This window comes from Mustelus asterias, chromosome 25, assembly GCF_964213995.1.
Source record: "Mustelus asterias chromosome 25, sMusAst1.hap1.1, whole genome shotgun sequence".
Taxonomy (NCBI): Eukaryota; Metazoa; Chordata; class Chondrichthyes; order Carcharhiniformes; family Triakidae; genus Mustelus; species Mustelus asterias.
In genome coordinates, this window is record NC_135825.1 from 14,582,143 (window position 1) to 14,654,231 (window position 72,089).

The following is a 72,089-nucleotide window of genomic DNA, read 5'->3' on the forward strand; positions in this document are numbered from 1 at the left end:
GCATCTCCACCAGCCTTGGGAGGAACAACCTAGAGACCCAGCAGCTGGCTTGGGTTCAGCTGAATCGTGGCTTCCGCCTGAGCCTCGGATGTGCACGTCTCCACCCGATGTGCATCAACGGCTGTGATGTGCTCACCAGATTGTGATTCAGAAGACCCAACACTAAAGATATCCGCCGTGGTGATAGTCTCTGTGTTGATGGGTTATGTGGTCGATGCCAGTGACGCTTCAGTGGCCAGCAGTAGCTGTGAGCCTCGACAACTTAGCCCTCGGAGGATTCCTCAGTGCCTCCCTCCGAGGTGTCATCCAGGGGGTCGTGGACAGTTTGCTCCAGAGCAGCGGGGGCAGCGGCAACACCTGAAGGGCCGGGTTCCTCTGGGTCCAGAGCTGGAAAAAAGAACACACATTAGGGGGAGGGAGGCAAAACATTCCATGCAGCATCGCACTTACTTCGAGGAGGATTATGGTTGAGGGTGCGCTTCTGCTCACTTGCATGCTCTACGCCGACCTGGTTGTCAGCGACCATTCAGTATGGTCCATCACCCCCTGCCAGCTCCATGGCACGCTCCTCCATGCTACTCAGCTGCCACAGGTCAGGCACAGCACCACCAGTCTGTGCCGTCTCCCGTGCGTTGTGGATTTTCTTTTCCTGTGGGAACATAAGGTGGATAGCAAGCATTAACATATTGCAGTGCGTGGTGCGCAATGCGTGCCTGTGTCTCGGGCGTTGTGCTGGCAGTTTCGGGGAAAGCGGTCACCACTGAAGGTGCTCGTTGAGGGGTGAGGGGAAGGGGTTAGATTCTGTTCCTGGGGGAAGGGTCACTTGTTGCGTGCCCTTCAGGTGTCTAAGCAGGGTTGGAGATCCGTGCCAAGCATGTGCGGGGTTCCAAGCGGGATGCTCACTCACCCTTGCTGCTCGCAGAAGGTCATACATTTTATTCCGACACTGCCGGTCAGAGCGCGGTGTCAAGCTCCTGGCATTCACCGCCTCTGCCACCTCCTCCCACAATGCCATGGCAGATGCACCCCTTGGGTTAGGGCCCTGGCCAAGGAACAGACGGTCACGCATCTCCTCCTCGGCATCTAGCAGGTGCTCCTGGTCTGCTTCCGAAAATCTGGGAGCCGGTTTCCATGCAGCCATCTTTGCGGCGTGACTGGCTGTGTGTCTATTCCTGTAGCTTATATACAGCTCTGGCTTATTAGGGGAGAAGTTTAACAACACCAGGTTAAAGTCCAACAGGTTTATTTGGTAGCAAAAGCCACACAAGCTTTCGGAGCTCCAAGCCCCTTCTTCAGGTGAGTGGGAATTCTGTTCAAAAACAGAGCATATAAAGACACAAACTCAATTTACATAAATAATGGTTGGAATGCGAATACTTACAACTAATCAAGTCTTTAAGAAACAAAACAACGTGAGTGGAGAAAGCATCAAGACAGGCTAAAAAGATGTGTATTGTCTCCAGACAAGACAGCCAGTGAAACTCTGTGGGGGTTACAAATAGTGTGACATGAACCCAATATCCCGGTTGCAATAACTTTGTTGAAGGACTATTTTGGTCATGGCAACTCCACGCACAACCTCGTGATAAATCAATTGCTGCCTTTGGGGAACTTTTAGAGTTGGAAATAACTTTCGATACCTGACAAGGAATGGAGATCTTGTGGAGCAGTGGGTAGCGTCCCTCTCTCTGAGCCTGAAGCTCAGAGCTTCAGGGTGATGAAGCTCAGGGTGATGGTCGAAGGTTATTTTTGTGACTGGAAGTCTGTGTCCTGTGGTGTGCTGCAGTGATCAGTGTAGGGTCCCGCGCTGTTTGTGTGTACATTAATGATCTAGATGTGAATGTGGGGGGTACGATCAGTAAGTTCGCAGGTGACACAAAAATTGGTGGTGTGGTAAATAGCGAGGAGGAAAGCTTTAGATTACTGGGCTATGTAGACGGCTGGTCAGATGGACAAAACAGTGATAAATGGAATTTAACCCTGAAAAGCGTGAGGTGATGCATTTTGGGAGGACTAACAAGGCAAGGGAATACATAGTGAATGGTAGGTCGCTAGGCGGTACAGAGGTCCAGAGGGACAATGGGGTACATGTCCAAAGATTCCTGAAGGCAGCAGGACAGGTAGATAAGAAGGCATTTGGGATACTTGCCATTATTAGCCGAGGCATTGAGTATAAGAGCAGAGAGGTTATAATGGAGCTGTATAAAACACTCGTTAGGCCACAGCTAGAGTATTGTGTGCAGTTCTGGTCACCACACTGTAGGAAGGATGGGATTGCACTAGAAAGGAGATACAGCAGGTTGTTGCCTGGGTTGGAGTGTTTCAGCTATGATGAGAGGCTGGAGTTGTTTGCCTTGGAGCAGAGAGGGCTGAGGGAGAACCTATTCGAGGTGTACAAAATTATGAGGGGAATAGATAGGGTGGAAAGGAAGGAACTTTTCCCCTTAATAGATGGGTCAAAAACCAGGGGCATAGATTTAAGGTAAGGAGCAGGCAATTTAGAGGGATTTTGAGGGAAATGTTTTCATCCAGAGGGTGGTAGGAATCTGGAATTCGCTGCCTGAAAGGGTGGTAGAAGCGGGAACCTTCATTACATTTAAGAAGCATTTAAATGAGCACTTGAAACACCATCGCATACAAGGCTATGGACCAAGTGCTGGATAATGGGATAAGATGTTTGGTGGCCGGCCCAGACATGATGAGCCAAATGGCCTCTTCCTGTGCTGTTAAAGTCTACTACTCTATGACTCCATGTCTCTGGGTTCAATTCCCACTCCAGGAATTGATGGCAAGTATGTTGCATTCATAAAATGGCCAAACAGGTCAACTATCGACTTCTGACAGATTTCAAAAGCAGGTTGTGAGAGTGGGAGTGATTTCTGCTCAGCCATCTCATGGGAAGGGATGGGACCTTTTGCCACCGCTATCCCTAGCTCCAAAGCCCAACATGCATGTAAAAGTATATGTTGTCCCTGGTCTTCTGGCCAATAATCATCCCTCAATCAACATCAGGAGGAATAGATTATCTGGTCATTATTATGTTTCCCTTAGCAAAAAGGCTGAGACACATTTTTTGTCAGCTTGGATCTAATATGTCTCTTTTGTGGGACCATGAATTGGATACAATTTGAATTGGTTTTTGGAGCAAGCAAGGTGATCGATGAGAGGCTTGCCCCATCCACTCTGAGCATTGGTTTTGTAACAGTGAGAAAGGCATATTTTTGTTTCAAATTCTTTCTGGGAGCTTGCTGCGTACAAATTGGCTGCCATATTCCTGACATTACAGTAGTGACTATGCTTAAATGCAATTCACTAGCTGAGAAAAATGTCATAAAAATGCAGGTATTTTTCTTTCTATTAACTTTTGAAATAAATGAACAATAAGCCTCCCGTATTCCTTATGGTTGAAACATGTTCTAGGTTTCGATAATCAGAGTACTTTCCAAGTGCTAAACGTGGCCAATCTATGGAACAAGTTCAAACCACAAGGACTAAATGTTATCTTTCTTTACAAATATACACGTGGCCTTCTTATCAGCTTGACAAGCTTCTTTAAGCTTGACATACAAAATCTCAAAATAACTTTGATTATTATTAATTAACATGTAGAATCTGCGTGTGCCCTGACCCAAGCAATTAGTCACAATATTTTTAACAATCTACATTATTTGACTTTTTGAACAAGGGCATCGGTTTGATACAGAATAGTATAAAAACAGCCAGAGCACTCACAAATCTCACAGCGTCTAGACCAGTACCTGCCAAGATGAAGTGGCTGCTCATTACACTCGCTTGCCTCCAGCTCTCTGAATGCCTGATCAGGTAGGTAGATAAGCAGTTCTGATGAGAGGCCAGGTATGTACGGCACAACGGTCCAAAGTCTCCAACCCCAGCACAGAGCTGGAGACATTCGTGATGGGTCATAGAGAGCGGGGGAATTGTCCATTGAAAGTTGAAGCTTTCCGGGCAATTCGCACGTCGGTCAGTGAGTGAGGACTTCCACAATGTCCCGAAGCGCATCTTCGGATGTATGTTCAGTCACCGACAATCCGGAGAACAAAAGATTTGGGCCATTCATTTCATCAAACCTATGTCTCTAAATTCCCATTCTTACCGATTGTTTCTTCCTCCGGCATTTTCTTTCAAAGATCTTTTGTGAAAACAATTTTATTTTTGATTTCCAGCATCAGCAGTATTTTGCTTTCATATTCGGATCAGGAGGTGATGGCATTTCTCTTTCCTTAGCATACAAGAAGAGATTGAACAGTTTGGGCTGATACTCACTAGAGTTTAGAAGGATGAGAGGGAATCTGATCGAAGTATATAAAATCTTAAAAGGGATTGACAGAGTAAATGTAGACCAAATGTTTCCTCTTATGGGGCAATCTGGAACAAGAGGTTGCAGGTATAGGTTGAGAGGCAATAGATTCAAAACTGGGAAGAGGAGAAACTTCTCGCAGAGAATTTATGGAACTTGCTACCCCATAGTGCGGTGGAGTCGGAATTGTTAAATGGTTTCAAGAAGGAGATAGATATATTTCTAATAAAAAACGGGTTAAAGCCTCGACATGTGACTTTGTCACTTTCCCCCGGTTCCCCCAGGAGAATGCATTGATTCCGCCCCAAGTTAACATCAAGGTCAAACTGCCTTATTGTTCTTTATACAAACATTCCAGCTAACACACGGTTTTGAAAGCAAGTATTTTGTGACTGTAATATTTTTCTCCATTGTCACAATGCTAGTTCACATTTAGTTCACATTCTGTACTTTAATTAAAAGGTCGATAGTGCAGGATGTTCATAATGTTGATTCAACTCCTAATGTGTGTCTTGTTTATCTTCACAGGGTTCCCTTGAGGAAGGGTAAATCTACCCGCCAATATCTTAAAGAACATGGACTTCTCGAGGAATATCTGAGCACGCACTCGTACAATCCATACACCAAATATACCGGACTCTTCAACACCGAGTCCATGGCTACAGAGCCACTTTCAAACTACTTGGACGTAAGTAATCCTTTTGAGTTTTTTTGAGGCAAAGGACAGCATGGTTTAGCACTGCTGCCTCACAGCGCCAAGGACCCGTGTTCAATTTTAGCCTCGGGTGACTGTCTGCGTGGAGTTTGCATGTTCTCCCTGCATCTGCGTGGGTTTCCTCCAGGTTCTCCGATTTTCTCCCACACTCCAAAGTGGAGAGGATGTTTGCACTTGCAGGAGAATCTTGAAATAGTGACGCTGTTTAAAAATAGGGGGTCACCCATTTAGGACAGAGATGAGGAGAATTTTTTTCTCTCAGAGGGTTATGAGTCTTTGGAACTCTCTTCTTCAAAAGGTGGTCGAAGCAGTGTCTTTGAATATTTTTAAGGCGGATGTGCTTGATAAGGAAGAGGGTGGCAGGAATGTGCAGTTGAGGTAAAAATCAGATCAGCCATGATCTTATCCAATGGCGGAGGAGGCTCGAGGACCTGATGCGAGATCACATGATCTTGCTCTCTCGCTTGTACAACCTCATGGTGAAATGTAATCACAGTTAGATGTGTTCCAATAAAAGTGAGTGTTTTATCTACCTCAGCAGTATTTGTGAATATTCAATATTAGTCCGACAATATCGAGAATATTGTAGGTGGGGCTGGGGGGAAATGTCAGGGTGAAGATCGGGTGACCCATTGCCAGGATCAGGAGATTTTTTGCTGTCGTCAAGTTCAGTCCTCGAGGGAAGAGTGTGGTAAAAGTCTTACAACCGGGTGTGATGGGCAGCCTGGAGCAGCGGGGGCCCAAGCTCCCCATGTGGGGTCCATAAAAATACTGTTGTTCCTTCCAGCCCTACTAATTTGAGTCTTTTTTATTAACTTAACCTCATTGAATGCACTGACTTCTCAACAGTATTTCCTGGCCAGGCAGCAGGGCAGTGCCACCATTCCGGAGAGTCCGGTTTTCGTTTGTTAATGAGAGTCTCCCAAGCAACAGCAGAAGCCTCATCTGCTGTTAAAGCCAATAGCAAATTAGCAGCCAGAGTGACGAATAGAGTCACTCCACTTTAACTGCTCCACTAATCGGGGAGGGATAACACTCACCCACTATTTAATTCTGAAATATTGCCTGTTCCGGGGGGTGGAGATTGTGGTCTGGGATATACGAAGACAAGTGAAGAGCATTGAGATAGAGTGGAGATGGTGTGAACAATGGAATGAGGAAGCCTACACTTGGAAGGCAGTTTCTCTGAGATAAGGACAGAGGTATGCACGATTCGGAACTTGGGAATAAGGGATCAGCTACAGAGTGTTGAACTAACTAAAGCGTGTGAAAATTGGACAGGTGCAGGCATTTGAAAAATCAACATTTAAGATGATGAAGGCATTGATTAAGAACTTTGCACCGAGGGGGACAGAGGTCAGATGAAGTGGTTACCATGAGCAGTCTTGAAGATAAGCATTTAGGATAGGAAAATCATGGCCTGAATTTTCCGGCCATTCCTCCCACCCCTGCAAGCAAGGACAGTAATTGCGCGCTCAGCTCTGCTCACCGCAGCGGGGACGGAAAATCCCACTGGCATGAACAGCTGGAAATTTCCACCCAGATCAAAGTTCAGCATAGCTCAAGGTTAAGGAGAGGCAATGACCGAGTGATATTATTGCGAGACTATTCATCCAGAAAACTCAGCTAATGTTCTGGGGACCCGGGTTCAAATCCCACGACTGCAGATGATGGAATTTGAATTCAATAAAAAATAAAAGATATCATTGTTGATTCCCGGAAAAACCCATCTGGTTCACTAATGTCCCATAGGGAGGGAAATCTGCTGTTCTCACATGATCTGGCCTCCATGTGACTCCAGAGCCACAGTAATGTGCTTCCCTCTCAACTGCTCTCGGACATCTATGGATGAGCAATAAATGATGCCCAGCCAGCGACACTCATGAATGAATAAGAAGACACAATTTGATTCAGTCTGGCCGGACAATTCAGAAGGCTGAAGAATTGGAGTCAGATTTTCCAGCACGATTTGGAGAAAGTTGCTTTGCCAAATCCAAGGTCTGAAGGTGGACCTGCAGTTGTACAAGGCAGCTACAGTTTGGATATGGCAATGAGACTAAGGAAAAAGTATCATTAGTCTACACATGTGTTGTGGGAAAATTGCCACTTCAGAGTCAGACTTGGAGGTTTCAACAATACAGTTTTATTTAACGAAACTTCGTGGAGAACAGTCACTGGCACTCCGCAGTACACCAGGCAGCTACCTTCTCTCAATGATACAATAGGAGTGGTTAATTTTTATACTTTTCAGACAATCGATAGTCCGGACATTAGCCATTTAACACATCGTTACAGTTGAGTAGGATCGATAGTTAACACATCGTTACAGCCAGACCTATACAGACATTAGCTTTTGACATCGCATTGTTTCATAGAATGGGTACTTTTCCTCTTTCAGTGTTTTACCAATGACTTTAGTTTCGGTCTGTACATACAGTAATTGGTTTTCCCGCATTTATGTATTCCCGTTCCCATCTGTGGCTAATCTCTTTATCAGACCCTATTGTCCTTATCTTAAAGTGCCTGAAGCCCTGACTGGCTTCCTACAATATCTGATTCCTGCATGTTTAACTTTAAATAACTGTCTGTCCTTCATGTTTTAATTTCAAGTAGCTGTCTGCACTAAAAGTCAGTGCCTGTTTAATGTCTCTTCCCCAGGTGACTGTTTATGTGCCAGGCAGCCATTTTATGTGTTATGTACCCATCTTTATGTTTTTCCCCACTTCACTCCCCACTTTTGGTCCAGATTATGACTTTAATAATCCCTCGACCAACAATTATACATTTATATATATAGGTCAATCTTCTTTCCTTCTTCATTTCTTCTGATGTCTTCGGGGATCTTCATCATGGGTTCTTCCTCGATGGATACACTGGCTCCTGGCACAATTCTTGTCACCATAACCTTGCAACAGACTTTTAGGCATCCAACAATTAGACAACAGACAATTGCAATTGAAATGAGCATGACCACTCCATGTAATAAGTAAGATTCCTAGGACCCCTCTACTAGCTATTCCAGCCAGTTACTTCCTTTCTTGGGTCCCTGTCTGAAGCTATCAAGTTGTTCTCTGATGTTGTTGATGACTCGTGTCATGTTATAAGACTCGTCTGTGACATGGGTGATGCATTTATTGCCTATAATTGTACACACTCCCCCTTGTTGTGCTAACTGGTAGTCTACTGCATATCGTGTCTGTTGTGCATATAGTCTCAGTTGAGCTATTTCTTGGTTGACAGCCTCCAGTGCTTTTGAAGTGCTGTTTCCCAGGACTGTTAGTCCACAAATAATATGATTCCTATTCTTTGCACTAATCACTCCTGCTGCCCCTCCCAGAGATCGGGCTCCAAGGAACCCATATCCCAGTGAGGATCCCATTGTGCCTGGGGCTCCCCAATCAGCGCATCTTTATGTTTTTTCCACACTTCACATGTAAACTAACACTGTGCTCAAACATAGGACCAAAATAGCCTTCATTCTCAATGACTCGGGTCTGTTTGTTCCAGTGGTGGAGTGTCCAGGATTGTCACTACAGCATATAATGGAAAATCAGGCAGATTCCTATACAGGCATGGAGCCATCCACCCAACATCCTTTGTTTCTATGAGCTTTACCGAGACAGTCCAATACACTTAAGCTCAGGAACAGGAAAATCTCCCCAATGTGCCCACAAGTACTGAAATATAGCAATGCAACTTTTAGTAAATTCTAACTTATCTTGTTTCATCTATTAAAATATCTCTCCAGATGTCTTACTTTGGACACATCAGCATTGGAACCCCACCACAGAGCTTTTCCGTCATCTTTGATACTGGTTCATCCAACCTTTGGGTCACCTCAGTTTACTGCTATAGCCCATCTTGCCGTAAGTATCCATGAGCAGTCTTCCCAAGATTTCCTCCCATTAGGAATTATCTGACTCAGAAAGTGTCCCAAGGGCACACTTAATTGATCACAAGTTAAAGGACGCATAAAGGTACTAAAAATGACTAAGAGGGTTAAGAGTTGGAAATATTCGGTGAGTCCATAACATCTGAAAGTTCAGCTAATTGACTCAATGGGCAGGATTTTCTAGTCATTCCTATTGGCGGGATCTTCCAGTCCTGCCAATGGCAACCGCCATGGTGGGTTACCCAGCAACGTGTTGGATGAGCCACACACAATATCATAGACATCGACGGGATTGGAAGATCCCGCTGGCAGCCAATGGGAAGCCGTCTCTGCTGCCACAAAAGTCAAACTTGTAACAAGGGAAAAATGAAGGAAAAAGATGGTGCATTCTATCCACTTTCCTGCCTGCCTCAGAAATCTGGAAAGCAAGTAAAGATCAGTGAAAGAAAACAGAGGCCTTTGAAATGTGTTCGCTGAGACGAGCGCATGCTAAAATTTTAATATACAGACTGTAAGACAAATGGCGGGGTGCCTGAAATTGCAAGAGCAAAAATAAATCTTGAAAGTGACATCCAGAAAAGAAAATGTCACTATTTTGGCCATGTGATCAGAGCTGGAAACTACAGAGATCTCTGTTAGTGAGAGGCAGCAGAAGGAGGAGTCAACATAGCTGTAGTTGGGTGACAGGAATCACAGAGTGGTTGCAGATGAGCTGCAGTGGACGTGTGAGGATGGTGCAAGGCGGATGAGTGTGACAGATCATGATGGTAGATCTCCTGGTAGGAGTAGCTCCAGGCAACATCAGCATGAAATCTATGAAGGATGCTTAACGAAAGAAACTAATGCTACAAAAAGATGTGCTGGAATTATGTGGCTCTTAGGCTTTCACTTGGGGAATTGAGTTTGAATCCATCCCAGACAGGAGTCTTAATCGATGGGTAACATTTGCTCTTCTACAACAGAAGGTGGTGAGTTCAAATCCCGTTCCAGAGATTTGAACAGAAAGATTTGTGCGACGCTCCAGCATAGTTCTGAGGGAATGTTGTAGTGTTGGGAGTGTTAAATTCTGGATCAGACTCTAACCAAGGCCTTGTACACCCTCTGAGGCACAAGTTAAAGATTCCATCGCAGTGTTTCCAAAGAAGTGAAAAGGTGTTCTCTTGGATGTGTTGGGCAATAATTAACCCTCAATGAACACCACCAAAACAGATTATCGCTTTGCTTATCGTAGGAGCATGCTGTGTACAGCTTAGCTGCCATTACATTACAAGAGGACCCACACTTCAAAAGTACCTCATTGGTTCTGAAGCACTCAGGCATGTCCTGTGGTTGTGAAAGGCATTGGCCGGAATTCTTCAGTCTCGCACGCCCCACTACCACTGCCAGTGAGAATGGAGAATTTGGCGCTCAGCCAAATCTCCATTCATTGCAGCGGGACTGGAGAACCCCAGCTGCGGGTGATGTCAGAGAATTGTAGCCATCATATCATTTCACATTGATGGGACTAAGGCCTCCTACGTGAAATCAACCTGGGCAGTCCAAATTGTTTCTTAGTAATCATGAATGTCCACATGAACAGGGCCCATGTATGAAACGAAATGGAAATCTCACCCAGAGAAACCATTGATGATTGTGTTAAGAAATGAAAAATGGTGAAATTGTGTCCGACAGCAGAGGCCTTTCCTCCACATCGAACCCATGCTTTACTTCACCATGTTCATCACAAAAGCTGGGTGCCTGAAATGTAAAGTGGTTCATTCACCAGCACCATCATCCCTGAAGTGAAATGAGTGTAAAATACAACAGAAACAAACAGTGCGACCAATGAAGAATTATTGGTCGGATCTGTGCTTGATTCAGCTGTGGAATAAAATAACCAAACCATTAAATCTATTTTTGCAGAAAACCACAATAAATTTTCACCAAGTCAGTCTTCAACTTATCGGGCAACGAACCAACCACTATCCATTCGGTACGGTTCCGGCAGTATGACTGGTGCCCTGGGCTATGACACAGTCACTGTAAGTATATCGTAACTTACTAACAATGTTAAGACAAAACCACGTCAAAATTCTTATCATGTCTATTCACGTGTGCGTTGGCTGAATATTAATATCTTCCACTATCAGATCTGGATCTTCACAATGACCAGAAACGCAATCAAAGTCACCAAATAAATACTGTGACCTCGACAGCAGATCAGAGGCTGGGAATTCTGCAATGTGTCACTCAACTCCTGACTTTTCAAAGTCCATTCCAGCTGGAGATGACTGTCGAGTTTTCATGTTCTCCCTATGTCTGTGTGAATTTCCTCCCATGATGTGCAGGTTAGGTGGATTAGCCACGCTAAATTGCTCCTCAGTGCCCCAAGATGTGTAGCCATGGTAAACGTGTGGGGTTGTGGGGAGAGGACCTGGGTAAAATGCTCTGTCAGAGTGCCGGTGCCTTCCCAATGGGCCGAACGGCCTCTTTCTGAATTTCCGGGATTCTGTGCGTCAATGATTCTTTGATCTAGAAGGCAAAATGAGGAGTGTGTTGGAATACATTTCACTTTTCTGGGTGAGTGCAGCTCCAGCAACACTCAAGAAGCTGAAGCCTGTTTTATCAGCATCCCACTCAACCAACTACAAGATTCCCTGCCTCCCCCACTGGTCCACAGAGGCAGCCATCTGTGAGATGCACCTCAGTAACTTACCAAGGCTCCTTCAACAGCAACTTTTAAACCCTTAACCCTCAACCCCAGAAGGCAAAGGAAAGCAGGCACATGAGAACACCAGTGCCTATAAGTTCCCCTTGCAGGTTGTCTTATGATGAAAGCCTGGCCTGACTAGGCTTGTATAGACGAGTAAGAGGCGACTTGATTCAAATATGGAAGAGACTGAGGGGGCTTGATAAAGTGGGTGTAGAATGGATGTTTCTCTTGTGGGAGAATCTAGAAATCGGGGTCACCATTTAAAAATAAGGGGTCACCCATTCTAAGACTGAGATGTGGAAAATATTTTTCTTTGAGAGTTATGTATCTTTGGAATTCTCTTCCTCGAAAGGTGGTGGAGGTGGTGTTTTAGAATACTTTTAAGGCAGAGGTAGATAGATTCTTGATAAGCAAGGGGGGGGAAAGGTTATTGCGAGTAGGCAGTAATGTGCGGTTGAGGTTAAAATCAGATCAGTCCTGACCTCATTGAATGGTGGAGCAGGCTCAAGGAGGCGAGTAGCCTACTTCTAATTGATATGTTCGTATGTCATCCTTACCCTGGATCCCATGTAGGGCACACATGCATAGTTTGCTACACAGGTGATGATACATTTGGTTCCTGTGATGTTATGTGTGTTCGGAAACAGCTGTGGATTTTCTACAAAATTGCTAGGCTTTCTCACTATTGCTGTATTCATTAAGTTCAGGTCTTGTGTGACCCAGATAACAATATGGTTTATTGGTGACTCTCAGTGTAATAGTTCCTCAGAACAAGTTAGCTTTCTTCTTTCTTCCAGGTATCAGGCATAGCTGTCACAAACCAGGAATTTGGCTTAAGTGAGACCGAACCTGGCCACTCATTCTCCAATCCTGAATTTGATGGGATTCTTGGGTTGGCCTATCCAAGCATTGCATCATCCGGTGTTACACCTGTGTTTGATAACATGATGTCTGAGAATCTGGTGCAACAGGACCTGTTTGCTTTTTACCTGACCAGGTACGTTTTCTGAGCTTTGCACTTCCATCGCAGTGGGTAAAAAGTCATTTGAGGTAGGCAGGAATGTGGGGTTGAGGTTACAATCAGATCAGCCATGATCTTGGCGGAACAGGGTCAAAGGGCCAAGTGGCCCACTCCTGCTCCTAATTTGTAAGCTCCTATGTAGTAGCACCCTGCATAAAATGGGGGATTCACTTATAGTTATCACAAAGCCAGAGAATACAATAGTCTTTCCTTGCCCTAATTGATGCTCCTTCAGTCAAGCTCAAGAACTGTTTTCATATCATGCAGCTCTTCATCTTCTAGCAAGGTTCAAAGCAAATCCAACTGGATCCCAGTGGACAAATTCAATTCCTTTCGACTTTTTTATTTGATTTTTAGATCCACAATGGGAAATTGGATAATTGCAATCCCGCTCAGGGATTTTGGAAACAACGATGCTTAATTCCAATCAGCACAGAGAGGATCAAGTGGGTTTTCTTTTACAAAAGCGTTGAGTGGGGATTTTCCTCCCTCCCTGTGGTGTATTTCGCGGCGACAGGAGATAGTGCAGCGCTCGCTCGCAGCGTGATGTTAGGGTCCTGCCGTTATCAATGGGGTTTCCCATTAGGTGGGAGGTCGAGTGTTTCACACGTGTCGGTGCAGACTCGATGGGTGGAAAAGCCTCGTCTGCACTGTATGGTTCTATGATTCTATGATTCCCAATGAACACTCCCCTTGCTGCCAGGAAACCTGTGGTGGGAGCGTGCTGTCCGCGGGAGCTCATGATCGTCAACGGCAGCAAGATTTTGGTGATTGGCTTTTGATCTGATTTTCAATGGTTAATGACACCACATTGTGCGAGTGCAAAATTAAACATGGCTGCTCAGGAATGTCTGATGTTCTGTTACTATTCATTTCAATATCAGACAGCTCATTGCTGAAACTGACACTCAGGTTGAATTGTTTTACAGAGAGAATGGTGCACGTGGAAGTGAAGTTGTTTTTGGTGGAGTCGATCCAAGCCACTACACTGGTGAAATTAACTGGGTGCCCGTCACTCACGAAACTTACTGGCAAATCAGCGTGGACAGGTAAATGACCAATCCTTTCTACAGTTGACATGCATTCTGTAACAATCACAATGTACGCAACATTGAAAATCATGTATTCGATGTGGAAATACTTGAGTAGCAATTGTGTTAGTGCGTAACAGCTTTCAACATTCAGCGAAACTAGCCAACTAACGGATACCTTCCAGACCACAATTGATTTGATTTATTATCATTACGTGTATTGGGATACAATGAAAAATATCGTTTCTTGCACTATACAGACAAAGCATACCATTCATAAAGTACATAGTGGAGACTGAAAGGAGAGAGTGTAGAATATAGTGCTACAGTCATTGATGGGGTGTACAGAAAGATCATCTTAAAAAAGATAGGTACATTCAAATGCTTGATGGCGGCAAGGGAGAAGCTGTTCTTGGTTCTTTTGGTACGTGATCTCAGACTTTTGTGTCTTTTTCCCGACGGAAGAAGGTGGAAGAGACTATGTCTGGGGTGCGTGAGGTCCTTGATCATACTGGCTGTTTTTCCGAGGCAGCCGGAAATGTCGACGGAGTCAACGCGTGGGAGGCTGGTTTACGTGATGGATTGGGCTACATTCACAACCCTTTGTAGTTTCTAGCAGTCTTGGACAGAGCAGGAGCCATACCAAGCTGTGATACATCCAGAAACGATGCTTTCTGTGCTGCACCTGTAAACTTTGGTGAGAGTTATAGAGGATATGCCGAATTTCCTTAGCCTTTTGAGAAGGTAGAGGTGTTGGTGGGCTTTCTTAACTAAAGCGTTGGTGTGGAGGGATCAAGAGAGGGTGTTAGTGATCTGGACATCTAGAAACTTGAAGCTCTCCACCATTTCCACTTCATCCACGTTGATGTCGACAAGGGTATTTGGACCATTGTTTAAATCTAGTCTGAGTAAGCAAAGGCTCAATATATCTGAGGGTGACGTATTGCAGAACATTGCACAACAGCACACCCTCGGAGTACATGGTGAATCATGTACGTGCAGTGTCCTAACTATGTTCGGACTTGTGCGATCTACACAAAAAGAGAAGAATGGGGTTTTCATGCATGGGCAGGAATTCTCCCATCCTGCCCACCACTGGAATTTTAGCAGCTATTCCTAAAGACAATTTCCATGTTCTAATGAGAGTGGCATCGTGTAACAATATGCTAATTACCAAAATTCATTAACTTTAATATTTGTAATTTCCCCATCGACAGACGGGTGGGAATTTCTGGCTTTTAGACGAGCGCAGCCAGAGAATTTGTCCATAGATTCAAACTAACACACAACAGGTTTTATTGAAAGAGCTGTTCCTGGAGCTGCACAGAGTACAAACTGCAAGTGAAGCAGAACCTCTGCAAACACCCTAATGACATCACCATCAAACCATGTGATCAGCTCTTAAAGTAACCTGCAATCCTTTTAAATATATAGCAGCACCAATTATTTGATTTGCCATCCGTTAAAATTAATCAATTAAAGTTAAGGAGTGAGAAATTGGATGCGCTGCTTATTGGAGTATGAGGGTACAAATTGACATGAAAATCTCATGGAACAATCGTCAGTGAGGTTCGATGGCAAGATGGTGGTCCCTGCTCAAGATGGTTATCATGCAGAGGACAAAGTTTAAGTCAAACACACATAAGTATGTAAATAATGGGGCTGAATAATGGGGGTAGGTTGGCAGGTGGACGGGGCACATAAAATTAGACAGGGTAGATATTACCCTGAGCTGGAAAGTATAGAGTTAGCGTTTAAAGTCTCAGAATATGTGTTCGGCATTTTTGGACTGGAAGAGAAATTTCTTTACTCAAAGAGTTGAGAATCTTTGGAGTTGACCCAGCTGCTCAGTGGCTGAGTAAACAACACATAGTTTGATCGATGTTTGGATTCTAAGAGAATTATGGTTATTGGGATAGCACGGTATAATAACTCCAGGCGTCAGCTGTGAAGGAACCGTGCTATTATTGCACAAAATGAAAATAAACTACAACCACAAGCCTGTGGGGAACACAACAGTTCCTAACCGGGACCAAAAGGTTAATGGACCCGCTCAGGGGCTTGCTTTATACAGTGCTCGGTATGTGAGCTCCACCTGGTTGACTAATTACCAATCCCCAAGGAGCTCGGATTCAATGAGCCCATCAGACAGGTCAATTAATGATTCCCCATGGAGATCATGGGGGTTATCACATGCGGGAAGTGGAATTCAGGTCAAAAATTTGCTATGATCTTACTGAATGGGTGAGCAGGTTCAAAGGGTAGTACTAACATATTTTCATGTTATATTATCTGGAGGTGAGACAGGTGATCAAATGCTTGGTCAGAAAAGTAGATTTTAAGGAGTAGGTAAAAGGAGGAGGGAGAAGTAGAGGAGCAGAGAAACTTTGGGACAGAATGGGTTCAGTTATGTCTTTTCCTCTTTCAGAATCACAGTCAATGGGCAGGTTGTGGCTTGTGATGGCGGTTGCCAGGCCATTGTTGATACTGGCACTTCTCTGCTCACTGGCCCCAGAGGAGAGGTTAGCTCTATCCAGCAAAGCATTGGCGCAACTGAAGATTACTATGGCATGGTAAGCATCTATGGAACTTTTCAGATTTTAAAATCAACCCCAGGAGTTTCTGCTGATGTACTTTTCATTTTGTAGTATTTATAAGCTGATGCTTTATTTATTTCGGGGTTTAGATTTTTTTATAAAAAGTTTAAAAACCTAAAAACATCAATCAGTCGATTGAATGTTGTAATTTCTCTCCAATTCTTACGTTATATCATAGAACATTCTTCAGAAGTGTAATAATGTACAATGGGGTGGGGAGAATGGGGAATGATACGAATTTGTCTTCTGCCTTTCACATTTAGTTCTGAACTTAGTCTCCACTAAAGGGTTAAAAATTCCCAGCCTTTGCTGCAAGAACCCTAGTGAAAGGAGTTTGGGCCGTCTCAATTAAGTTCCTTCATGGACATTTCATTTCAGCGCAATCCTTGCCCCTAATTTACCAATAATGGGCAATCTCAATCCAAGGTGTACAGGTTATATGGATTAGACATGGTCAATGTTTGTTCTGACAGGGATAGGGCGGGGAAAGGGCTTGGGTAAGATACTCTGCCAGAGAGTCAGTGCACACGCGATGGGCCGAATGGCCTCTTCTGTACTGTAGAGATTCTATGATCTTTGATCCCTGAGGGTTTTGTGAAGGATGAAGCATCCACCAATTTCAAACAAAGAAATTGACAAAGGAGGGTTGGGAAGAGATTCACAGAGTTAGGTGTCCCTAAATGTCCAGTAAATCCAACCTCATCAATGCCAGGACAGCTGGAGAAACTGAGCTGTCAAATAGTGGAGATGAATCCCACCAAGTGACCTGGGTGGCAGTTTGCCTGTTCGACTGCAGAAAACCAGGTGGTAAAGAATAGAACTACACCTCACTTTTACACGCACTTATTTACAGAACTAAACATGATAAACATACACTTCAAAACCCAACAACCTCTGTATCAGTCTCCTCTTATATGTAGGCGCACAAGTGAATCTCCAGTTAGTACCCACCATCTGAAAATAAATAAATCAACATTATACAATTAACATTGAAATGCTACAGAAAGACCAAAATAAAACATTTGGAAAATTGATGGTTTATTAGTTTTCTTCATAGAGGTGGTGGGTAACGTCCCTCAGCACCTCCTCCTTCATAAGCCCAACAACCAAGACTGTGTCATAGGATCCCTACAGTGCAGAAGCAGTCCATTCGGCCGATCACATCTGCACCGACTCTCTCTAATACAGCATCTTACCCAGATGCTATCCCCATTTCTCCACATTCTTACCCCGCTAATCCCCCTAACCTACACATCTTGGGACACCAAGAGGCAATTTAGCACTGCCAATCCACCTAAACTGCACATCTTTGGACTGCGGGAGGAAACTGGAGCACCCGGAGGAAACCCGCGCAGATACGGGGAGAACGTGCAAACTCCACACACAGTCACCCGAGGCCAGAACTGTACTTGGACCCCTCGTGCTGTGAGGCAGCAGTGGTAACCAGTGTGCCGCCTGGCAAAACTTCACACCCAGCCAACCAGGAACGGAAACTGGAATCTCCTGTTTCTCTGATAAATAATTCAAAGGACTAAGGACAAAGAAAATTTCAGCACAGGAACAGGCCCTCCGGCCCTCCAAGCTTGCTCGGCTATGCTACCTGACTTCACTAAAACCCCCTACCCCTCCGGGGACCATATCCCTCTATTCACATCCTATTCATGTATTTGTCCAGACACCCCTTAAAAGTCACTATGGTATCTGCTTCCACTCCCTCCCCCGGCAACGGGTTCCAGGCACCCACCACCCTCTGTGTAAAGAAATCCGCCTCGTACATCTCCTTTAAACCTTGCTCCTCACACCTTAAACCTGTGCCCCCTAGTAATTGACTCTTCCACCCTGGGAAAAAGCTTCTGACTCTCTACTCTGTCCATGCCTCTCATAACCTTGTAGACTTCTATCAGGTGACCCCTCAACCTCCGTCATTCCAGTGAGAACAAACCAAGTTTCTCCAACCTCTCCTCATAGCTGATGCCCTCCATACCAGGCAACATCCTGGCAAATCTTTTCTGTACCCTCTCCAAAGACTCCACATCCTTCTTGTAGTGTTCCCACCGTGAGGTTACAGGGAGCTTCCCACAATCTCAACAAGTCCACTTGCAGGCTCGTTTCCGCACTGCTGCCAGTATATAATCCACACTTACTGTTAAACATGACCAAGTGCGCATCCAATAATTAGGTCACTGATTTTACTGGCTAGATGAATATTTCTCACGAGTATTTCCCTGAGATCATTTTGCTCACAATCGTTGCTTTATGCTTTATCTGTTTTACAGTACACCGTCAACTGCTACGAGATATCCAGTATGCCTAATGTAGTCTTCACAATCAATGGAATTGATTATCCCCTCACTCCATCTGAATACGTAGTCCAGGTATGTTTTTGATTGAATTTGACAAAGCTGATTTTGAACGGTTCGACTATGTTCTCTGTCCTCGGTATCCAGTAAAATTGCTCCTCAGTTTATATAAAGAGAAATTAAGCAGAAAATTAATGAAAATGTCCAAAATGGTAGGATTAAGTAACTATACTACTCTTCGTGAAACTCTAAATTTTCATATCAATTGACAGTGCAGGGGAAGGTCCTTATGCATTAACTCTTTGGATATGGGTATCACTGCCAAGGCCAGCATTTGTTGCCCATCCTTAATTGCCCTTGAGAAGGCAGTGGTGAGACACTTTCTTCGACCTCTGCAGCCCTTGTTGTGAGGGTACAGTGCAGCTCAGAAAGAAGTTCCAAGATTTTGATCCAGCAACAATGAAGGAATGGTAAGATGTGTCCAAGTCAAGATGGCGTGTGACTTGGAGGGGAACTTGGAGGTGTTAGCGTTCCCATGCACCTCCTGCTCTCCTCCTTTGAGATGGTACAGGTTTCAGGTGTGAAACTTGTCTTTGAGGAAGACCTGGCAAGTTGCCACAGGGAATCTTGTAGACGGTGAATGCTGCCGCCGGGGTTCATCATTGGTGGAGTGATGAGTGCTTAAGTGGATGCATGGTCTATCAGTCACTTGGGCTGCTTTGTACCAGATGGTGTTAGTCTGTATTGCCACAACTGAACCCATCCATGTGAAGTGTAGAATAACAGTGGACAGATGGATCAAATTATTTACACTTGCTTTGTTTCCATTAAATAGAAACTTCAGCCAATATAATTTAAGTACTTATTCCTGAGTAAGACACAGTGGGTGGGATTTTCTCCCCCATCACCCTGCTGCAGTGGCAGTGCCGGCCTGCCATTGGCCGGTGGCAGGATCTTCCAGCCTCGCCAATGTCAAAGGGGCTTCCTGCTGTTCACACCCTCCGCCACTGGATTCCCATCAACGGGACTGGAAGATCTGGTCAACAGGAACAGCCAGTAAATCCTGCCCAATATGCTTCTCAATTTCCCAGTTTTTAACCAGCAGTGATTACCCATAATTCACCCTTTATTGAGTTTCACCAAATCTTCACTTTTATTTGTGAATCATTGACAATCGATGTCTTTGTCCAATGTTCCTGATGTAAATTCATTTTCTTGTCTCATTATACAAATTCTTGACAAGCTAATTGTGTGAGGGCGCCTCTGTGCTATCAAACGATAAACTTTAGTTTCTCCTTTAACCTGGAGAGTTACTGGGTGATAATTGACTGGTGGAGTTGGTTACAGTTGACAAAGGAAAAAATCAAGGACAAAGGGGAAAATAGTTTTCAGTTCATTCATTTGATTTGAGTTAACATAGCATGATCACCATAGAATGAAGCATGGAAGTTATTGACATTTTTTATGACTAGGTGGCACAGTGGTTGGCACGGCTGCCTCACAGCACCAGGGACCCGGGTTCAATTCTGGCCTTGTGTGACTGCCTGTGTGGATTTTGCATGTTCTCCCCGTGTCTGTGTGGGTTTCCTCCGGATGCTCCGGTTTCTTCCCACAGCCCAACGTTGTGCAGGTTCGGTGGATTGACCATGCTAAATTGCCCCTTTGTGTCCCAAATTGTGTAGATTAGGGGTATCAGTGGGATAAATACGTGGGGTTACGTGAATAGTGCCTGGGTAAGATTTTCTGTCGGAAAGTTGGTGCAGACTCGATGGGCCAAATGGCCTCTTCTGCACTATACGGATTCTCAAAAAAATTCTTACAGAAGACTCAATATTTGCAATGAAGTCGTTCTGGGGAATTAACTCTGACTCTTTGCATTTTTTCCAGGAGCAAGGTTCTTGTTTGAGTGGATTCGATGGCATGTACCTTCCAAGCTCTGGTGGAGGACTCTGGATTCTGGGAGATGTCTTCATTGGGCCTTATTATTCCATCTTTGACAGAGGAAGCAATCGTATGGGCTTTGCCAAATCTGTCTAATTTTAACATCATGGAATAAACTTAGATGCATTGCAATTACTTAATGTCTGTACCCTCTCATTTGTGATCCTTTCATGATAAGGGGGATAGATCTTCCCTAGCTTCTCTGTCCAGTCCCCTCATGCTTTTGAACGGATAATCCACAAAATTTCTCTGTCCACCATGAACAGAAGTGTTAATCATTCTTGAAGTAGTCGATCAAGAATCTTCACATGATCTCACAGCCTTTACCTTACCTACAGGTTGGTTGACAAATTGGCCAATGGCATTGCCCGTTATTAAAGAATTTGCCCAAGTATTGTTGGGTGGGAAATCCACGAGTTTACCATCTGAGCTGAGATTGTGACAATTATCTCCACTGTGATTTTTGTTAAGACCATGCAGTGTGACTCCTTCTTGTTGATGTACGTCAGATATTTCTGAAATCTTTACTGGAAAATTTTAATTTCTTTATTAACAAATATAGTGAGAATAAACTCAGATGCATTGCAAGCATGTTGTCTGTTGTTACTGTTCTGATGCACTTCACTTCGATTACAAATGCATTAAGGCTCAGGACTGATCTGAATAATCAGAATGAGCTGTCGGAGATTGTCCCACCTCTTTTGCATTTGGAAGTTTTAAACGACCACCAGGAACAACTGAATAAATGGCCTGTCCCAATACCAGACGGCACATTTAATCAGGCCTCCTTGGGGCAGAGAATATTAGTCGCTGAAAATGGATGCAATGTGGCTCTGTTTCTATTCCCATTGGTCTAAAGTCATTTGTTCCTCTGCAACATGCCACGCTTAGCATGTGCCTCAGGTTGCTTCTAAGCTGTATCCCAATATAACATTTGCTGCCACTGAGCAGGCAATACAGGCGTCTGCACTCAGGTTCTCAACTGCAGATATTTTCTCTTACTGCCTCTATATTCGTATTAACATCCCCTACTTGAGTGGCACGCTGCACCACAGTGCCAAGGTCAATTTGCCCAGTCACCCCGCAGCCCCCACTTCCTCTTCAAGAGCCTCTAATCTACAGCACAGTTGCAATGGCTGAAGCTCCTTCCACTTCTACCTTCTTGATCCCTTTACCCGCCTGATTTGGAAGCACATCCTCCCGTCCCTGACCACTGACCGAATTGGAAACTCTAACCTAAATGATGTGGCCACTTCCTGGGGTAAAGTGTCCGGCTAACTTTCCCCCTCCCTGACGTATAACAGGTTTTGCAGAACCTACTCCAGTTCAGAGACTCTCAGCTGGAATTCCTGAAGCCACTGACACTTTGTTTTGTACTTTTCCAATTCAATCAAATCAAGTCCAATTCAGAGTCTCAACAAGTTGAGACATTTCCGATCCAAGCTGACAAGACAGGGTATGCAACCCTTTACCCTGTCTTGGGCCTGATCTACATGAGCCAAGCTGATTGGAGTAGGCAGACATCTCTGCCCCCAAGGCTTGATCTCATTTGCATCTTAGCCAAAAGGCCGTCATGCCGCTTTTAAAAAATTGCTTCATATGAAAATGAAGCCGAAATGCAACCCAATGACCTCAATCAAGTGCAGCATCCGCATAACTATACTTGATTTTAGCCAAAAGGCCGAGAAGCGACTGACACTTGCTACAGATGTGTTTGCCTCTAGGTCACACTTACTACAGATGTGTTTGCCTCTGGGTCACACTTACTACAGATGTGCTTGCCTCTGTGTTACACTTACTACAGATGTGTTTGCCTCTGGGTCACACTTACTACAGATGTGTTTGTCCTCTGTGTCACACTTACTACAGATGTGTTTGCCCACTGTGTCACGCTTACTACTGATGTGTTTGCCCTCTGTGTCACACTTACTACAGATGTGTTTGCCCTCTGGGTCCCACTGGCGTCCAGGAACACCCGTATTTTACAAATATAACACATCAGCTGTCATCTTTATTGTATGGTATTTAATTTATAATTATTTTCTTTATGAATTTATAGTTAATGACACCTCCTACAATGAGCTTTACTATGGCTGATAATCCTTACTAATGAAAGCTCATAATTATTATTGATTTCCATATATTTTGAAAAATAAATGAGCAAAATACCCACCGACAAATTACTTTCCTGTATCCCTCCTCCCTCACTGCATTGAATTCCCTCCCTCAGCAAATTCCCCAATTCACACTCCGTGACGAGCTGCACTCGGGTGACCAGATGCTGTCTTTCTTTTTGCTTACTTCATGTGCTTAGCAAGACCACCCACACTTATAGTTGAGTCAGCCCTGCTGGCGCGAGAAACTGGTTCAAATTAGCCACTCCAGTAGCTAACTGTAGCTGCCTATCCTGTAGGGAGTTTGGTCATCCCTGTGTAATGATGCACACTCACAGACTTCTTCAGGAGTACAAAGCATATTTATTAATAAGGAGAAACTGTACAGAGGCCAGCAGCACCCCCACCCCACCCTCCCCTTGCTCAGCTGCCCTAGAATAGCCCCATTGGCTGTCTCTGTCCCTACATGTCTTCTAGATGTTTTCTGTCTCAGAGAGAACTCCAACCCCCGGGGGTGATTGCTCACTTGATCTTCCACGCCAGGTGACCCTCTTCTGCTGCGTTGCCCTTCAAGGAGCCATTACCACTCTCTGACTAAGATGGAAAGGAACTTTAAAAGTAAATTGTAGTCAAATTTTAAATGCAACGTGGACTCGATTTTAGCAAGAGATTAACCCTTAAAATGTCCCACTCACCCAATTCCCAAGTTCACACTCTGCGACTGGCATCGTTGGCAAGGCCAGCATTTGTTGCCCATCCCTAATTGTCCTTCAACTGTGTGGCCTGAAGGCTGTTAAGTGTCAACCATATAACTGTGGATCTGGGGTCACATGTAGACCTGGCAAGGATGGTAGATTTCCTTCCCGAAATGGCATTAGTGAATCAGATGGGATTTTACAACAATCAATAATAGTTCCCTGCTCACCATTACTCAGAGGCTAGCTTTCAATTCCAGATGTTTTTTAATTGAATTCGAAATTTCACCCGCTCTCATTGGCGGGATATGAATCTGTGTCCCCAGAACATTCGCCTGGGTCTCTGAACTACAAGTGTAGGGGTGGGATCTTCCGGCGCTCACCCCAAAACTGGAAAATCCCGCCCAAGGTCAACAGACTATTGCATGGTCCACCCCACCCCCTCCCCAACCCAACCCACTCCGATTCCAGTTGCAGGCGGGACTGGAAAATTCCCCCTACGGGGAGGGGGGTCGATGTCCTGAAGGCATTATCACTTGACTATTAATCCAGGAACTTAGTTAATGTTCTGGGGACCCTGGGTTCAAATCCTGCCACAGCAGCTGGTGGAATGTGAATTCAATAAAAAATATCTGGAATTCAGAATCTGCTGATGACCATGAAACCATTGTCAATTGTTGGAAAAACCCATCCAGTTCACTAATGACATTTAGGGAAGGAAATCTGCTGTCCTTACCTGGTCTGGCCTACATGTGACTCCACAGCCACAGCAATGTGGTTGACTCTTACTGCCATTGGGAAACTGGGAATGGGCAATAAATGTTGGCAAGCCAGTGATGCCCATGTCACATGAATGAATTTTAAAAAGGTATTACTATGCCACCATCTTCCCAACTTTGTGCTTGCTTTGGTTATTCCAATATTGATAACCTTCTATTAAAGGCAGACTTTGACTGCAGAGAAAAAGGAAATTCTCATCCTGACATCTGGACACTTTCATCATTAGCTGAGTCTTCACTCTATCTAGTCGGGCGTTGGAATGAAGTAAGAGTTTCTGCTTACACATATTGCTGGTGGAGTGTATGTAGATTACAACCATGCTCTGAAATGTCTAAAATACTCTGCAGGCTTGCAATATCTAATAAGAGGGAAGGCATCTCTTGGTGGTTTAGGAAGTACTAGGTTGTTGCCAAGGGGTTCGCATTCTGCTTTATATGTTCTTCCTTTCTGAACTATATCCTTCGGCAGTGGGCAGTACTGCTCAAGTTCACAGATGCAGTCATCTTTTGCCATACGCTTTATGTGGAACGCCCTTGAGTCTGATCCTTCCACAGTGAGGAAAAAGTAAATCTCTTGTTCTCACTTCCAGCAAAAGCTGCTCGGTCACCTCATCACAAAAGCAGTACTTCCCACATGTGAGAGTGTTTGACATGGTTAGTGACTTGTCGGGGGTCTGTTCGATTCAGTCACTAATTGTTCCTCCTTTGTAACAGCAAAAAATGCCGGGCATGAGCATTAACAAAAGAAAGAACAAATAACTTCCGTTTCTCTCGTGTTTCTCTCAGTGCAGCACATATATTGCCTGCCCTTACCTTACCCACCACCCTCTAACCTCCTCATTCCGCCCCCCCACCTTTCCCCTCATCCTCCCCCCGCCCTGCTATAATGACTGTGCCCCAAAACATTTCCATCACATTAGTAAAGGGAAGAACAAGTTTTTCAGGAACCCGATTTATACCAACATTGTCTTCGGTACAGAAATAACAGCCAGAAAAAAAAAAATCAACATTCTTACACCACTGAGGCTGAGCTGAAACTCGTTGAGCTGTTTCAGTAAGTTTGAGGTTTCTAAGATTAATCATACCTCAGTCAACAGCATTGCCAATGCCCCAGATATACAAGCCCACCACAGTGTTACAATTTCCTGCAATATCTTGGCTACTGCCCGTGTCTCCCATTCTCGGAATACCCACTGTCGTGTGTGTTAGGGTGATAGGAAATGCACAAGTCGTTCATAGGGGACTGTACAAACACATTGTGGGTTCATCAATTAATTCTAAGCATTTGCGACCATTTATGCATGGATAGAAAGGTGGAACTCATCAACAACAGAGCTGCCAGTGTGCTCAACTTAAAGACAAAGGTGAAGCTAAAACAGGACGACCTGACGCACTTCCTTTTAATGATGTCATGCTGCAATCCCTTAAAGGCATATTACAACACTCACTGACCTTCGAATTAGCCCCAACATAGAAACATAGAAACCCTACAGTGCAGAAGGAGGCCATTCGGCCCATCGAGTCTGCCCCGACCACAATCCCACCCAGGCCCTACCCCCACATATTTTACCCGCTAATCCCTCTAACCTACGCATCCCAGGACTCTAAGGGACAATTTTTAACCTGGCCAATCAACCTAACCCGCACATCTTTGGACTGTGGGAGGAAACCGGAGCACCCGGAGGAAACCCACGCAACAGGAAAGTGGGGCATGAAGAAGTGACCACAGATGCGCTGGATGATTCCCCAACATGGACCTCAGGAAAATCATTTATCAGTGAATTCAATTCCAAACAGCCAGCAAATGAGAGATTCAGCTAACATTGTCAACATGGAATTGTATACAATTTCCTCTTGAGAGGTTTACCACCTAATGAAAATTTGGAACATAATTGGTCAGTCTCTAACAATTTCAGTGCCATCAACAGTGCTGATAGCAGTGAGCGAATGGGCTTTGGTTGTGACCAGCACCCACGGCAATATTTGTATACAGTAAATTAATTGTCACCATTAAGATGGTCACCCAACCCTCAGAGCTGCTGAACACTGAGAGAACTGGCCATTCAGCATTGCCACATGGAGTGGTGACCACTGCTGGAGTTACCCCTGGAGAAAAGGGGACAGGTCAATGGATGTGCACCTCAATACCGGTTAATTAGTGTCAGGCAATCTCCAGCTAGGAAGTGGGACATGTTGGGTTTTGGATTCAGGGATAGGGCATTCCCAATGGGGAGGCCTCCCATGGACCAAATAGTGCCTGAAAAGGAAGGCCTTCCCCAAGAGGCCATTAGGAGACTAGCAGGATTCACCGGGCAATTCCCCCAGAAGGGTGGAGGGCACTTCACAGCTACTTAAATGCCACCAAAGATGGACGGGAGACTCTTTGCATTGAAGTGGCTCAATTGGACTCTGGACGAGAGGGTTGGCCAATACCTTCCCCATCACTGGCAAGATGGCTTGGCAAGGAGTAGATGATGACCCTCTCTGCATGGGTCTATCCTGTGTGAACTCCAAAGCTTCACTAGGGATTCTCCCGTGTGAACATGTGAATAAAAATATATTGCAGAAAATGTGGTACAAATGTTCGACCTAAAAAAAGCAAAGTAAAAGTAAAATAAAACAGTGGCTTCCCACACCACAAAGATCTAGTGAGCTCTGTGGGGTCGACCTCCTCCATTATGATGTCAGTTTCATTTGGACGCCAACTCTAACAGACCAAGCAGCCAATCAGATTGAAGTATTGTCACTGGCAGAAAACCAGGAAGTAAAAAGCACCGATTATCCTTCACTCTTTAATCATTTTACAGTGAGTAAAACAAACACTGGGACATCACATGGGATTAATGTATTGGCGGAAACATCAGAAATAAATGTCTTTTAAACAAATAATTATCTTGAAAATCTATGGAAGTTTTATCATGAAATGAAGGGAACAATCCAATTCTTGAATCACCTGCAATCCACTTGTTGAAGGCACTGTTAGCCAGAGAGATCCAGGATTTTGACATGGCGACAATGAAGGAAAAGCAATACATGTCCAATCCAATTTGGTTTTGACTTGGTGAGGAACTTGCAGGTGGTGGCGTTCCCATCTATCTCTTTCCCTTGTTCTCCTCGCTGGTAGAGGTTGGTAGATACCATCAAATAAATCTTGGTGAGTTGCTGCAGTGCATCTTGTAGAAAGTACATAACATAGGTATAGTGCACAGGTGGTGCAGACAGTGTCTACCATGGTGTTTGACTCATCGGTTTCTTACATCAGTGGCTTTGCATAATGCGTATCAACTCAATACAATCCTTCAAACAGAACTATGGTGATAAAAGACAACACACTAATTTCATTGTTGCAGCAATCTTCGCAGCTAACTTTTGTATTTCTGACCCTTACATAACAGATAATGGGGATCTGAAACTATGGAATCTTACAATCACGCCCCATTGACCGGTGGCGTACCGAGCTGATGAGATCACAAGAGTGCTGAGAAATCAGATTCGCACCCGAGTGGGGGGAAGGAAGGGGGATCGGTCTGGGTGGGGAGGGGGGGTCACAGGAGGGGTGATCCTTCTGGGCAGAGGGGATTGTGATCAGCTGTGGACCCCTATGGTAGAGGGTCACTCTGCTGCTCAGAGCAGAGAGACCTGCTCATGCGCAATTGCACACTCTGCTGATCTCAGCTGGTTTTCAGGCGATTTAAGCCCTGTGTGACGAAAAACAGATGATGAGTTTTTTTTCTGCTCTAAGTGCATAAGATACCAGATTTGAATTTGCCAAATAAAAACGGATTGGAAACTCTCCCGTTTTCACGCTTGTTCTGCACGTGGAACTTTTTTCTAATTTTTCCCCACCCGTGTGTGATCCAATCCAATACATGACTCGCCAAATGTTAAACAACTATCGATTACAGATTTTTAATGTCATCCTGGTGTCATCTACATGCTATGTGTTTAGTGACAAATGCCCATTCAATGGGCAACTTACAGAGCAGCCAACCTACGAGTTACAAATAAGCTCAAAGTCGTCAAGATATTAATTCATTGCTTATCAGTCTCTGAGGCTATTCTCAAATTGCAACACCCCAAGCAATTAAACAAATCATGTTTAATGGCACTGTAAATAAGGTTCTAATTTCTTTATCAGTTGCAATTGCATTAATAACTGCTGCTGACATTTAATCATGTGACAAATTGCAATAGTTTGGCATTACATAAATTGGAAACAATATCTGTTTTTATCTGCAAGGACATTGATAGTTACCGGTTATGGAAAAGCTTTTAATTGTCTGATCTGTTATCCAAATCGGAATGGTTTGATCCTGATCACTATAAAAGCAGCAACAACTAGAACCCATTTGCAGGATTTTAAATTTGAGGGAATATAACCTTGGTTTGTGCACTGTCCTCTCAATAGCATCTACCAAACTGGCAACCTCAGTGTGCACTTTAACCTTTGGAATGGAGGTACCATTCTGGTAAATCTATGAAGCACTCCATCCAAGGCTAATATATCCTTCTAAAGGTGTGGTGCGTATAGTACTGAGTGATTGGTATAGCAGAAGCATGATTTCTACATCCATGTTGTTATTCAGCTTTTAATTTAAACACCTTCCAAGCATTCCAGTTTAATGAGACAAACAAGGACAAGAGTCGACTCTTAGTTAATCCAACAATCGCTCTCTTTAACACTTTAGGTACCAAGTTCAATTTAAACAGTGGCAAGTCTCGAACTCTTTAATTGAAATTTAACTCTTAACTGAACATTAATTTTAATTATTTGTTAGAGATGTGGCTAAAATTCACAAAATATAGAATGTTGGTTTAATTATTATGGTAAGTTTGTTCATCAATATCCACAAAACAGCACCTTAATGGACACTCTGGCCTGAATATTGTAGTAAGAAGTTTAACAACACCAGGTTCAAGTCCAACAGGTTTATTTGGTAGCAAAAGCCACACAAGCTTTCGGAGCTGCAAGCCCCTTCTTCAGGTGAGTGGGAATTCTGTTCACAAACAGAGCATATAAAGACACAAACTCAATTTACATGAATAATGGTTGGAATGCGAATACTTACAACTAATCAAGTCTTTAAGAAACAAAACAACATGAGTGGAGAGAGCATCAAGACAGGCTAAAAAGATGTGTATTGTCTCCAGACAAGACAGCCAGTGAAACTCTGTGGGGGTTACAAATAGTGGGACATGAACCCAATATCCCGGTTGAGGCCATCCTCGTGTGTGCGGAACTTGGCTATCAGTTTCTGCTCAGCGACTCTGCGCCGTCGTGTGTCGCGAAGGCCGCCTTGGAGAACGCTTACCCGAATATCAGAGGCCGAATGCCCGTGACCGCTGAAGTGCTCCCCAACAGGAAGAGAACAGTCTTGCCTGGTGATTGTCGAGCAGTGTTCATTCATCCGTTGTCGCAGCGTCTGCATAGTTTCCCCAATGTACCATGCCTCGGGACATCCTTTCTTGCAGCGTATCAGGTAAACAACGTTGGCCGAGTTGCAAGAGTATGTACCGTGTACCTGGTGGATGGTGTTCTCACGTGAGATGATGGCATCTGTGTCGATGATCCGGCACGTCTTGCAGAGGTTGCTGTGGCAGGGTTGTGTGGTGTCATGGTCACTGTTCTCCTGAAGGCTGGGTAGTTTGCTGCGGACAATGGTCTGTTTGAGGTTGTGCGGTTGTTTGGAGGCAAGAAGTGGGGGTGTGGGGATGGCCTTGGCGAGATGTTCGTCTTCATCAATGACATGTTGAAGGCTCCGGAGGAGATGCCGTAGCTTCTCCGCTCCAGGGAAGTACTGGACAACGAAGGGTACTCTGTCCACTGTGTCCCGTGTTTGTCTTCTGAGGAGGTCGGTGCGGTTTTTCGCTGTGGCGCGTTGGAACTGTTGATCAATGAGTCGAGCGCCATATCCTGTTCTTATGAGGACATCTTTCAGCGTCTGGAGGTGTCTGTTGCGATCCTCCTCATCTGAGCAGATCCTGTGTATTCGGAGGGCTTGTCCGAAGGGGATGGCTTCTTTAACGTGTTTAGGGTGGAAGCTGGAGAAGTGGAGCATCGTGAGGTTATCCGTGGGCTTGCGGTACAGTGAGGTGCTGAGGTGACCGTCCTTAATGGAGATGTGTGTGTCCAAGAATGCAACCGAAATAAACCTGTTGGACTTTAACCTGGTGTTGTTAAACTTCTTACTGTGTTTACCCCAGTCCAACGCCGGCATCTCCACATCCTGAATATTGTAGTCATGATGTGGACAAGCCAGCATTGGACTGGGGTAAACTCAGTAAGAAGCCTCACAACACCAGGTTAATATCCAACAGGTTTATTTGGTAGCAAAATCCACTAGCTTTCGGAGCGCTGCTCCTTCGTCAGGTGCGTGGGAGTTCTGTTCACAAACAGGGCATATAAAGACACAAACTCAATTTACAAAATAATGGTTGGAATGCGAGTCTTTACAGGTAATCAAGTCTCAAAGGTACAGACAATGTGAGTGGAGAGAGGGTTAAGCACAGGTTAAAGCGATGTGTATTGTCTCCAGACAGGACAGTTAGTGAGATTTTGCAAGCCCAGGCAAGTTGTGGGGGTTACAGATAGTGTGACATGAACCCAAGATCCCGGTTGAGGCCGTCCTCATGTGTGCGGAACTTGGCTATCAGTCTCTGCTCAGTGACTCTGCGCTGTCGTGTGTCATGAAGGCTGCCTTGGAGAACGCTTACCCGAAGATCAGAGGCCGAATGCCCGTGACCGCTGAAGTGTTCCCCAACAGGAAGAGAACAGTCTTGCCTGGTGATTGTCAAGCGGTGTTCATTCATCCGTTGTCGCAGCGTCTGCATGGTCTCCCTAATGTACCATGCCTCGGGACATCCTTTCCTGCAGCGTATCAGGTAGACAACGTTGGCCGAGTTGCAAGAGTATGTACTGTGTACCTGGTGGATGGTGTTCTCACCTGAGATGATGGCATCCGTGTCGATGATCCGGCACGTCTTGCAGAAGTTGCTGTGGCAGGGTTGTGTGGTGTCGTGGCCACTGTTCTCCTGAAGGCTGGGTAGTTTGCTGCGGACAATGGTCTGTTTGAGGTTGTGCGATTGTTTGAAGGCAAGAAGTGGGGGTGTGGGGATGGCCTTGGCGAGATGTTCGTCTTCATCAATGACATGTTGAAGGCTCCGGAGAAGATGTCATATCTTCTCGGCTCCGGGGAAGTACTGGATGACGAAGGGTACTCTGTCCGCTGTCTCCCGTGTTTGTCTTCTGAGGAGGTTGGTGCGGTTTTTCGCTGTGGCACGTGGAACTGTCGATCGATGAGTCGAGCACCATATCCTGTTCTTATGAGGGCATCTTTCAGCGTCTGGAGGTGTCTGTTGCGATCCTCCTCATTTGAGCTGATCCTGTGTTTATGGAGGGCTTGTCCATAGGGGATGGCTTCTTTAATGTTTTTAGGGTGGAAGCTGGAGAAGTGGAGCATCATGAGGTTATCCGTGGGCTTGCGGTACAGTGAAGTGCTGAGGTGACCGTCCTTGATGGAGATGCGTGTGTCCAAGAATGCAACCGATTCCGGAGAGTAGTCCATGGTGAGTCTGATGGCGGGATGGAACTTGTTCTTGTCATCATATAGTTGTTTCAATGTATGTTCACCATGAGTCCAAAGGAAGAAAATGTCATCAATGTATCTAGTGTATAGCATCAGTTGAAGGTCCTGTGCGGTGAAGAGGTCTTGTTCGAACCTGTGCATAAAGATGTTGGCATATTGAGGTGCGAATTTGGTCCCCATGGCTGTTCCGTGTGTCTGGATGAAGAACTGGCTGTTGAAGGTGAAGACATTGTGGTCCAGGATGAAGCGGATGAGTTGTAAAATTGCATCTGGAGACTGGCAGTTGTCGGCGTTGAGTACTGAGGCAGTTGCAGCAATGCCATCGTCATGGGGGATGCTGGTATAGAGTGCCGAGACATCCATTGTGACGAGGAGTGCTCCTGGTTCAACTGCTCCATGTGTGCTGAGTTTCTGTAGGAAGTCCATCGTGTCGCGACAAAAGCTGGGGGTTCTTTGTACAATGGGTTTCAGGATGCCCTCGACATAGCCGGAGAGGTTCTCGCACAGGGTCCCATTGCCCGATACGATGGGACAGCCGGGTGTGTTTGCCTTGTGTATCTCCGGGAGGCAGTAGAGATCCCCAACGCGGGGAGTACGTGGGATGAGAGCACGGAGGGTGCTCTGAAGGTCCGGATCAAAGGTCTTGATCAGTTTGTTGAGTTGACGGGTGTGTTCTTTGGTCGGATCTGCAGGTAACTGTCTGTAGTGTTCCTCGTTGTTGAGTTGTCGGTACACTTCTTTGCAGTAATCTATTCTGTTCAGTATGATGATGGCCCTTCCTTTGTCTGCTGGTTTGATGACAATGTTGCGGTTTGTCTTGAGAGCGCGGATGGCGTTGCATTGTGATTGGGTGATGTTCGGGGCTGTCTTGTGAGTGCGGTTGATGAATCTGGTGTTGACGCACCTCCTGACGGCTTGGGCACACATGTCAAGTCGAGGGCAGCGGCCTTCCAGAGGAGTCCAATTCGACTCTTTCCTCTTCGGTTGCTGCACTGCGGATCTCTCTGTTGGCTGTTCTGGTTCATTGGCTGTCTCATTGTGCTCACTGTTGGCCTCTTGGGGTTTGTGGAAGAACTCCCACAACCTCATTCACCTGATTAATTCCTCTGTGTCTGCTGCGAGACTGATGGGGTCTATTTTGGTGGTGGGGCAGAAATTGAGCCCTCGGCTGAGAACTTCCATTTCATCTGGTTGAAGTGTGCAGTCCGACAAGTTGACAATGGACTTCCCTGCAGTGGTACTGTTTTCTACTGTGGTACCGGGGGAGGCTTAGTTGCTGCTGGTGGTGATGCCGAGTTTATCAAGTTTCCTGTTCTTGGTGTGCATGTAGATGGTGTAGTTCCTTTGTCTCGTCTGCTTGGCAGAGTTTCGCAGCTGGTCTGCGTCCTGAGTGCAAGTTGAGAATATGGACTCTATCTTGGTTTCCAGGCTGCAGTGTTTGCTGTAGAGCTGGTGTATGAGGTGGTTGAGGAGTGTGAGAGAGGTGCGATGGCAAAGTCTCTCAGCATAGCCTGTGTTATATGTTGACCTGAGTGGGTTCGTGATCTGTAGTCCTTTCAGTATCTTGTCTGCTTTCTTGCATCTTTGTAGAAATTTGATGTCTGTGTCGATATGCGCGATCTTCTTGGAGATCCTCTCCACTTGGAGCCGGCAGTTTGCAGTGTCGATGGTAGTCATGATGTGGAGATGCCAGCGTTGGACTGAGGGTTAAGCACAGGTTAAAGAGATGTGTATTGTCTCCAGACAGGACAGTTAGTGAGATTTTGCAAGCCCAGGCAAGTTGTGGGGATTACAGATAGTGAGTCGCAGTGCGTAAAAACTTCTGGAGGTTGGCGTCGTGGTCCTGCTGGTCATGGCCGCAGATAGTGACGTTGTCCAGGTACGGGAAGGTAGCCCGTAGCCCGTTTTGGTCCACCATTCAGTCCATCTCACGCTGGAAGACCGAGACCCCATTAGTGACGCCGAAAGGGACTCTTAAGAAGTGGTAGAGACAGCCATCCGCCTCAAAGGCCGTGTATTTGCGGTCCTCTGGGCGAATGGGGAGCTGGTGGTAGGCTGACTTCAAGTCGATGGTGGAGAACACCCGGTACTGCGCAATCTGGTTGACCATGTCAGATATGCGCGGGAGAGGGTACGCGTCCAGCTGCGTGTACCTATTAATGGTCTGACTATAGTTTATGACCATCCGGGGCTTGTCTCCAGTCTTGACCACCACGACTTGTGCTCTCCATGGGCTAGTGCTGGGTTGAATGACCCCTTCCCTGAGGAGCCGCTGAACCTCAGATCGAATAAAGATCCGATCCTCAGCACTGTAACGCCTGCTCTTAGTCGCGATGGGCTTGCAGCCTGGCAAGAGATGTTCAAATAAGGAAGGCGGGGTAATTTTGAGTGTCGAGAGACTGCATGTGGAGCGCGCTGGACAATTTGGAGGCTGCAGTTCTCCCACTGAAAGTGGAGGGAGTGGCCCATCGTACTGCAGGGTCACACTCTTCAGGTGGACCATAAAGTCTAGCCCCAGGAGTACCGGAGCGCAAAGGTGCGGTAACACGAGGAGCCTGAAGTTCTCGTAAACTGTGCCCCGCACCATTAAGGTTACCACACAGCTCCCAAGAACAATAACAGATCGGGACCTCGACGCCATAGAGATTGTCTGCCTGACAGTTTGCACGCGGAGAGCGCACCGTTTCACTGTATCCGGATGGATGAAACTCTCCGTGCTCCCGCTGTCAAACAAGCAATGTGTCAGGCGCCCATTTACCTCTATGTCCATCATGGACTTGTCGAGTCTGTGAGGCTTGGCCTGGTCCGGGATGATTGACGCCACTGTTGGATCCTGAGTGTAACTGCAGGCAGCTGAGATAGTTGACGACGGGGACCCCTGCTGGTCTTCTGCGGCCGGTGTCGACCAAAATGGCTGCACCCACGAATCGCACGTGGTCGATGGTGTTGAAAGCGGCGGCACCCGCAGGTCGCACGTGGCTTGCGTCGTTGTCATCAGAAATGGCGGCGCCTGTGAATCGCACGTGGTTGAAGACATCGACGAGGCCAGAGACGAGGAGATGGATCCTGGGGAGTCACACGCAGCACTGCTGGGCTTGGAAGGGATCTTTGCTCGGCACACTTTTGCATAGTGCCCTTTCTTCCCACAGGCGGAGCAAAACACCGTCCTGGCCGGACATCTCTGACGAGGGTGCTTCGCCAATCCGCAGAAATAGCACCGTGGGCCTCCTGGAGCTGTCGCAGCCGTCAGGTCTGAAGTTGAGAGCATTATCGTGCAGTTCCGAGGAGCCGCCGGGTACAGTTGAGGCGGTGGCTGTACTTGCCACGATGTTCCCACGTGGTCGGAGGGGTAGGTTTCAAGACTTCTGGAGGCCGTTTCCATCGATCCGGCCAATTCTACCATCTTAGCCAGGTCCAAGTTACCCTGCTTTAGCAGCCGCAGGCGAATATAGGATGAGCCGATTCCCGCCACGAACGCATCTCGGATCAAATCGTTGGTGTATTGAGTAGCCGACACCTCCTTGCAATTGCAGGCTCTGGCTAGCTGTTGAAGTTCGCGCAGGTACTGTCCCGTCGTTTCGCCGGGCTGCCGCCATCGAGTGGCTAATAGGTGACGAGCATGAATTTCGTTCGGCGGTTTATGGTACAGCTTCTTGAGTAATTCGATGGCCTTTTTGTAATCTTGGGAATCACGGATTGTTGCATACACAGTGTCGCTCACCCTTGTGTGGAGGACCCGCAATCTGTCGGCGTCGGTCTGGACTGCTGTCGAGGCGTCGATGTAATCCTGGAAACACTTCAACCAATGGTCGAAAGTGTTCGAAGCTCCCGCGGCACGCGGATCCAAGATTAGCCGATCGGGTTTCAGCATCTGCTCCATTTTTTTTTTCCGAACAAAATTTCGGTATTTTGTTGCGAATAAAATTGATGCACGATTAATTCACTCGGGAGGCTAGGACATACCCAGGAATAAAGGCTTTTATTCGCAACAAGAATAGAGCATACTGCTTAACAATACTATCCCAGACTAAGGGCCACTAGGAAGTAGCAGTGACCTTTATAGTCCTATAAGAAGGCAGAGCCAAACGGAATGTACCACAGAACAATGCTAACAGGTGGAACACCCCAACCCTAACCCCAACAGTAACATATGTACAAGTACCCATAGTGGTAACCACCTACGGTTCACCACACTGGTGTTGTGAGACATTTTACTGAATATTGTAGACATTAAGTAAAGTGTTTGCAGGACTTTAGCAGAGCATGAACTGGTGAGAAAAAAAGGGATTCAGTGACAAGTACCACATTGTGAATAAGACAGAAATCTTCTTTCGCAATGCTCTACACACAATCAGCATGCATCTCAATTCAAGACAGATGTTGGGTGGAACTCTCCAGCCGCGCTTGTCAAAAAGCCGGAAATTCCCGCCCATCTGTCAAAGGGGTTTCACATTATCCGTAATGTGCCCACTAAAATTCCAGTGGCGGGTGGGATGGAAGAATTTAAAATGGAGATTGCCAGATACTTGTAATCACTCTTTGTAGTCCATTTTGAAAATAGTTGTGCTCCTTGCGGCCTACTCCAGATCTTAACTTGTATGTCTGTATGTATGGATACCTTCATATATTAATCTCTGGTTTTTGTAGATGTTACTTGTATTTACTAATCAGAACATAGTACATAAAGGACATGACTTGTGTACATAAGACCATAAAACCATAAGATATAGGAGCAGAATGAGGCCATTTGGCCCATCGAGTCTGCTCCACCATTCAATCATGGCTGATATGTTTCTCACCCCCATTCTCCCGCATTTTCCACATAATCTTTGATCCCCTTACAAATCAAGAACCTAACCATCTCGGTCTTAACTGCACCCAATGACCTGGCCTTCACAGCCTTCTGTGGCAATGAATTCCACAGATTCACCACCCTCTGGCTGAAGAAAATTGTTCTCATCTTGATTCTAAAGGGTCGTCCCTTTACTCTGAGGCTGTGCCCTCCGATCCGAGTCTCTCCCACTAATGGAAGCATCTTCCCCACGTCCACTATATCCCGGACTTTCAGTATTCTGTAAGTTTCACTGAGATACATGATACTGAGAGAAAGGTGCAGAAAAAGATATTTGACCTCATTTGGAAGGACGTATCAGCCTGAATGTTGACCCATTCTCACTCCTATCCATTTAGAGTGAAACTAATTAGGAGTAAATCTCTCCACGAAGTCTTGGAGGAACGTGGTTTACTTGAGGATTTTCTGTAGAAAAACTCATACAGCCCATATTCAAAATATCTCGGACCAGCCCAGGAGGAGTCACTTGCATCAGAGCCAATAACAAACTACCTGGATGTAAGTAATCTGTTAGTTTCTAAGGAAGAACAGCAAACAGAATACAATTGAAGCAGTCACAGCGCGGTCAACTTGATTACATTCTGCCCTTTATTAACCTGCCACGTGTATCTGGAACCCAAAAATGCAACAAGTGTTGCACTCAGTCATTTTGCAATGGATATGCTTTAGCAGAGCACTAAGGAAGTGTTGCATTGTCAGGGATACACTCTGTTAGATGATATGGCAAACCAAGATCATGGGGGCAAACTTACCAGAATTTGGCAAAGTGTCAGGTTCTGAGTGAAAACCGGTGTGTTTCTCTCCAGGTCTTCTGAGACTTTGTCAAAAACAAAATGGGTGGGTGCATCTCATGCCATCATCTAGAGGGCTGGTAAAGCCATTTTTAAAGTTAAAGTTTATTTATTAGTCACAAGTAAGGCTCACATTAACACTGCAATAAAGTTACTGTGAAAATCCACCAGTCGCCACACTTCGGCACCTGTTCGGGTACACTGAGGGAGAATTTAGAACGCCAATGCATCTAATCAGCACATCTTTCGGACTGTGGGAAGAAACCGGAGCACCCAGAGGAAATCCACGCGAACACAGGGAGAACGTGCAGACTCCGCACAGACAGTGACCCGAGCCGGGAATCGAACCCAGGTCCCTGGCACTATGAGGCAGCAGTGCCACCCACGTCCCGATCAGAGGAAAAAAAAAATCCTCCTCCTGCCACAGCATCACAGTTCTCAGGGGCTACCCTCCCTCCCCCCACCCCCCACCCCCCCTCCACCATACTTCCCCACAATCAGCGATGGCATTCATCCCTCCCCCCAGTCAATGCCGGCCCTCCCCTCCACCCCCCCCCAAACATCATGGGCAAGGCAACCCTTGCCCCCAACACCCCACACAAACAGCCACAGTCGGCATCCGCAGATCCCACGCCCGCTCCCCCACACCACCACAAATAAGTGAAAGACTTCAGGTTCCCTCGAGGGTCTGCCCCTGGCACTGCCCCCCTGACACTGCCTCCGGCACAGGTTGGCACTACCAGATTGACATTGTGCTAACCTGGCTGTGCCAACTTGTGCCAGGGCCATTGTCATGGGCACTGCCTGGTGATGTCCCTCTCTCCCGGGGAATCAATTCACCTTTGCACCCCTGGGTGGGGGGGAATCCCTACATCGGGGTGAACCTGTTGTAAACCTCGCCGACATTACGCCACGTTGGCAAAGTATGATATACGCCTCGGGGCAATATATGGCGGGGAGAGAGGGGGTGCTAAATTGTATGTATCAAAATCAGGTTCAGGTCCAATATGGGCGTAAAGCTGACTACATCACTGGTGAGGTGTGGCGAAAATCGAGTATTGCAAATCTTGCCACCGATCTCATGCACGGAAACAGTGGGCTCAAGATCCCACCCAGATGGATGTAAAAGAGTCCAAGCCAGCTTTTGATGCAGAACCGGTGAGTTCAACTCAACAGTCATCACTTAACCATAGCTCCTGACTAAAAATCTGGTTGTCATCACAACACTTTTTGTGCGAGCTTGCTGTGAGCAAATTGGTTGTCATTCTTCCTAAATCATGCAAGAAATCTCACAGCACCAAGTTAAAGTCCAACAGGTTTATTTGGTATCACGAGCTTTCAGAGCACTGCTCCTTCATCTGGTGAGTCACCGGATGAAGGAGCAGCGCTCCGAAAGCTCATGATACCAAATAAACTTGTTGGACTTTAATCTGGTGCTGTGAGACTTCTTACTGTGCCCACCCCAGTCCAACGCCGGCATCTCCACATCATTCCTAAATCATAACAGTGACTACACTTAAGAAATTACTTTATTGGCTGTTAAGCCCCTCGGGATATTCTGGAATTCTGAAAAGTGCTACATAAAAACACAATCTTTCTTTCATCATTACCGGAATCACAGAAGAGGTATTAAATCGAATTAAATCAGTTTCAGCTTCCCTCATGAAACCGACAATTCGTCATTCCTACATTTATTGCTAAGTGCTCATTTGCTCCAATTTCTCAGACACTTCATTCCGTGAATCAGTGGAACATTTGCCAAAAGTGCCCTTAGTAAATCTCAATGTTGAAAAATGAAGGAACTGGTTTGAACTAAACACTGGGGACTGTAAAACGCAGCTGGCTGGAAAAACAGTTGCAAAACACGGTTCCCATTGTGATTGAGTTAAATGCACTCTCTAAATTATTCTAAGAAAACTCTAAAGGCTTTATTCATGTCGGACATGGACAGAATGTATTGCCCATTCCTAGTTTCCCTGTTCAGGGTGCAGTTGAGAGTCAACTACATTGCTTAAACATATCTGACCTGTAACACATCTCCACTGTATTTTGCTATTATTTGACATGTTCCCTTTTAATTTCCTGACAGCTGTTTTACTACGGAACGATCAGCGTTGGTGATGCGCAATTAATTCACTCAGGAGGCTGGATTGTACCCGGGAAATAAAGGCTTTTATTAGCAACAAGAATGGAGCATACTGCTTAACAATACAATCCCAGACTAAAGGGTCACTAGGAAGTGCAGTGACCTTTATACTCCTATAGGAAGGTGGAGCCAACCGGAGTGTACCACAGAACAATACCAATGGGTGGAACACCCCAACCCTAACCCCAACAGTAACAAGAGTAACATATGTACAAGTACCCATAGTGATAACCATCTATGGTTCACCACAGTTGGCACTCCACCTCAGAGTTTCGTTGTCATCTTTGATACTGGCTCTTCAAACCTTTGGGTTCCATCGGGTTACTGCTCCAGCCCAGCATGCAGTAAGTAAGATAATGGAAGAAGTTCTCACAATAGCTCATTTTGGTTTTATTGAACACATAATATCTACAGAAGCTTGAGGTGATGCAGTTATTCTTCTTTTAACTCAAATTGTGAAGCACTAAAGTCCCATTTGGCTCTGTGTGTGATTTAAATGATTAGAACATAGAACATAGAACATAGAACATTACAGCGCAGAACAGGCCCTTCGGCCCACGATGTTGCACCGACCAGTTAAAAAAAAAACTGTGACCCTCCAACCTAAACCAATTTCTTTTCGTCCATGAACCTATCTACGGATCTCTTAAACGCCCCCAAACTAGGCGCATTTACAACTGATGCTGGCAGGGCATTCCAATCCCTCACCACCCTCTGGGTAAAGAACCTACCCCTGACATCGGTTCTATAACTACCCCCCCTCAATTTAAAGCCATGCCCCCTCGTGCTGGATTTCTCCATCAGAGGAAAAAGGCTATCACTATCCACCCTATCTAAACCTCTAATCATCTTATATGTTTCAATAAGATCCCCTCTTAGCCGCCGCCTTTCCAGCGAAAAACAATCCCAAATCCCTCAGCCTCTCCTCATAGGATCTCCCCTCCATACCAGGCAACATCCTGGTAAACCTCCTCTGCACCCTCTCCAAAGCCTCCACATCCTTCCTGTAATGTGGGGACCAGAACTGCACACAGTACTCCAAGTGCGGCCGCACCAGAGTTGTGTACAGTTGCAACATAACGCTACGACTCCTAAATTCAATCCCCCTACCAATAAACGCCAAGACACCATATGCCTTCTTAACAACCTTATCTACTTGATTCCCAACTTTCAGGGATCTATGCACACATACACCTAGATCCCTCTGCTCCTCCACACTATTCAAAGTCCTCCCGTTAGCCCTATACTCAACACATCTGTTATTCCTACCAAAGTGAATTACCTCACACTTCTCCGCATTAAACTCCATCCGCCACCTCTCGGCCCAACTTTGCAACCTGTCTAAGTCTTCCTGCAAACTACGACACCCTTCCTCACTGTCTACCACACCACCGACTTTGGTGTCATCAGCAAATTTGCTAATCCACCCAACTATACCCTCATCCAGATCATTAATAAATATTACAAACAGCAGTGGCCCCAAAACAGATCCCTGAGGTACACCACTTGTAACCGCACTCCATGATGAATATTTACTATCAACCACCACCCTCTGTTTCCTATCCGCTAGCCAATTCCTGATCCAATTTCCTAGATCACCCCCAATCCCATACATCTGCATTTTCTGCAGAAGCCTACCATGGTGAACCTTATCAAACGCCTTACTAAAATCCATATATACCACGTCCACTGCCTTGCCCCCATCCACCTCCTTGGTCACTTTCTCAAAAAACTCAATAAGGTTAGTAAGGCACGACCTACCTGCCACAAAACCATGCTGACTATCACCTATCAATTCATTACTCTCCAAATAACTATAAATCCTATCCCTTATAATTTTTTCCAACATCTTGCCGACAACAGAAGTGAGACTCACCGGTCTATAATTCCCGGGGAAGTCTCTGTTCCCCTTCTTAAACAATGGGACAACATTCGCTAACCTCCAATCTTCTGGTACTATACCAGAGGCCAACGACGACCTGAAGATCAGAGCCAGAGGCTCTGCAATCACTTCTCTTGCCTCCCAGAGAATCCTTGGATAAATCCCATCCGGACCAGGGGATTTATCTATTTTCAGACCCTCCAGAATATCCTGCACATCCTCCTTATCAACTGTAATACTGTCTATTCTACTCCCCTGCAACCCAGTGTCCTCCTCAGCTATATTCATGTCCCCTTGCGTGAACACCGAAGAGAAATATTGGTTCAATGCTTCACCAATCTCCTCCGGTTCCACACATAACTTCCCTCTGCCATCTATAACTGGCCCTAAACTTGCCCTAACCAACCTTCTGTTCTTGACATACCTATAGAACGCCTTAGGATTCTCTTTAACCCTATCCGCCAAAGTCTTCTCATGTCCCCTTTTAGCCCTTCTAAGCTCGCTCTTCAACTCCCTCTTAGCCAATCTAAAGCTTTCTAGTGCACTACCCGAGTGCTCACGTCTCATCCGAACATAAGCCTCCTTTTTCTTTTTAACCAACAAAGAAACTTTTTTGGTGCACCACGGTTCCCTAGCCCTACCAATTCCTCCTTGCCTGACAGGGACATACCTATCACAGACTCGCAGTAGCTGCTCCTTGAAAAAACTCCACATGTCGGACGTTCCCAGTCCCTGTAATCTCCTAGTCCAACCTATGTTTCCTAATTCTCTCCTAATAGCCTCATAATTACCCTTCCCCCAGCTAAAACCACTGGCCCGAGGTTCATGCCTATCCCTTTCCATCACTAAGGTGAACGTAACCGAATTGTGGTCACTATCACCAAAATGCACACCAACTTCCAAGTCTAGCACCTGGTCTGGCTCATTTCCCAGCACCAGATCCAATATAGCCTCACCTCTAGTTGGCCTGTCTACATACTGAGTCAAAAAACCTTCCTGCACGCTTTGAACAAAAACTGACCCCTCTAACGAGCTAGAGCTATAACAATTCCAGTCAATATTAGTCAAGTTAAAATCCCCCATAACAATTGCCCTATTACTTTCACTCCTAAGCAGGATTGACTCCGCAATCCTTTCCTCAACCTCTCTAGAACTTTTAGGAGGTCTATAAAAGACTCCCAACAGGGTGACCTCTCCTCTCCTATTTCTAATCTCCGCCCATACTACCTCAACAGATAAGTCCTCATCAAACCTCCTCTCTGACACTGTGATACAATCTCTGACCAATAATGCTACCCCTCCCCCTCTTCTACCTCCTTCCCTACTTCGACTAAAACATTTGAACCCCGGGACCTGTAGCATCCATTCCTGCCCCAGCTCTATCCATGTCTCTGAAATAGCCACAACATCGAAGTCCCAGGTACTGATCCACGCTGCAAGTTCACCCACTTTATTGCGAATACTCCTGGCATTGAAGTATACACATTTCAAACCCTGCTCCACCCCACCTCTGCAATGCCGTGCATTGCAGTCCCCATCCATGCATCCCTCCCTTTCAGCCCCACTACTCAGGATCCCTCCCCCCCCCCGAATCAGTTTAAACCTCCCTGCATGGCCTTAGCAAATTTACCCCCCAGGATATTGGTCCCCTTCTGATTAAGGTGTAGACCATCCTTCTCATAGAGGTCACACCTTCCCCAGTACGAGCCCCAATTGCTTAAGTACCTGAACCCCTCCCTCCTGCACCATCCCCTCAGCCATGAATTCAAACCTTCCCTCTCCCTATTCCTCTCTAAACTATCCCGTGGTACAGGCAAGAGTCCAGAGATAACCACTCTGTCAGTCTTGGCCTTTAGTTTCCACCCCAACTCCATAAATCCCTGCCTAATATCCCCTTCCCCTATCCTCCCTATGTCGTGTGTCCCCACATGTACAATAACTTGTGGTTTATCTCCCTCCCCCCTAAGAGTCCTGAATACCCTGTCAGACACATCCCGGACCCCAGCCCCTGGTAGGCAACACACCAACCCTGAGTCCCTACCCTTAGTTCCGACCCTCCTATCTGTCCCCTTAATTGTGGAGTCCCCAATCACAAGGCCCAGTCTTTTACAGCCCCTAACCACCTGAGCTTTCTCACTCGGCTCACCCCCAGAGATCTGCTCTCTATGCTCAGTTGATTCCTCCTCAACTGTAGCCTCCAGCACCGAAAACCTATTATGGAGGGGAACCGCCCCAGGGGATTGTCTTCCCGATTGCTTCTTACCCCTCCTCCTGGCATTGACCCAAGCCTCATTTCTAGGAGTTACTATTTCTCTATAACTCCTATCAACATCCACCTCCGCCTCCCGAATTATGCGGAGTTCCTCTAACTCCCCCTCCAGCTCCTTTACACGCTCCTCCAGAAGCTGCAATCTAATGCACTTCTTACAACCAAAATCTCCTGAAACACTACTGGATTTCCTCACCACATACATCCCACAGGAGATGCAGCATACTGCCTGAACTGCCATCCCTGAAGCCATTACCAGCAAGAAAAAAAGAAAACAAAAAACTTCCCCACACTTATAATTAGGTTAGAGGAGGATGGAAGGGTGGGATCCTCTACCAGTGTAGAGGATCGGGTATCTCCTCTGCACCAATTTATAGGGCTAGGGGCCCGAGAGAAAAAAAAAAACTACTGCTACCGGCAGGCTTCGCGATGCGGCCTTCCGGTTTCCGTTAATTACAAAAAACCTCCCGAAAATTAGACAAAAAAAACCCCAGAATTTACTCACAGTCCGCGCTCTCTCTCTCACCGCTCACAGTCTCCACCCCGCAGGTCCGCTCCCAGAGGAACACTGAGGCCGATACCCCAAGGCGAGTACTTATAAGGTAAGATTGGCAAATTCAATTCTTTAGCCTTTGAATTATCAGTAATAGATTGTATCTGAAAGAAGCTCAGAGGGTGGTGAGTGTCTGGAACGAGCTGCCAGAGATAGTAGTAGAGGCGGGTACAATTTTGTCTTTTAAAAGACGTTGAGACAGTTACATGGGTAGGATGGGTATAGAGGGATATGGGCCAAACGCGGGCAATTGGGACTAGCTTAGGGGTTTGAAAAAAGGGGCGGCATGGACAAGTTGGGCCAAAGGGCCTGTTTCCAGGCTGTAAACCTCTATGACTCTATGACTATAAAACTACTGGATTGTCAGGAGAACCCATTTTCCCCTCCCTGTTTCAACATTTACACTCGGTAGACAGTATGGGCGGGATTTTACAGCCTTGCTCGAGCAAGACCAGAAATTCCCACCCGAGGTCAACAGACATTTCTGTTGCCTGCCCCTCGCCCGCTCCGAATCCGTGGCAGGCGAGGCAGTAGAAGTCTGGCGTATAACTCTGGTCTGCCACTTCCAGATCATTTCAAGGGGTGGTTCTCATATTGCAACCTTTTTGTTTGTCCAATTTCGTTGATTTGGAAGTCTGATGATCTGTGGAATTTATTTACATTCTGCCAATATCTCCCTGTATCTCTTCCATTGGGCATGACATTGCTAACTGATCCAGTAGGTGATGAATACAATTGGGATGGTACAGTGACTGAGCGGTTGGCACTGCTACCTCATAGTACCAGGGCTCTGGGTTCAATTCTGGCCTGGGATGACTGTCTGTGTGGAGTTTGCACATTCTCTCCGTGTCTGCGTGGGTTTCCTCCAGGTGCTCCAGTTTCCTCCCACAGTCCAAATATATGCAGGTTAGGTTGATTGGCCGTGCTAAATTGTCCCAGGTTGTGTAGGTTAGATGGATTAGCCGTGGCGGGACATGGACCAGGCAAAGGTCCTTGGACTTCAGGCGGGATTTTCCGGCCTTGGGGCAAGCACAGCTGGAAAATCCCGCCCAATGTCTCATGGGCTGCACTCAGAACCCAGATGGGCTGGCTGCATGTGGCCCCTGGGGCATAGATTGTCCACCACTGTTTTGCTTTAGATTAATGACCTGGAGATTTAAGGTATACGGAGTTGGATCCTGAATCAATTCAGGTTGGATCTTACCCATGTACATCTTACTCATGTTACTGTCTAAACACTTTTTAAAAGGCAAAATTGTACCCGCCTCTACTACTACCTCTGGCAGTGTTCCAGACACCCACTACCCTCTGTGTGAAAAAATTGCCCCTCTGGACCCTTTTGTATCTCTCCCCTCTCACCTTAAACCTATGCCCTCTGGTTTTAGACTCCCCTACCTTTGGGAAAAGATATTAACTATCTAGTCACCACTATCAATGCTAGCTTTTTATCCCATATTTATTTTTAATTAATTGAATTTAAATTCCCCAGATGCTCTGGTGGGATTTGACCATTTCCCCACACCAAGTCCTGGCCAACTTGTTGTTATATTGAAATTAATTATATAATCTGATGAAACTGACTGTATAAAATATGCTTTTCCTGCAGATGATCATCGCAAGTTTAATCCACGAACCTCCTCAACATTTAAGATGGGTAAAAAATATGTTGCCATCCAATACGGAACAGGCAGAGTGACTGGCGTACTGGGATATGATACTGTCAGAGTAAGTCAAACTAGCTGATCACCGATATCTGAGGTGCCTCAAGTGTTCTTCACTATCAGTGTCCCAGATGGTGGGCAGGAATTTATAGTCTCACTTGACCCAAGACTGGAAAATCCTGCCCGAGGTCAACGGACCTTCCCATTGTCTGCCCCTCGGCCGCTCCGATTCCCGTGGTGGGCGGGTAGAATTCCGGCGTGTCCGTTTTTTAATTCTGTCACAAGACGTAGGTGTCATGAGCTGGGCCCATCCCTAATTGCCCTTGAACGTCTCACCAAGTTTCCGCAAAACTGAAGAACAACTTGGAGTATTGTGAGCAGTTTTGGGCCCCATATCTAAAGAAGGATGTGCTGGCCTTGGAAAAGGTCCAGAGGAGGTTCACAAGAATGATGCCTGGAATGAAGAGCTTGTCGTATGAGGAACGGTTGAGGACTCTGGGTCTGTACTCCTTGGAGTTTGGAAGGATGAGGTGGGGATCTTATTGAAACTTACAGGATACTGCGAGGCCTGGAGAGAGTGAACGTGGAGAGGATGTTTCTATCAGTAGAAAAAACTAGAACCAGAGGGCACAAAGGAACAATCCTTTAAAACAGAGATGAGGAGGAATTTCTTCAGCAGAGAGTGGTGAATCTGTAGAACTCTTTTCCACAGAAGGCTGTGGAGGCCAGGTCATTAAGTGTCTTTAAGACAGAGATAGATAGGTTCTTGATTAATAAGGGGATCAGGGGTTATGGGGAAAAGGCAGGAGAATGGGGATGAGAAAAATATCAGCCATGATTGAATGGCAGAGCAGACTCAATGGGCCGAGTGGCCTAATTCTGCTCCAATGTCTTATGGTCTTATCGTCTTTAACTTCCTGCCCTTTGTATCCCATCGTCCTTGAGTTAAACATCAGTAATCCATGAACCTTTTTGATTAATTTTTGTACCTGGGTTTTAATGGTTTACGTTGTTGGTTTCCTGAGTGACTCTCCTCTATTATTTTTAACTTCTTACCATTTGGAAAATTTTCTTTGTTTTCTGTCCAAAGTAGATGACCTCACACATGCCCACATTGAACTCAGAATGCACATTCAATAACTCTGTTAATGTTCCTTTGCAACAATGACCTGCCATCTGAACTATTTACTATCCCTTCTAACTTTACGTTAATTTGCAGTCTTAAACAACTCTCAATTCCTTCATCTGGATCATAAATAAATATGGCAAGAAGCTGAAGCCCCACATCAGATAAAGAACAAAGAACAAATCACAGGAACAGGCCCTTCGGCCCTCCAAGCCTGTACCGATCACGTTTACCTATCTAAACCAAACACTTATATCCCTCTATTCCCTGTTTGTTCATATACCTATCAAGATAAGTCTTAAATGTGGCTAATGTCACTGCCTCAACTACCTCACTTGGCAATGCATTTCAGGCTCCCACCACCCTTGGCGTAAAACACTTGCCCTACACACCTCCACTGAACCTTTCCCCCTTTATCTTGAACTTGTGCCCCCTCGTAATTGTCATTTCCAACTAGATCCTGAGAGAACACCACTTGTCACATTCCATCATACATACAGGATAAGGGATAGCACATTTAAAACAGAGTTGAGGAGAAACTACTTCTCCCAAAGGGTTGTGAATCTGTGGAATTCGCTACCCCAAAGTGCGGTGGATGCTGGGACAGTGAGTAAATTTAAGGAGGAGTTAGACAGATTTTTAATTGGTAATGGGTTGAAGGGTTATGGGGAGAAGGCAGGAAAATGGGGATGAGGAGTATATCAGCCATGATCGAATGGCGGGGCGGATTCGATGGGCCGACTGGCCTATTTCTTCTCCAATATCTTATGAACTTATGAACTTATACATATCCTTTATCTCCACTCTCTGAACCCTACCTCCCAACCAATTTCTAACCAAACTATGTGCTTACTTTTGCATAAATTATTTTGCGTAGAAACCTATCCAATGCCTTTGGATGTCCTGATGTAGAACGTCCATAGACATCCCCTTATCTACCTTATGGGTGACCTCTTCAAAAGGTTTGTCTAGTTTAGACAGACATGTCTTGTCTTTAATAAAATTGTGTTGGTTCTGTCTGATCAGTTCACTCTCACCTTAGTGACAGATTCAAATAATATCTGAGTTACTCAAATAAGTAGAAGTTTCTTCTTCGTTCTTTAATTTACAAACACTGTCAGGTCCACAATTTTTGGGGAAGGCGGTGGCGAAGTGGTATATTTTCACTGAATTAATCATCCAGTGACCCAAGGTAATGCTCTGGGGACCCGGGTTCGAATCTCACCACGGCAGATGTTGAAATTTGAATTCAGTAAAAATTTGGAATTAAAAGTCTAATGGTGAGCACAAAAGCATAGTCGATTGTCAGAAAAACCCATCTGGTTCACTCATGCCCTTCAGGAAATCTGCCATTCTTACCCCATCTGGCCTACATGTGAATGCAGAGCCACAGAAATGTGGTTGACTCTTAAAATGCCACTCAGTTCGAGGGCAATTAGGAATCAGCAACAAATGCTGGCCTTGCCAGCGATGCCCACATCCCTTGAAAGGATCAAGAAAGAAAGTCCCAGAAGTGCTTTTGGGACCAGTGTAAAAGCATCAAATCAGAATTGACTAATTGAGTAGAGTAAGAAGTCTCACAGCACCAGGTTAAAGTCCAAAAGGTTTATTTAGGCACCTGATGAAGGAGCAGCACTCCGAAAGCTTGTGATACCAAATAAACCTGTTGGACTTTAATCTTGTGTTGTGAGACTTCTTACTGTGCCCACCCCAGTCCAACGCCGGCATCTCCACATCATGACTAATTGAGTACAAATGCCAACCATTGATGCATGCTTCGAATATACAGTCATGAACCCCAATGCCTACCTGGTGGTTTGGTGAAGGTTATCCTATTTTTGCCCTGACACCCTCTCCATATGCTGTGAGAAAAAGGCCAGAGTCCCAAGATTGTGCACGGGAAAGATTCAAGTTACAGAATTTCTGAAGGAGCAGTTACAATAACATACAGCTTCAGCTGGATGCGTGTCTGAACTTATTTTGGTTGCTCATGGCCGTCACTGTGTCCCTGCTGAGCATGTCATCATATTCTCCTTACACTTCCTTAGACAGCACCTTCCAAACCCACGACCATTTCCATCTCGAAGAATAAGGACAGCAGATACATGGGAACACCACCATCTGAAAGTTCCCTTTCAAGCCACTCACCATCTTGACTTGGAAATACATCGCCATTCCTTCACAGTCGCTGGGTCAAAATCCTGGAATTCCATTCCTAGCAGCATTGTGGGTCAACCCACAGCGCAAGGACTGCAGCAATTCAAGAAGGCAGCTCACCACCACCTTCTCAAGGGCAACTAGGAATGGGCAATAAATGATGGCCAACCAGCGATGCCCTTTCCCAGCATGAATTTTTTAAAAAGTTCTCACAGTCAGGCAAGCTAATGGGAAAGTAGGAAATGTTAAAATATAAACAGAAACAGCTCAGGCCGATCGGCAACTGTAACTGCGTCGCTAACAAAACACATCTTGAATAACAGGTTAGGTGTGTGAGCTAAAGGTAATGGAAAAATTCAGCAAAAGAAACAGCTTTCATAAATATAACTCGCTTCAGAACTCAAAGTAATTGTACTAACTCTTTATTTCCCACAATACATGGGACGGCATGGTAGCACAGTGGTTAGCACTGCTGCTTCACAGCTCCAGGGACCTGGGTTCGATTCCCGGCTTGGGTCACTGTCTGTGTGGAGTTTGCACATTCTCCTCATGTCTGCGTGGGTTTCCTCCGGGTGCTCCGGTTTCCTCCCACAGTCCAAAGATGTGCGGGTTAGGTTGATTGGTCAGGTTAAAAATTGCCCCTTAGAGTCCTGAGATGCGTAGGTTAGAGAGATTAGTGGGTAAATATGAGGGGGTAGGGCCTGGGTGGGATTGTGGTCGGTGCAGACTCGATGGGCCGAATGGCCTCCTTCTGCACTGTAGGGTTTCTATGATTTCTATGAATACACATCTTCCTCAGCTCCCGGAGGAAGGTGTGGTGTTCTGGAATATGATTTGTTTCCCCAGTGGCTTGGACCAGTGGGGTCCACATCCGCTCATTCAGAGACTGCAGTGCCTCAACTCAATAGACATACTGGTGTCCATTGGCTGAGACAATGGAGTGGGAACTTCTAGTGCAGGGAGTCTATATCCCTGTCTTCACACTCCCAAAGACATTCACCTAGTAAGGAGCAGCAGGACGTTCTGTGCCTTCCAAAGGCCAAGAAACTAACAGAACGCCAATGTGTTCATGTGTTACTTGACATTCTTATAGGTTGACCAATGTAAATATTTATACTGTCTTCTTTTTGAATAGGTGTCCGGCATTGATATCATCCAGCAAGAATTTGGTTTAAGTATCACTGAGCTAAGTTCTTTCCTTTAAGATGCTCCATTCGATGGAGTTCTGGGGTTGGCCTATCCAAATCTGTCCTATTCCAATGCCACAACTGTTTTCGATAACATGATGACCCAGCATCTGGTGGAGCAGCCTCTATTTGCTTTTTATCTGAGCAGGTGAAATGTCTTTAATATTCACTAATCAATCTCTTCACAAAGAACATCCAACAAAATCTCCACAAAGCTTACCCTTTCTTTCAACCCCAAGAGAGAAAATGCTGGAAAATCTCAGCAGGTCTGGCAGCATCTGTAAGGAGAGAAAAGAGCTGAAGTTTCGAGTCCAGACGAGCCTTTGTCAAAACTAAAAGACATAGAAAGTGGGAGATACTGCAGGGTGAGGGAATGAAAGATGAGTCATAGCCACAGAAACCAGGGGAAAGTGCTGCTGATGGCAACCCATAGAGAGAATAAAGGGTGTGAATGGCCAAACGGCAGAGAAGCTGAAGTCAGAGGGTAAACTCTGACAGAAGAAGATGTGGGGGGAGGGAGGGAATGGGTAGGAGATAAGTAAAATAAGAAAAAGGGGGAAAGGTGAAGCAAAGGGGGAGAAAAGATAAGGAAAAGGGGGGATAAATTAGGGGGAAGGGGGGGAAGAAAAATGAAGAAAAACAATAAAAGATAGAGAACAGTAAAAGATTAAATAAAATGAAAACAGAGGGGTGGAGGTGGGGGAGAGCTAATCATCTGAAGTTGTTGAATTCGATGTTGAGACCGGAAGGCTGGAAAGTGCCGAGCTGGAAGATGAGATGCTGTTCCCCCAGTTTGCGTTGAGCTTCATTGGAATATTGGAGCAGGCCAAGGACAGACATGTGGGCATGGGAGCAGGATCGTGTGTTAAAATGGCAAAGCAACGGGAAGGTCAGGGGTCCTGATTGCGCACAGACCGAAGGTGCTCAGCAAAGCGATCACCCAGTCTACGCTTGGTCTCTCCGATATAGAGGAGTCCACATTGGGAACAGCGATTGTAATACACCAAATTGAAAGAGGTGCAAGTGAAACGCTGCTTAACCTGGAATGAGTGTATTGGACCTTGGATGATAAGCATGGAAGAGGTGAAGGGGCGATTGCATGCGAAGGTGCCGTGAGTGACGGGAGAGGTATTGGGTATGGTGGAGGAGTGGACTAGGTTTGTGGTCTCCTCTATATCGGAGAGACCAAACTTAGACTGGATGATCGCTTTGCTGAGCGCCTTCGGTCTGTGCGCAATCAGGACCCTGACTTCTGGTTTTTCTTATTTTACCTCCCTCCCTTTTTCTGATTTTACCTCTCTCCCACCCGTTTATTCTCTCTATGGACTGCAATCAGCAGCACTTTCCCTTGGTTTCTGTGGCTATGACTCATCTTTCATTCCCTCCCCCTGCAGTATAAATATCTCCCACTTTCTATGCCTTTTAGCTTTGACAAAGGGTCACCTGGACTCGAAACGTCAGCTCTTTTCTCTCCTGACAGATGCTGTCAGACCTGCAGAGATGTTTCAGCGCTTTCTCTTTTGGTTTCAGATTCCAGCATCTGCAGTAATTCGTTTTCTTTCAACCTCTCTTTATCAACACCTGGGTTCTTCTCTGGCATAATTCAATCAGTGATACAGCATTGGGAAATTAAGCAGAGTAAGGATGGGAGGCCTGTAGTCAGATCTCCATCCCCATCTGCACTGGAGCAAAATATCTTCCAGCTACCCGCCCCATCGGGCAGGAACCTTGGCCACCTGGCTGTTGCTCACCCTCTGTTTTGCTTCAGGGCCCCACGCACCCCATACATTCCCTCTTCCACCTTCTTCCATTGGGAAAAAGATACAAAAGTCTGAGATCACATACCAATCGACTCAAGAACAGCTTCTTCCCTGCTGCCATCAGACTTTTGAATGGACCTACCTCGCATTAAGTTGATCTTTCTCTACACTCTAGCTATGACATTCTGCACTCCCTCGTTTCCTTCTCTATGAATGGTATGCTTTGTCTGTATAGCACACAAGAAACAGTACTTTTCACTGTATGCTAATACATGTGACAATAATAAATCAAGTCAAATCAAATAAGATCAAAACACGTACATCATGGGGCAGAAACAAGAAGCATCTAAAAGCTCTATTGGGAGTGCGAGGGCTCGCGGTGGTCATCCCTACATCCCTTTGGGCTCATCATTTCCCCTTGGGAGCCCATAGCTCATGGAAGGCCTCACTTATGTCTTTGGATTGCTTTTGCCCCCTTCAAGAATCCTCTTCCATTCTGTTTCAACTTACCTACCTGGCTTGCTCTGACAATCATTCTTGGAGCCATTCTTTGAAACCTCTAGACTCCAATGAATAGAACCATAGGCAGCACAGAAAGAGACCATTCGACCCATTGTGTTTGTGCCAGCTCTTTGAAGGAACTATCTAGCTAGTCTGCCTCCCCTACTCTTTCCCCATAACCCTTTTTTCAACGTATGTCCAATTCCCTTTGGCAAGTAACTCTTGAACCTGCTTCTACCTCCTATTCAGGCTATTCACTTCCAATCGGAACAACAAATAAAATAAACCCGACTAGATCAGAATGCAAACACTGCTGTTGTAGGATTTAGTTGCATCCTACTCCATGGTTGTTAAATTCTCTAGATTTTAGCAAGCTTTCCAGCATGTTGACAACTACATTCTGACACATATTTGACAAAAGGCCAATATGATATGATCTTAGCTGCTCACCTTCCAGATTTAATGTCTTATTAACCTTTGATTTACAGAGAGAATGGTCAGTCTGGAAGTGAAGTTGTATTTGGTGGAATCGATCCAAACCACTACACGGGTAACATTAACTGGGTTCCCGTCACTGTGGAAAGTTTCTGGCAAATCCGCTTGGACAGGTAAGTGAATGTCCATTATCAAACGTTATATTTTCTAGAACAGAATTCAGTTGCAAAGATGTGTGTTGTGTCGAAATATTTCATAATGATTAACAGGTTAAATGTTGCACAGATTTTACTGGGCAGTTGAACATTACAGCTGTGTTAAAGAGAAATATCTGCTGGGAAATGCATTATTCAAAGTTATTCAGATTCAAAGCACAAAAAGATCACTTGGGCTACACTCCGTTTCATCGTGCTGTCATGGACTTCTACCCCATACCTCCTAATAATTCTCTACATCTTCCCTATCCACCAGATTAGAAGATCACACAGTACGATCTATACAGCTATAACCCCCCACCCTCTACTCAACCGGCATTGATCCCACTCCTTATCAAGACAACATCCCCTCTTAATGTTGGAGTTGCTTAAATGCAAGCCAACTCCAGCCACATTCATAGAGCACTTATCCCGTACTGCTACATCCTGAGGCATCTACATCAAAAATCAGGAAAAAAGTTGAAAGGAAGGAGAACGCAGGAGATGATATTAATGGAGGTGTTAGGATTCAAAAAGAAGGTACAAAAGCTAGCATAAGCGCACTTTATCTGAATGCACGTAGCATTCGAAACAAGGTAAATGAGTTGATGGCACAAATCATCGTGAATGAGTATGATTTGGTGGCCAGTACAGAGACATGGTCACGACTGGGAGTCAAATATGCAGGGGTATCAGACTGTTCAGAAGGACAGACAGGAAGGTAAGGGAGGTGGTGTAGCTCTGATATCTAAGAATTACATCAGGGTGGTAGCGAGAGATGATATAAGTTCTATGGAAAAAACGTTGAATCCATTTGGGTGGAAATTAGAAATAGCAAGGAGAAAAAGTCACTGATAGACGTAGTCTATTGGCCACCAAATAATAATATCACAGTGGGATGAGAAATAAACAAATAACTGATGCATGTGCAGCAATTATCATGGGGGATTTTAATCTATATGTCGATTGGTCAAACCAGGTCGGTCAAAGCAGCCTTGAGGAGGAGTTCATAGAATGTATCCACAATAGCTTCCTTGAAAAGTATGTAATTGAACGTATGAGATAGCAAGCTATCTGGTGTAATGAGACAGCAATAATTAATGATCTTACAGTTAGGGATCCGCTTGGAAGAAGCGATCACAGTATGGTTGAATTTAAAATGCAGATGGAGCGTGAGAAGGTAAAATCCAATACCAGTGTCTTGTGCTTAGACAAAGGAGACTACAGTGGGATGAGGGAGGAGTTGGCTAAGGTAGACTGGGAGCAAAAACTTTATGGCGGGACAATTGAGGAACAGTGGAGGACTTTCAAAGCGATTTTTCACTGTGCTCAGCAAAAATATATACCAGTGATAAGGAAGGACTGTAGAAAAAGAGATAATCAGCCATAGATATCTAAAGAAATAAAGAAGGGTATCAAATTGAAAGAAAATGCATACAAAGTGCCAAAGATTAGTGGGAAGCTAGAAGATTGGGAAATCTTTAAAGGTCAACAGAGAGCCATGAGAAAAGTTATAAAGAAAAGTAAGATGGATTATGAGAGTAAACTAGCTCAGATTATAAAAACAGATAGCAAAAGTTTCTACAAACACATAAAATGAAAAAGAGTGGCAAAAGTAAACATTGGTCCTTTAGAGGATGAGAAGGGGGATGTAATAACTCAAAATGAGGGAATGGCTGAGGCATTAAACAGATATTTTGTGACAGTCTTCACAGTGGAAGACATAGATAATATGCCAAAATTTGATGACAAGAGGGATATGGCAGGTGAGGACCTAGAAACTATTATTATCACTAAAGAGGTAGTGTTGGGCAAGCTAATGGGGCTAAAGGTAGACAAGTCTCCTGGCCCTGATGGAATGCATCCCAGGGTACTAAGAGAGATGGCGGGGGAAATAGCAAATGCCCTTGATGGAGGCAGGGAAGGCAGTGGAGGAAGATGAACATGAAGAGGGAGGTTTTGAAGCCAATACATTGGATAACAGAGAGTCAAATGCAAACCAGAAAAGTGAGAATCAACAGACATGCACCTGGCAAAACATTGCAAGAGAAAGAACAAAGAAGAACAAAGAACAGTACAGCACAGGAAACAGGCCCTTCGGCCCTCCAAGCCTGTGCCGCTCATTGGTCCAGCTGGACCATTCGTTTGTACCCCTCCATTCCCAGACTGCTTATATGACTATCCAGGTAAGTCTTAAACGATGCCAGCGTGTCTGCCTCCACCACCCTACTTGGCAGCGCATTCCAGGCCCCCACCACTCTCTGTGTAAAAAACGTCCCTCTGATAAGACCAAAGTTAACAGCTAAAAGAAAGAGAGCAGCCATATTGAGAGGTTAAAAAGCACAATCCAAGTGTTAAGTCATATATTTATTGAAAGTATAACCACCAAATAAATTTTGGAAACCATCTTGATACGATGCATATATTAGCATACATTAATCTCCATAAACTGGTGTCAATTGCAAAACCGGTCACGTAACTATGAATGTTCTTTTACTTCCTAGTGTGAAAATCAGAGGCGAGGTGGTGGCTTGCCAAAGTGGTTGTCGGGCCATTATCGATACTGGCACCTCTCTGATCATTGGCCCTCGCACACCGATTCAGAAAATTCAGCGTGACATCGGTGCCCATTTTGAATCGTCTTATTGGGTAACCTGCATTGTATTTTACCATGGCAAGGAGATGATTTCATCTCAAATCCTAAAGTACACAAGTTTCTCATATTAAAAGAGGTTCAGATGCATTCATAACAATATTTTTCACTTATGCTAACGTTAAGGGAAGTTTCAGAGCTAACTCTTGGTCAATAATTCAGTTTAAACATCAGTAAGTCCTATCCTCTCAGATGGTGCCAGTGTTAACCTCTTCTTTCTTTGTTCTACAGTCTGGCGTGGACTGTAATTCCCTGTCCAACATGCCATACGTGACGTTCACCATCAATGGGATTGACTATCCACTTTCTCCCTCTCAATACGTGCTCCAGGTATGTATTAACCCTTCGGCTGCCAGAATCTCCACCGCATTGTTAACCATCACAGATTTACTGGTTTTTGGACAGATTTCAGTGCAACAGCCTGAACGTCAGCCCACTCTGCTCGCGATGTTTAGGAACAGTGTGGCTGCATATTCAATGCAGAATAAGGGTGGCACGGTGGCACAGTGGTTAACGCAGCTGCCTCACAGCGCCACGCACCCAGGTTCGATTCCCAGCTTGTGTCACTGTCTGTGCGGAGTCTGCACGTTCTCCTCGTGTCTGCGTGGTTTTTTTTAAAGTTAAAGTTTATTTATTAGTCACAAATAAGGCTTACAAGCAAAGAAGTTACTGTGAAATTCCCCCAGTCATCACAGTCCGCTGCCTGTTCGGGTCAATGCACCTAACGAGAATGTCTTTCAGACGATGGGAGGACTACCGGAGCACCCAGAGGAAACCCACGCAGACACGGGGAGAACATGCGGACTCCACACAGACAGTGACCCGAGCTGGGAATCGAACCCGGGTCCCTGGCGCTGTGGGGCAGCAGTGCTAACCACTGTGCCACCCGGTTTCCTCTGGGCATTCCGGTTTCCTCACACAACCAGAAAGATGTGCTGGTTAGGTGCATTGGCCAATTTAACATGCCTCAGTGTGCCCGAACAAGCAGTTTGGTGACTAGGGGATTTTCTCCTGCCCTTGAGCAACTAGGGGGATGGGCAATAAATGCTGGCCAGCCAGCAATGCCCATGTCCCACGAGTAGATTAAGAAAAGTGCTTAATCCCTTCATAACCAAAATATCAATCCTTATTGACCCTCCAAGAAACTGAAGTTTTGTTTACATGGAATCTTTATTTATAATTTATTCCACTTCACATTCTCTCAGAAACTCTTGTTGAAGTACAAGTGCATGACTGGTTGAATGGCTTTCCCCTGTGCTGTAAGACTCTGCTTTCTATAAATGCAGTAATGTGGATACCTGCTGTCCCCAGTACATGCTCAAATGGCCTTCCTTAACACATAAGCCAGCAGCAAGTTTAAGTGAGTTATTCTACAGTCTACCACAGTTAAGGCCAATTCTGCTTTAACCTGTGCATGCACATTACAGCATACTAACCAGGAGTGGGAGCTCAGGATGCTTGGTAGCGGGACCCCCTCCTTCTGGGCCCTGCCCCCTGCAGTCTCTGCCCCCTTCCAGCCCTATCCCCATAGGCCCCACCCCCTTCAGGTCCCACTCCCTGGCACTACCTAGTGGACAGTGCCAAAGATGCCCAGTGGGCAGTGTCAAGGTGCCAGGCTGGCCCTGCCCACAGGGCACCCCCTTTGCCCTTTACATCCCCGAGGGCCTCAACGGCCTTCGGTTCTGCTGGTGAGGGCAAGACATCTGTTCCCCGTTCATGGAGAGCATGTGTTTTCCCCAGCCGGGACGAATGAGTGCCGGGCTCATTAAACAGATGGAAATGAAGATTAGAATAAATTTAAATAATTTATTCAGCCTCTCACCCACTTCCAACCTTGCGGGAAACCCGGTCCCGGTAAGATTGCGAAAACCAACAAATTGGGCACAATCCTGATTTCTCGGCTCTCGTGTGATTTTACCAGCTGGCTTCACCCATTGGTGGGCGGGGCGTACCATAACATCCCGCCCATTATCAGTGTGACTGAGCTATGATATTTCTTCCTAAATGTAACTGATTACAGCTTTCAGCCAAATTAGAATTTCTTGTATTCATATCTTTTGGATTAATAGTTATTTTTCCAATGCCAATGTTCCGTCTCTGGTTCAAGTTTTGGCATTTGTAACAACGTTGTTTCAGGCCAGAGTTTTCTGTTTGTTTTTTTCTAATTTTTGTGTTCAAGATAATGCTTTTGCCTTTGAACCTGATCATGAGATGGGCGTTTACAGGACAAGGCATACACAACAGTGCCGCACTCAATAAAGCCCTAATACAAAAAGCAAAATACTACAGATGCCACAGATCCAACATAAAAGCAGAAAGCAGAGAATGCTGTAAAATCTCAGTGGGACTGACAGCATCTGTGGAGAGAGAACAGAGTTTAACATTTTGATTCGCGAGGACTGGAGCGGCACAGTGGCATAGTGGTTAGCTCTGCTGCCTCACAGCGCCAAGGACCTGGGTTCAATTCCAGCCTCAGGTCACTGTCTGTGTGGAGTTTGCACATTCTCTCCGTGTCTGCATGGGTTTTCTCTGGTGCTCCAGTTTCCTCCCACCATCCAAAGATGCGCAGGTTAGGTTGATTGGCCATGATAAATTTACCCTCGTGTCGAGGGATTAGCAGGGTAAATATGAGGGGTTATGGGAATAAGGTCTGGGTGGGATTGTGGTCAGTGCAGACTCAATCGGCCGAATGGTCTCCTTTTGCACTGTAGGGATTCTATGACCCTCTTCATCAGAGGTCTGAATTACAACAGTTGAACAATGGTTAAAAAAGAAAGGAAACAACTCTAATTTCTAACTCATCACTGTTTTAATTCCAAAGAAGAAACAAAGCCTCTCGACTCAAATGCCACTTTAAATACAGTTAGCAAACTCAGGCACACTTGCTATAAATTGTGTTAACAGCCTTGAAGCTTTCAGAGAGGTTTTGCTCTTCAGAGCAGCTTGCAGACCTGTGTTAACCAACCCCAGTCTGAAACTGAAAACTGTTTCTGGAAACATAGAAACATAGAAAAACTACAGCACAAAACAGGCCCTTCGGCCCCACAAGTTGTGCCGAACATATCCCTACCTTTTAGGCCTACCTATAATCCTCCATCCTATTAAGCTCCATGTACTCATCCAGGAGTCTCTTAAGATACCCTATTGAGTTTGCCTCCACCACCACTGACGGCAGCCGATTCCACTCGCCCACCACCCTCTGTGTGAAAAACTTCCCCCTAACATTTCCCCTGTACCTACCCCCCAGCACCTTAAACCTGTGTCCTCTCGTAGCAGCCATTTCCACCCTGGGAAAAAGCCTCTGAGAGTCCACCCGATCTATGCCTCTCAACATCTTGTATACTTCTATTAGGTCTCCTTTCATCCTATGTCTCTCCAAGGAGAAAAGACCGAGCTCCCTCAGCCTATCCTCATAAGGCATGCCACTCAATCCAGGCAACATCCTTGTAAGTCTCCTCTGCACCCTTTCAATCTTTTCCACATCCTTCCTGTAATGAGGCGACCAGAACTGAGCACAGTACTCCAAGTGGGGTCTGACGAGGGTCTTATATAGCTGCATCATTATCCCCGGACTCCTAAACTCAATCCCTCGATTGATAAAGGCCAGCACACCATATGCCTTCTTAACCACCTCCTCCACCTGCAGGGCCGATTTTAGAGTCCTATGGACTCGGACCCCAAGGTCCTTCTGATCCTCTACAGTATGTGGTGGACCTCAGTTGTGCCTTTGTCCTATATGGACCACCGTTGTGTGTGTTTGTCATACCTGGACACATCCCCTTCCAGTTTGGTTCCTCCCCTCAGCACCTAGTATAAAGGTGGCTGTCTCCTCCCCCTTGTTCAGTCCAGGTCGGTTATTTGTTGGGATCTGCTCCTGATTCTGTTGTGAATAAAAGCCTACACTTATATTGGCATATCGGTAGTCTTTCGCCTTATTGATAGCGCATCAATTTTATTCACAACAGTTACTAGTATGGAGCAGTTTCTAAAACCCGACAAGTTAGCATTAGACCCTCAAGAGGTTGGAGCCTCTGATAAATTTGATCATTGGTTGGACTGCTTCGAAGCATTCGTCGACACCGCTACGGCCATCGACACCGACGCTGCTAAACTCCACGTGCTCCGCGCCCGGGTAAGCGAAACTGTCTATGGAATCTTCCGGGACGCTGCTACTTACGCGGACGCTATCGAACTCCTAAAAGGGCAGTTCCGAAAGAGCCCTAACGTGGTTTACGCCAGACACCTCCTAACTACCCGCAAACAGCAGCCAGGAGAATCGTGCGCCCAATTTCTGCGCGCCCTGCGAGTCCTCGCCCGAGCATGCGACTGTAAGGCTGTTTCAGCAGCTCAGAACACGGAGGATCTGATCCGCGACGCCTACGTTGCGGGCATTGAGTCTACATACATCCAGCAGCGTCTGCTGGAACAAGATGACCTAGACCTCCGGAAAACGGCCACGATGGCTGAAACGTTAGAAGCAGCCTCCCATAATCTCGGGTCTTACCTTGGATCTCGTTCCACCGACGGCTCCACTGCGACGGCTGCTCCAGCAGGGCCCAAATGTTACTTTTGTGGCCTCCCTAAGCACCCTCGGCGTCACTGCCCGGCAAAGGACGCGATTTGCTCCGGAAGCGGTAAGCTAGGCCACTTTGTTAAAGTCTGCCGAGCAAAGCCGCTTCTGAAGACTCGTGGAGCCATGTGTGCTCCGAGGGCGCGGCCATCTTTGATGCAGGCGGCGGCTGCGCGCGAATCGCCATCTTGGATGCGGTCGCCGGAAGTGCGGGAATCGCCATCTTTGATGCGGTCACCGGAAGTGCGTGAGTCACCATCTTTGAGACTGGCATCAAGGCAAGCTGAGCAGGAAGCTTCATCCGTGACGTCATCAGACGGCGACGAAGATGGATTCTTCTTTAATTCAACAGTGGCATCGATTTGCCTGGACCAGTCGCAGCCACATCAACTCTCCAAGTCCATAATGGAGATCAAGGTAAATGGTTATGCAGAAAACTGCCTGTTTGACTGTGGGAGCACGGAAAGTTTTATACACCCTCGCACAGTGCGTCAATATGCCCTTCCCGTGCGACCCTGGAGCCAGACCATCTCCATGGCCTCGAATTCTCACTCAGTGGAGGTCCTCGGGTGCTGCTTGGTGACGCTGACGGTACAGGGCACAGTCTACGAGCGTTTTCGGCTCCTCGTGCTGCCGCGACTCTGCGCAGCTGTACTGCTGGGGTTAGATTTCCTCAGCCATCATAGAAGCGTCATCCTGCAGTACGATGGCCCTTATCCCCCGCTCTCCGTCTGCAAGGCGCCGTCACGGCAGCGCCCCTCGCACACCACCTGCAGTCTCTCGACCCTCAAGATCACCCCCCCCCCGTTATTTGATAACCTCACCCCGGATTGTAGGCCTATAGCCACCAAGAGTAGGCGCTATAGTGCGGATGACCGGGCCTTCATTCGGTCCGAGGTACAACGTTTGCTCCGGGAAGGGATTATCCAGGCCAGCACCAGCCCCTGGAGGGCGCAAGTGGTCGTAGTTAAATCGGGGGAGAAACACCGCATGGTGATTGACTACAGCCAGACCATAAACAGGTATACCCAACTAGATGCATATCCTCTTCCCCGTATCGCGGACATAGTCAACCGCATCGCGCACTATAGGGTTTTTTCAACGATCGATTTGAAATCGGCTTACCACCAGCTCCCTATCCGCTCGGAGGATCGCCCATACACTGCCTTTGAGGCGGATGGCCGCCTCTACCAGTTCCTCCGAGTCCCCTTTGGTGTCACCAATGGGGTCTCAGTCTTCCAACGGGCCATGGATCAAATGGTGGACCAGCACGGACTACGGGCCACTTTCCCGTATCTGGATAATGTCACCATCTGCGGCCATGACCTGCAGGACCATGATGCCAACCTACAAAAATTCCTTCGTACGGCCACTCTCCTGAACCTCACATACAATGAGGCGAAGCGTGTTTTCCGGACACGCCGCCTCGCCATCCTTGGGTACGTGATAGAAAATGGTGTCCTTGGCCCCGACCCAGCCCGTATGCGTCCCCTTATGCAGCTTCCCCTCCCTACTACCCTCAAAGCACTGAAGAGATGCCTGGGCTTCTTCTCCTATTATGCCCAGTGGGTTCCCCGTTACGCAGATAAAGCCCGTCCGCTCCTAAAATTGACCTCTTTTCCCCTGGAGGAGGAGGCCTGTCGGGCCTTCGATGACATCAAAGCGGACATCGCGAAGGCCGCGATGCACGCTGTGGATGAATCCATCCCATTCCAAGTGGAAAGTGATGCGTCTGACTTTGCCCTAGCTGCCACCCTTAACCAGAGGGGCCGTCCGGTGGCCTTCTTTTCCCGGACCTTACAAGGCCCTGAGATTCGACACTCCTCGGTCGAGAAGGAGGCCCAGGCCATCGTGGAAGCCGTCCGGCACTGGCGCCATTATCTCGCGGGCCAACGATTCACCTTAATTACGGACCAGCGGTCAGTTGCCTTCCTGTTTAACACCAGGCAAAAGGGCAAGATTAAGAATGACAAGATCTTGCGGTGGAGGATTGAGCTCTCCACCTACAGATATGACATCATGTACCGGCCCGGGAAGCTCAATGAGCCCCCAGACGCCCTGTCCCGTGGATCATGTGCCAGCGCCCAACTAGACCAGCTACAGTCCCTCCATAACGACCTCTGTCACCCGGGTGTCACCAGATTTTTCCATTTTGTCAAGTCCCATAACCTGCCCTTCTCCCTTGAGGAAGTCCGGACGATTACCAGGCAATGCAGGGTCTGCGCTGAGTGCAAACCGCAGTTCTACCGGCCAGGTAGGGCGCACCTTGTAAAGGCCACTCGCGCGTTCGAGCGCCTTAGCGTTGATTTTAAAGGCCCCCTCCCCTCCTCTAACCGCAATGTTTATTTCCTGAATATCATTGACGAATACTCACGTTTCCCTTTTGCCTTCCCCTGCTCGGACATGACCACGGCTACAGTGATTCGGACCCTGAACAAGCTCTTCACCCTGTTCGGCTTCCCAGCCTATATTCATAGCGACCGTGGGTCCTCTTTCATGAGTGACGAGCTGAGGCAGTACCTGCTCGCCAAAGGCGTTGCCTCCAGCCGCACCACTAGCTATAACCCCAGGGGCAATGGTCAAGTAGAGCGGGAGAACGCAACGGTCTGAAAGGCCGTTCCATTAGCATTACGGTCTAGGGGCCTTCCAGTCAGCCGTTGGCAAGACGTCCTTCCGGACGCATTACATTCCATTAGGTCACTCTTGTGCACAGCGACCAATACGACCCCTCACGAGCGGATGTTTTCATTTCCCAGGAAGTCCTCCTCGGGTACTTCGCTCCCGGATTGGCTGATGTCCCCGGGACCCGTCCTGCTTCGGAAGCATGTCCGGACCCATAAGGCAGACCCCTTGGTCGAGGAGGTCCAACTGCTCCATGCTAATCCCCAATATGCTTATGTAGCGTACCCTGATGGGCGGGAGGACACGGTTTCTGTCCGTGACTTGGCACCCTCGGGTGCCCCGGAGGTCACCACGTCCTCCCGCCCCACGGTCCCTGGTGTCGTCCATTCGGAGACTGCTACGCCTCTTCCTCCCTCAGTCCCTGTCCCCAATGTAGTGCGCCCAGAGCCTGTTGCGGCCCCCCACCCCCTAGCTCCGGTTCCCACTGTTCCCCATACGCCACCAGGGCCACTGCTCATTCCTCTCGCCCCTATGTACAGCTCGCTTGAGTCGCCGGAGCCGTCGCCACGCAGTACCCGACGACTGGACGGGACGACGGATCGGTCCGCTTCACACCACCCAGCGCCTTCTCTTGACGCTCACTGTACGGAGCCTGGGCCGACATCGCTCCCTGCTCGGACGACTCTGCGACCTGCACTACGACGATTGCGACGACGGATCAAGCCACCGGTTCGTCTGGACTTGTGATATTGTTTCCGCTTCACCCCCGTGTTGTTTTTTTTTAAAAGGAAGGGGTGAATGTGGTGGACCTCAGTTGTGCCTTTGTCCTATATGGACCACCGTTGTGTGTGTTTGTCATACCTGGACACATCCCCTTCCAGTTTGGTTCCTCCCCTCAGCACCTAGTATAAAGGTGGCTGTCTCCTCCCCCTTGTTCAGTCCAGGTCGGTTATTTGTTGGGATCTGCTCCTGATTCTGTTGTGAATAAAAGCCTACACTTATATTGGCATATTGGTAGTCTTTCGCCTTATTGATAGCGCATCACAGTACTAAGAGCCTTTCCCTTTATATTGTACTCCTTCATCCCATTTGACCTGCCAAAATGGACCACTACGCATTTATCTGGGTTGAAGTCCATCTGCCACTTCTCCGCCCAGTCTTGCATCCTATCTATGTCCCTCTGTAACTTTTGACATCCCTCCAGACTATCCACAACCTCACCAACCTTCGTGTCGCCGGCAAACTTACCAACCCATCCCTCCACTTCCTCATCCAGGTTATTTATAAAAATGACAAACAGCAAGGGTCCCAGAACAGATCTCTCTCAGCTACATACCTAGTTCCTCCCACTAACCACGCTATCACATGATCCTGCATACCTAAACCCTCCTTCCATTTCTTTAATCAAAAATCCCCCAGGGGACCTTTTGATCTAAAAACAAAAAATTCATTACCTCGCTACCTAAATAAACAGTACATAGTTAAAATGAGTAATTGTCCTGCTTTCCCAGCATCTGAACTGTATTCCCTCCTGACATACCAACCGCCTGTATAAAATGGCTGAATTTTAAAACAGTTCACTTAAACAAAATATATCAATTACACAGTATCTTCACACTACTTTGACAAACAATTTTACAATAGCAGCTAGGCAAGGGGGGAATGAGAAATCTGATATGTTATCTGATATGTTGATATGGGGCATGGATAAAGAGGATAGTCAGAAGATTTTTCCCAGGGTGGAAGAGTCAATTATTAGGGGGCATGGGTTTAAGGTGCGAGGGGCAAGGTTTAAAAGAGATGTAAGAGGCAAGTTTTTTACACAGAGGGTGGTGGGTGCCCGGAACTCGCTGCTGAGTTCTGATATAAATTAGGGATTAAATCTATTAGAGATAATTATCTCTATTAGGGATAATTCCGATATAAATCAGAGATAATTGATGCATCCAAAATCCTTTAGATTCTGGATTGGAAAATAGCAAATATAACACCTTCATTCAAGAAAGGAGGGAGACAAAAAGCAGAAATCTATAGGCCAGCTAGCCAAACATCTGTCATAGGAAAATTGTTAACATCCATTGTTAAGGACATTATTGCAAGATGTTGAGAAAATCATAATTTGATTAGGCAGAGCCAACATGTGTTTGTGAAAGGGAAATCATGTTTAACTAATTTATTAGATTTGTTTGACGAAGTAACAAGCAAGGTGGGTAAAGGGTAACCTGTAGTTGTGGTGTACTTGGATTTTTTTGAAGGCATTTAATAAGGTCAAGCAGTAAATATGACCATGGTTTAGGGGTAACATTGATAAAGGACTGGCCACCTGACAGGGAGCAGTGAGTAGGGAGAAATCAATCTTTTTTCAGGTTGGCAAGCTGTAACTAGTGGAGTGCCAAAGGGATCAGAAATGAGGCCTCAAGTATTTAGAATTTGTATCAATGATTTGGATGAAGGGACCAAAGATATGGCAGCTAAATTTGACCATATCCAGAATTCACCGACCTTGCCACGGCTGGGATTCTCCAGTCCTCCTACAGTGAATGGGAACTTAGTTGAACATTTGGCCCATATCTCTCTAAATCTTTCCCATACATGTACCTGTCCAAATGTATTTTAAATATTGTAATTGTACCCATCTCTACCACCTCCTCAGTTGAGGACTCTGGGTCCGTACTCGTTGGAGTTTAGAAGGATGAGGGGGGATCCTATTGGAACTTACAGGATACCGTGCGGCCTGGATAGAGTGGACATGGTGAGGATGTTTCCACTAGTAGGAAAAACTAGAACCAAAGGGCACCACCTCAGGGCAGCACAGTGGCACAGTGTTTAGCGCTGCTGCCTCACAGCGCCAGGGACCCAGGTTCGATTCCCGGCTTGGGTCACTGTCTGTATGGAGTTTGTATGTTCTCCCTGTGTCCTCCGGGTGCTCCAGTTTCCTCCCACAGTCTGAAAGACGTGTTGGTTAGGTGCATTGACCCGAACAGGTGCTGGAGTGTGGCGACTAATGGAATTTCACAGTAACATCATTGCAGTGTTAATGTAAGCCTTACTTGTGACTAATAAATAAATTTTACTTTAGCTTTAAAGGGACGATCCTTTAAATCAGAGAAAGAGTGGTGAAGCTGTGGATCTCTTTGCCACAGAAGGCTGTGGAGGACAGGTCATTGAGTGCCTTTAAGGCAGAGATAGATAGGTTCTTGATTAATAAGGGGATCAAGGGTTATGGGGAAAAGGCAGGAGAATGGGGATGAGAAAAATATCAGCCATGATTGAATGGCGGAGCAGACTCAATGGGCTGAGTGGCCTAATTCTGCTCCTATGTCTTATGGTCTTATGTTCTCTGGCAGCTCATTCCATATACACACCACGCTCTGAGTGAAAAGTTGCCACTCAGGTCCATTTTCAAGCTTTTCCCTCTTACCTTAAACCTATGACCTCTTGTTTTGGGCTCCCCTACCTTGGGGAAAAGACCTTGGCAATTCACCTGATCTATGCCCTCATGATTCTATAAACATCTATAAGGTCACCCCTCATCCTCCTATGCGCCAATGCTAAAGTTTCAGCCTATCAAGCCTCTGTACTTGATTTGGTATTGGGAAATGAACCTGGTCAGGTGTCAGATCTCTCAGTGGGAGAGCATTTTGGAGATAGTGATCATAATTCTATCTCCTTTACAATAGCATTGGAGAGAGATAGGATCAGACAAATTAGAAAAGTGTTTAATTGGAGTAAGGGGAATTATGAGGCTATCAGGCAGGAAATTGGAGGCTTAAATTGGAAAAAGGTTTTCTCAGGGAAATGTACGGAAGAAATGTGGCAAATTTTCAGGGAACATTTGTCTGGAGTTCTGCATAGCAACGTTCCAATGAGACAGGGAAGCTATGGTAGGTTACAGGAACTGTGGTGTACAAAGGTTGTAATGAATCAAGTCAAGAAGAAAAGAAAAGCTAACAAAAGGTTCAGGGAGCTAGGTAATGTTAGAGATCTTGAAGAGTATAAGGCTAATAGGAAGGATCTTAAGAAGGAAATTAGGAGAGCCAGAAGGGGTAATGAGAAGGCCTTGGCAGGCAGGATTAAGGAAAACCCCAAGGCATTCTACAAGTATGTGAAGAGCAAGAGGATAAGACGTGAAAGAATAGGACCTATCAAGTGTGACGGTGGGAAAGTTTGTATGGAACCGGAAGAAATAGCAGAGGTACTTAATGAATGCTTTACTTCAGTATTCACTATGGAAAAGGATCTTGGTGGTTGTAGTGCAGACTTGCAGTGGACTGAAAAGCTTGAGCATGTAGATATTAAGAAAGAGGATGTGTTGGAGCTTTTGAAAAGCATCAAGTTAGATAAGTCGCCGGGATCGGATGAGATGTACCCCAGGCTACTGTGGGAGGCGAGGGAGGAGATTGCTGAGCCTCTGGCGATGATCTTTGCATCATCAATGGAGACGGGAGAGGTCCCGGAGGATTGGAGGATTGCGGATGTTGTTTCTTTATTCAAGAAAGGGAGTAGAGATAGCCCTGGAAATTATAGACCAGTGAGTCTAACCTCAGTGGTTGGTAAGTTGATGGAGAAGATCCTGAGAGGCAGGATTTATGAACATTTGGAGAGGTATAATATGATTAAGAATAGCATGGCTTTGTCAAAGGCAGATCATGCCTTACGAGCCTGATTGAATTTTTTGAGGATGTGACTAAACACATCGATGAAGGAAGAGTAGTAGATGTAGTATATATGGAGTTCAACAAGGCATTGGATAAGGTGCCCCATGCAAGACTTATTGAGAAAGTGAGGGGGCATGGGATCCAAGGGGACATTGCTTTGTGGATTCAGAACTGGCTTGCCCACAGAAGGCAAAGAGTGGTTATAGATGGGTCATATTCTGCATGGAGGTCGGTCACCAGTGGAGTGCCCCAGGGATCTGTTCTGGGACCCTTACTCTTTGTGATTTTTATAAATGACCTGGATGAGGAAGTGGAGGGATGGGTTGGTAAGTTTGCTGATGACACAAAGGTTGGAGGTGTTGTGGATAGTGTGGAGGGATGTCAGAAGTTGCAGCGAGACATTGATAGGATGCAAGACTGGGCGGAGAAGTGGCAGATGGAGTTCACCCAGATAAGTGTGAGGTGGTTCATTTTGGCAGGTCAAATAGGATGGCGGAATATAGTATTAATGGTAGGACTCTTGGCAGAGTGGAAGATCAGAAGGATCTTGGGGTCCGAGTTCATAGGACGCTCAAAGCAGTTGTGCAGGTTGAGGCTGTGGTTAAGAAGGCGTATGGTGTACTGGCCTTCATCAGTCGAGGAATTGAGTTTAGGAGTCGTGAGATAATGTTGCAGCTATATAAGACCCTGGTCAGACCACACTTGGAGTACTGTGCTCAGTTCTGGTCGCCTCATTACAGGAAGGATGTGGAAGCCGTAGAAAGGGTGCAGAGGAGATTTACAAGGATGTTGCCTGGATTGGGGGGCATGCCTTATGAGGATAGGTTGAGTGAGCTCGGCCTTTTCTCCTTGGAGAGACGAAGGATGAGGGGTGACCTGATAGAGGTGTATAAGATGCTGAGAGGTATTGATCGAGTGGATAGTCAGAGGCTTTTTCCCAGGGCTGAAATTGTTGCCACAAGAGGACACAGGATTAAGGTCCTGGGGATTAGGTACAGAGGAGATGTCAGGGGTAAGTTTTTCACTCAGAGGGTGGTGGGTGCGTGGAATGGGCTGCCAGCAACGGTGGTGGAGGTGGATTCGATAGGGTCTTTCAAGAGACTTTTAGATAAGTCTCTTAAATGCATGGAACTTAGTAAGATAGAGGGTTATAGGTAAGCCTAGTAATCGCTAAGGTAGGGACATGTTCGGCACAACTTTGTGGGCTGAAGGGCCTGTATTGAGCTGTAGTTTTTCTATGTTTCTATGTTTCCAGTTCTGGTAACATCATTGTAAATCATTTTTGTACCCTTTCCATTTTAATAACATCCTTCCTATAGCAGGGCGATCAGAATTGTATGCAGTACTCCAAATGTGATCTTACCAATGTCTTGTACAGTTCATAGAAATCATAGAAATCATAGAAACCCTACAGTGCAGAAGGAGGCCATTCGGCCCATCGAGTCTGCACCGACCACAATCCCACCCAGGCCCTACCCCCATATATTTACCCACTAATCCCTCTAACCTACACATCTTAGGATTCTAAGGGGCAATTTTTAACCTGGCCAATCAACCTAACCCGCACATCTTTGGACATACTATATCCGGGTGCTCCGGTTTCCTCCCACAGTCCAAAGATGTGCGGGTTAGGTTGATTGGCCATGCTAAAAATTGCCCATAGTGTCCTGAGATGCGTAAGTTAGAGGGATTAGTAGGTAACATAATGTCCCAACTCCTGTACTCAGTACTCTGACTGATGAAGGCAAGTGTGCCAAATGCTTTCTTCATCACCCTGTCTATCTGTTGTGGAAGTTAAAATGCTCAGATTGAAGTTTCATAGCTTGCGAGCTAAATTGTGCGGAAGCCAAACTACCCAAATTAAAGTTTCATACCTTCTCTGTAAAAGCTAATGGAAAATGTTTATCAGTTTACAGACCTTCAAAGGAGTCAGTGTCTGCTATTTCAGCATGAACAGGCTAATATTCACCTGCGCAGGCCTCATAACATTCTGCTTTTCGACCTTTACCAGAGGATGAACAAAACCAGATTTTTCCATAACAAATACCAAAGGCGAGATATGGGGATATGCTATGCAAATGAAGGATTAGCAGAAGTCAATTTTTCAGTATTATTAGTCATTACTCGGCACGGTACGGTAGCACAGTAGTTAGCACTGCTGCTTCACAGCTCCAGGGACCTGGGTTCGATTCCCGGCTTGGGTCACTGTCTGTGTGGAGTTTGCACATTCTCCTCATGTCTGCGTGGGTTTCCTCCGGGTGCTCCGGTTTCCTCCCACAGTCCAAAGATGTGCGGGTTAGGTTGATTGGCCATGCTAAAAATTGCCCTTAGTGTCCTGAGATGCGTAAGTTAGAGGGATTAGTAGGTAAATATGTAGGGATATGGGGGTCAGGCTTGGGTGGGATTGTGGTCGGTGCAGACTCGATGGGCCGAATGGCCTCTTTCTGTACTGTAGGGTTTCTATGATTCTATGATTTCTATGATACTCCAAAGAATGCCCATTTACATTCATTGGTTAGTTGAACACATCTGCAAAGGGTGGCTGACACTAATTGGTTCTGACCTCTGATCATGTATTGTGCACAAGTTAATGGTCTGCTGATTCACATACTGTGAGTATGTGACAAATAGATGTTAGTCTTAAATAACTAACTACTGCCCTTGCTCTCTCTCTCTCTCTCTTCTACAAGAGGTCTCCAGTCCCTCTTCCAGTCTCTCTCTGTCTTTCTATTGTTCGTACACAGCAACCCTAGAAGCCTCTGCCTTCCACCAACAAGACAATTTTGTATCTAGTTGGCTAGTTCTCCCTTGATCCCATGTTTTCTAGCCTGACTGACCAGTCTACCATGTGTTACCTTGTCGAAGACCTTGCTAAAGTCCATGTACTCAATGGGCCCTATTTTACCATTTGGAGTCTAAGGGCCGGATTCGGGCGTAATAGAGATCCGAGCCCGGAATCCTCTGTGCAGTGCGCCCATACGCTTTTTGCCGGCTCCAGTCCGATCCGCGCAGTGGGTGGGGCTTAGCGCTGCCAGTACGATCGGAGCTCTGAACTGCGTATGCGCAGTTCGAAAAATAATCTGAAGCAGCGTGCCTGGGCGCGAAAGAAAAAAACAGCAGAGAGAGCAGAGAGAGGGGGGGAGGATGGACTTGGGAGAATCTTGCAAACTGAAAATAATGTAGCATCTTCTTTGTGCTGCCTAATTATCTATGGGAAAGGTAATTAAACTACAGTGTCCTAGTGAGCAATTAGTGACCTGTATAATACATTTGTGATCTGTAACTGGATTGTTGATGTCCCTGTAGCCATGAGCCAGGTGCTCAAATGTTCAGAGTCATGTGGTGAACTTGGAAGAATTGTCCCCGTGGTGGAACTTGGTTGGAAATAAGATTCAAGGAGATTACTAAATCTGGGAAATCAACCATAGTGAAAAGAAGTTTGTATTGGCAACTCTTCTCTCACATTCCATGGCAGATGTGCCCCTACTTATGAATGAATGTGATTTGCATGGGCAACGTTGGGTGCAGCTAATCTGCTTCTGGAGCAGCCTTGGATCCTTTCTTTCATCTTGTTTTCATCTGAACATTGCACAGAATTAGAGGAATTCCCTTTGGAAGATAATGTCAAAATTATAATCGCAGGAACTAAAAACCTGACAGTCAAAAATTTGGGAAAATATTTCAAAATATATATCCCCCCATCCATATTTTGCATGCTAATGCATTTAAATCATCGGGCCGCCCAATTCGGGCGCGGACCAGACCCATGCCCGAATCGGGTGTCGGTAAAGCCGCGATCTGCTCGGATTCGGGTGCAGATCGCGTTAAAAGCCCGACGCCCGACTTTACTGCGATTTTGCGCCCGAAAACGCACACGAATTCCTGGTAAAATAGGGCCCAACGTCTACAGCACTGACCTCATTTATTTTCTTGGTCATCCCTTCAAAAAACTCTACCAAATTTGTAAGACACAATTTCCCACTCAAAAAGCCGTGCTGATTATCCCTAATCAGTCCTTGCCTTTCCAAATGCGTGTAGATCCAGTCCCTCAGAATCCCCTCCAACAAACACCGGTCTGTAGTTCCAGTGCCACTTTTCTTAAATAATAGCAAAACACTTGCCTCTCTCCAGTCTTCCGGCATGCCACCTGTGGCTGTCAATTATAAAATTATCTCTGCTAGGGGTCCCACAATTTCTTCCCTAGCTTCCCGCAATGTCCTGGGATACACTAGATCAGGTCCCAGGGTTTTATCTATCTTTATGCGTTTTAAGACCTCCAGAACCCTCCCTTCTGTAATAGGGATGCTTTTCAAGACATTTTTTTTTCTATGCCAATCCCACTATCTATCTTTCTATTCCACTTTCTATGCCTTTTAGCTTTGACAAAAGGT

At 46.0% G+C, this 72,089-nt stretch overlaps 1 protein-coding gene and 1 pseudogene across 1 annotated transcript; both read left to right on the forward strand.

The window, feature by feature from the left end:
* The first annotated feature begins 3,766 nt into the window (after positions 1-3,766).
* On the forward strand, positions 3,767-20,603 carry LOC144479237 (pepsin A-like). The gene is made up of 9 exons (XM_078197906.1): positions 3,767-3,822; positions 4,847-5,006; positions 8,782-8,899; positions 10,828-10,946; positions 12,415-12,614; positions 13,568-13,687; positions 16,098-16,242; positions 18,543-18,641; positions 20,454-20,603. The coding sequence occupies exons 1-9, from the start codon at positions 3,767-3,769 to the stop codon at positions 20,601-20,603; spliced, it is 1,167 nt and encodes a 388-aa protein (XP_078054032.1).
* Positions 20,604-25,396: 4,793 nt separating this feature from the next.
* Positions 25,397-57,089, forward strand: LOC144511714 (pepsin A-2/A-3-like; annotated as a pseudogene).
* The last annotated feature ends 15,000 nt before the right edge of the window (positions 57,090-72,089 follow it).

What these genes read in the sequence shown, in the direction of transcription:
- LOC144479237 (XM_078197906.1), top strand. Translation starts at nt 3,767, where the DNA reads ATGAAGTGGCTGCTCATTACACTCGCTTGCCTCCAGCTCTCTGAATGC. An exon ending in CTGCTATAGCCCATCTTGCC is followed by an intron (nt 8,900 to 10,827) that starts GTAAGTATCCAT and finishes CTATTTTTGCAG; the next exon opens with AAAACCACAATAAATTTTCA. An exon ending in CATCTGAATACGTAGTCCAG is followed by an intron (nt 18,642 to 20,453) that starts GTATGTTTTTGA and finishes CATTTTTTCCAG; the next exon opens with GAGCAAGGTTCTTGTTTGAG.